The sequence below is a fragment of the Capsicum annuum genome, chromosome 1, assembly GCF_002878395.1.
Source record: "Capsicum annuum cultivar UCD-10X-F1 chromosome 1, UCD10Xv1.1, whole genome shotgun sequence".
In the NCBI taxonomy this organism is placed as follows: Eukaryota; Viridiplantae; Streptophyta; class Magnoliopsida; order Solanales; family Solanaceae; genus Capsicum; species Capsicum annuum.
In genome coordinates this window covers 27,670,484-27,742,572 of record NC_061111.1, presented here as the reverse complement: position 1 = coordinate 27,742,572, position 72,089 = coordinate 27,670,484, and the positions used below count along the sequence as shown (strand labels likewise).

Here is a 72,089-nt window from a genome sequence, read left to right as displayed (position 1 = left end):
CGGACTGTCCTATACAAAATATTCTTATTAATGCAAGAAAAAGTGATAGATCACCCCTATTTCTTATTATGCTTAATTAATTCAGAACTACTTTGTAAGATGTTCTTTTAAAAAAATAATCGGCCTTAAGTTTGAGTTAAACTTGAAGTGACTAGCTATAATTCAATATTTATTTAAAGGGATTATAATTAATCTCATAGTTTCAGAAAATAATAATTTTTTGGAGTTGGAGTTGGAGTTGAAGTTGAAGTTGGAGTTGGTGTTGTGTTTGACCATGAATATAAAGTGGAGTTGTTTTTGAAAATTTTCTGAGAGAAATAAGAGTGAAAAAAGTAAAAACAAGTAAAACTTGTTTTCACTTTTTCAAAAAAAAAAAAAAATCATTAAAGTGAAATAATTCTTATGCACAAATACCACTATTTTTACTTTTTTCACTAAAGTGAAAAAGTGAAAGTAATTTTCCCAAAAAAGTGAAGAAATTTCTTTGGTCAAACGCCTACTTAGTTAAATTTATTTAAATGAATTTAATTAAATACTAAAAAGATGTTGGAGTTATTACGTAGTCACCTTGCATTGCATATTCTTAGTCACATATTTATATTTTTTTACATACAGTTTATATTTTGGGCTCTTGTATTTAGACAACATAGAACAGTCTTGGCCCATATTTACTGTTTGGACCCTACCATACCAGGACATATAATGGTTACAGATACTTTATAACCCTAGTTGATGATTTTTCTAGAGTTACATGGACTCATCTCATTGCTTGCAAGAACAATTCTCTTTCCATTCTTAAAGATTTTGTCTCTATGGTAAAGGTTTACTTTAAAACTTCTGTCCAATCTTTTAGATCTTACAATGCCTATGAGTTAGGTAGCAGCCTTGAAGCATCTTTCATTTTTTATGAAAATAATATTTTTTCATCACACTTTCATTTCACACACACCACAACAAAATGGTGTTGTGGAAAAAAAACATAAACACCTTTTGGAAGCTTCTCCAACCTTGCTTTTTCAATCTAAACTTCCCACTAAGTATTGGGGAGATTGTGTGCTAACTGCTACCTATCTTATCAATAGACTACCTTTACCTGCCATATCTCAGATGTCTCCATATGAAAAATTGTATGGTTCCTCTCATATATATGACCATCTAAAATCTTTTGAATGTCTATGCTATGCAACTGCCCCTGCTCATGGAAGAAATAAATTTCAGCTAGGAGATCTCCCTTATGTTTTCATTGGGTATCTATGTGAAAAAAGGGTTACAAATTTCTTAACCTCTTAGCTAAATCTATTTTCTTTTCCAGAGATATAATTTTTCATGAAAATATTTTCCCTTATTCTTCTAAACCTTCAGTTACAATTTCGCATGCTTCAGTTTCAATGAATCTACCTCCACTAGTTTTTTCTATTCTAGTTCCTTCATCTTCTATCCCATCTGCTGATATTTTTTCTCCCCCTTCACCTATCCATAGCTGCCAAACATAACTGGACTTTCTATTAATTGGTTGTTAATAATGCTTTCCTTCATGGAATCTCCATGAGAAAGTTTATATAAAGCCCCCACCCAGATTGGAATTTTCCTCTTCTATCCCTACATCTTCTTCATTAGTTTGCAAGTTAAAGAAATCAGTTTATGGACTGAAACAGGCTTCTCGACAATGGTTTTCTAAACTTTCAGAGGCTCTATCACACAGGGGTTATTATTCTCATAAGAATGACTATTCCCTGTTTACTAAGTCAAATGATGGATCTCTCACTGTGTTGGTTGTCTATGTTGATGACATCCTCCTTGTTGGTGATGATGTTACTGATTTAGACAATCGAAATTCCTCTTTGGATTCTCAATTAAGGATAAAAGATCTTGGTACTATTCATTTTTTTTGGGACTCGAAATCACTAGTCATCCTCAAGGTTATCTTATAGATCAAAAGAAGTTTACTTCTGAGTCATTATCTGAATTTCACGGTGACTAGTTTTTCTCTATTACTGCTCTACTTGATGCATCTCTCAAACTTACTGCTGATATGGGGTACCCCCTACTGATCCATCTACTTATCGTCGTCTTTTTGGTAAACTGAACTTTCTCCAACACACTCGGCCTGATATTTCTTACTCTGTTCAATATCTAAGAAATTTCTTCAGGAACCTCAGGTGCCTCATCTTCTAGCTGGACTTCATGTTTTGTAATATTTGATGAACATTCTTGATCAGGAGTTGTTGTTGTCTAATTCTTCTGATATGACGTTATTGGCTTATTCTGATTCTGATTAGGATGCTTGTGCTCAATCTCGTAGATCAGTCACTAGTTATTTCATTACCTTAGGCGGCTCTCCCAAATCTTAGAAAAGTACAAAACCAACCTACAATTTCTCTTTTTGCTGCTGAAGCGGAATATCAAGCTTTTCGAAATGTGGTGGTTGAGTTATCCTGGTTGGTGCATTTACTATGTGATTTTAGTTATCCTATTTCTCATCCAGTTTCTGTTTACTATGACAGCTAGGAAATCTTACATATTGCCAAGAACCCTGTCTACTATGAGCGCACAAAACACATTGAAATTGACTGTCATAATATTCGTGATTGCTTCACTCTGGTCTTATTTTACTGTATTTTGTTTTTTCCTCTGGTCAACTTGCTGATATGTTCACCAAATCGCTCTCTGGCCCTGCTCATCATCACATTATTGGCAAGCTTGGTGTGTGTACACCCTCCAGCTTGAAGGGGGTGTTGGGGTTATTATGTAGTTAGCTTGCATTGTATATTCTTAGTCACATATGTATATTTGTTTACATACAGTTTATATTTTGGGCTCTTGTATTTAGATTGCACAGAACAGTCTTGGCCCATGTTTGCTTAGTGGATACCTGGCCCAAATGTAATTTGCTATATAAAGGCAAGTATTAGTTGTGGTAGGTGAGATTTTTCAGACATCTTTCCAATTCCAAATAAAGGCTCTTCATCTCTTTCCTCTCTTTTTCGAATGTTCTACGGCTTCTTTGTTCGATTCCATCTTTGAAATTTTTGCTCGATTTCACTCTAACAAAAGATAGATCATGATTTTTATACTTTTGAATCATGTTGTCTTCCACATAATGATTTGAGTGTACTTTACTTTATTTCGTATTAGTTATTTTTTGACTAGTTAGAAACGTACCTAGAACAAGTTCCATCAAAGACTTTCTATAGGTTAAGCAAAAGCTTAGACAAACTTTAGAAATTCGCAATTTAGTTACATAAGATCATCAATAGCTCAATTACTTGTTCTATAAACTTTCATCTTATCGATATTTAGCCATTTCTAACCCAATATATATTTGTTTAAATCAACGGTCTCTTGTGTCGTATAATTGTACAAAACAAGAGCTGCCCACTTCAACTTAGAACCCGAACTCCGTCATGTTCTAATTGAGCACCTAAGCACATGATACATTGCTCCTATTGAACACTTACAACTTAAATTTTGAAAATAGTTTCTGGGTATGTTTTCAAATGCTTATTACATAAATTAGCTAACTACTTAAAAAATTATTTTTTTTAATTATACACACTCTTGAAATATAACGGCAAGTTCATGGAATGTTTGATGTATTCCACCTTTTAATTATGTTTTTGAATTTTGTTCATTCGGCCCTTGATTGCGTGCCTCGCGAGATTGGATAATGGCGCCTACATTTGCATTTATGGACATAGTAATAGTAATTCATCAATGTATGTATATGATGAAGAACAATATTTATAAGAACAAACACGCTTCACAATTCATCACCTAATAAAAATTATAAGTACACATATTGAACATAGAAATTCAACCCATGAGTTGCTTTATTTAATTCAGGCATATCTTTTTCTGGTAATGAAACAATTGCCTCAATCCCCTCCACTTTGATTATCCATAGAAAAGATGTGTTTCCAAGCCCAATTACTGGAAATGTCACCTTTTGAAAAAGTTTTTCTTTCTTCTCAACACATGATTCAACACTTTTATGTGACTATATATAGCAGAAAAAAAAACGAGTGGGAGTAGACCATATATAGCACAAAAAATTAATCTCCCAAAAAATTGCATTTAAAGTGTGCACATGCTATGTAGCAGTTTACTTTAGTTTTTATAATAAATGATTTGAAGAATAGTTGCAATCCAATTTACATATTGAAAGAAAAACTCACATGCCTCGTAGCAACAATTTATGTGAGTGAAAGGAAATTACTTGCACAAATTTATGATCATTGACCAGACTTTAGAAAGTCTATTATGAAGAGAGAAGCTAACAAAATTTTATTTTTGTTCCTGTAGAATATAATTAGAAATTAGTACTCCCTCCGTTTCAGAATAAGTGAATTGTTGGATATTTATTGGTGTTTCAAAATAAGTGAATCATTGATTTTTTAAAAAAAAATTTACCCTTATGATTTGACAACCAATTAACTTTTGAAAAGGCATTACAAGGTCAACTTTTTCTTTTTTAGGAGTAAAAATAAAAAGTTATGTTAAATTTATATCTTTAATGTTTTTTCCTTAATCTGTGTGCCCAAATCCAACAATTCGTTTATTATGAAATGGAGGAAGTATTAATTATGCATGGCTGAGCACTGTGTGGTACTCTTCCTCCTAAGGTAATTTTGATTACACTTTTTTTTTTGTTTAATTTGTTATTTTATTAATCAAAAATGTCAAGATGGACCAACCCATCCATCATAAACCAAAAACCAAAATTTGAAATAAGAGGACCGACCCAACATGCATGCTAACCCGACCCAAGCAACTAACAAATAAAGGGGGTGTAGGGTTTCCAAATTCAGCTTAGAGCTAAACTCCACTTCAGACCGCCTCTTCCACCATGTTCCCTTTCAACAATGAAGAGTTCACTCTTCTCCAGCTATGGGTTGCAATGTTGTCTCATGGATGCATCGATTTGAAGCTTTTTCAGCTTGCATGAGTGAGTATTCCTTCTCATTACTCCATTTGATGCATTTTACTTCTCTTAGCTTCTGTTAATCTTTTTTGCTTGGTAAATCTGCAGTTGAGATCTCCAGTTTATGGATGCTGCCAGTGTATTTTGGTGCTAACATATCGGGTCTAGTCCACTAAGGCTTGTGTCTTTCTCCAAGTATGATCTGTACCACTATTTGCTTAATGTCTTCCCTGTATCTTCCTTTCCCTCTTTGTAACATGTTTGAGCTGCAAGTATAACTGGGATGGAGATTCTGGGATGCTTGGACTCGTTGATAGTTGGATAAGTTTAAGTACCTCAGTTGCTTAAGATACATCTGACCATGAGACCCCCTATCTGATGAGATTCCTTTTTTGTTGGCTGGTGTAGATAGGCTAATTAGCATTTTCACCCTTTTTGTTTACCTTCTCCTATTGTAAATATTGCTTGTGAAACTTGTTGTAGCCTTCCAGTCCCTTACCCCTTTGTTGGTGCTAGTCTCAAATTTGGACATTGCTGCTTGTCACTATTTAGGATCTTCCTGCCTATGCTTGGTACACTACTTAAAAAAATAAGAAAATCGACCACAGCTTGTGGTCGGAAAAAATCGATCACTTGTGGTCGGTTTTTTTTTTTAAAAATAATTTTTTAAAAAATATGTGGTCGCTTTTATATTTTAAAATTTCAAAATAATCATTTGAATAATTTTTATATTAATTATTATTTCTTTTAAAAATAAAAAATAAAATAAAATAAAATAAAAAACGATCACTTGTGGTCGATTTTAATTTTTTTTAATTTTTTTTTTTTAAATCGACCACTTGTGGTCGATTTTATTTAAAACATATAATTAAATAATTTTTTAATAACCGACCACATGTGGTCGGTTTTTAATTAAAAAAAGAAAATAATTTTTAAAAAAGCGACCACTTGTGGTCGGTTTTGTTTTAAAATTAAATTTAAAAATATTTTGTAAAACCGACCACAAGTGATCGGTTCTGGGATTAAAAAACTAAAAAAGTAAATAATTTTATAAAACCGACCACTTATGGTCGGTTTTGAAATTAAAAAATATTAAAAAAAATTATTAAACCAATCACTTGTGGTCGGTTTTTATTAAAAAATTATTATATGTATAATCTAATATATTATTTTTTGAAATTACACTGATCAAACGTAGTCGATAACCAATATAATAATAACAAAAATCAATAAATCTTAGATTTTGTGAAAAAATTATACTAAAAAATATATCAAATAAAATAAACAAATTACGTTAAACATAATCTTTATCTTTTACTTATGTTTCAATATATAAAATAAATATTTTCCTTTGTATATACGTTAAATATGCATAATCTTTGTATAATGAATATGTGTGTGTATATATATATATATATATCATACCATTGAGATAATGATATTATGCTACTATTGAAGTTATAATAATGTAATGTACATATATAACCGATAATTCATCATAATATTATGATTGTGTTCTATTATGAGTAATATACTTGTGGATGTGATGTATATATAGTACGCATTCAAGAGTTCATATATATAAATATCTTATATATATATATATGATGTAGTGATCGATTGATGAACGATGTAGTCAAAAACTAGTAGAATTTATCCAAACATATAGAATACCTTGATATGAAATGATAGAAGTAATAATATACTGTACGTTGAAGTTTTATTGATGTAAGCCAATCAAATTAATAGATAACTCATCAAAGTATGTATATGAAATATGTCGCATTATATTATTGGATAATATACTCGTGTACGTATGTGATGTATATAGTACGAATTTAGAACTTGATATATATAGTCGATAGTATGTATATGTGTGTGTATGTATAGGTATATATATAGTATATACATATTATATAGTGAAGGTATATTAATGACATAAGATAAACTAATCGATAATTCATCTGAGTGTATGTGAAATACATTGTCTAATACTGTGGGGTAGTAAAATCGTATATACGATGTATATAGTACGTATTTGAAAGTTGATAGCCAATTGAATATATTTATATATACACGTATATCTCATGTAGTGACATATGCAGTAATCGAAAGCTCGATAACTAAATCTATATATCAAAATACTTTGAATAATATGTTGATATCATACTATTGAGGAAATAGATATACTATTTTGTGTCAATGTAAACACGCGTATATTGTTGAAGTTGTAATAACATAAGACAAGTAATCGATAATTTATCTAATTAACACGTTGTATAATTATGAGGTATATATATATATAATATCGTATTTAAAATCTAATTAATCAAAAATTTATCATAATATGCAAAATTCATTGATATTAATATACGTTTGAGGAAATATACTACTCGTGTTAATGTGATGGTAAAATAACTAATTATCTGATTTATATATATACGCATTGTATTAAATTATTTGGATGTTGTTATAAATATTATAGAATTTATTAAATTTTAATTTATTAATTTATTTTATAGTTTATTTTAATTTATTAATTTATTAATTATAATTTATTAAACTTTAATTTGTCAACAATTTTGTAAAAACTGACCACATGTGGTCTGTTTTCAAAAATATTTTCAGAAAATCGACCACATGTGGCTGGTTTTCCTATTAATTAAAAAAAATTATTAAATACATTTAACCCGACCCGACCGACACAACAAAATAACAAAACACACCCAAAATCGCGAACAACACAACAACACACACATTTCAACACATACAACAACACACACACAAATTTTGGACCTCCGATCTCTACTCCGGGGATGGTAGTGCGGCAAACCTCAACTCTGGCAACGACAGCTTCTCCGACGACTCCAACTTGTGAGTTGTTCTCTTCTTCTCTAACTTTCCCTTTCTCTCCCAGTTACTAAATAACATACACAAAATCCTAGTTGCGATTTTAAGTTTTAGAAATGTGAGTTGTATTACTAGGAATTTATTTGATTCAGCTGCAAGAGCAAGATCTTAGCTCAAATTTTCATAATTCATTGTCGTTTTTACTATTCCTTTTTAATTTATTTTTTGGGGGGAAATCTTATGTGATAATGCAAGTTTTTGTTTGTGGTAATTTTAGTTTTGGTATAAAAGACCAGCATTTTGATAAAATAAGAAAAAATGTTAATTTTATCTATTAATTTTAAATTATCAACAATTAGTTTTAAAGTCTGAATGATAGCAGTGCATTGTATGGTTCTTCGATTTCTGTTATTGTTGTTGTTAGTCGGAATAAAAGTCATAAATGTGATATCTTATACTAAAGTGTTGCAATTGTTTAAGCCAAAGGTTATTCTTTCTAATAATTTTACTGTTTGACAGAATCTGAATTCGGGAAAATGATTGCTTTGTTATTTTTTCGGTGACCGCTTATCTCTTTCTCTTTAATTTAGGCCAAGCAAAGGTAAGTTGATTTCTCTCTATTTTCTTATAATGATGTCTTTAAATATAGTTTAGTTTGGGATTTTTCGCTGTAGAAGGCTTTGAAAGCCATAAGAATTTTGTGATGATTATATGGCGTGAGGGGGACATGCGCCGTCTACTTATTTGCTTTATTACACTTGTTCATTTTGACTTATAGTATAAATGAATATGTTACATGAAAGTGATTAAGTGTAGTTACTTGAAGGTGAACTTATATTTTGAATTTTGTTGAAGCGTAGGTACTTGAAATGTGAACTTTTTATTTTGAATTTTGCTATGCTTGGTAAATTGATTAGGTGTAGGTAGGTGAAAGGTAAATTTTTATTTTGAATGTGGTTTAGTTTGGTAGCATGTGAGGTGACTTCGTCAATTGAAATTGATTAAGTGTGGGTAGTTGAGAGGTGAATTTTTGTTTTGAATGTAGTTTAGTTTGGTAACTTGTGAGGTGACTGTCACTTGAAATTAATTAATTGTAGGTAGTTGAAAGGTGAATTTTTTTTTTTTGAATGTGGTTTAGTTTGGTAGCATGTGAGATGACTTAGTCACTTGAAATTGATTAAGTGTAGGTACTTGAATTTTGAATTTTTATTTTGAATGTGGTTTAGTTTGGTAGCATGTGAGGTGACTTAGTGACTTGAAATTGATTAAGTGTAGGTAGTTGAAAGGTGAATTTTTGTTTTGAATGTGGTTTAGTTTAGTAACGTGTGAGGTGACTTAGTCACTTGAAATTGATTAAGTGTAGGTACTTGAATTTTTATTTTCAATGTGGTTTAGTTTGGTAGCATGTGAGGTGACTTAGTCACTAGAAATTGATTAAGTGTGGGTAGTTGAAAGGTGAATTTTTGTTTTGAATGTAGTTTAGTTTGATAACTTGTGGGGTGACTTAGTCACTTGAAATTGATTAAGTGTAGGTAGTTGAAAGGTGAATTTTTGTTTTGAATGTGGTTCAGTTTAGTAACATGTGAGATGACTTAGTCACTTAAAATTAATCAAGTGTAGGTACTTGAATTTTGAATTTTTGTTTTGAATGTGGTTTAGTTTGGTAGCATGTGAGGTGGCTTAGTGACTTGAAATTGATTAAGTGTGCGTAGTTGAAATATGAATTTTTGTTTTGAATGTGGTTTAGTTTGGTAACTTGTGAGGTGACTTAGTCACCTGAAATTGATTAAGTGTAGGTAGTTGAAAGGTAAATTTTTGTTTTGAATGTGGTTTAGTTTGGTAACATGTGAAATGACTTAGTCACTTGAAATTGATTAAGTGTAGGTAGTTGAAACGTAAATTTTTATTTTGAATGTGGTTTAGTTAGGTAACATGTGAGATGACTTAGTCACTTGAAATTGATTAAGTGTAGGTAGTTGAAAGGTGAATTTTTGTTTTGAATGAAGTTTTGTTTGGTGACTTAGGTGGTGACTTAGTGACTTAAAATTTATCAAGTGTAGGTACTTGAAATGTGAATTTATCATTTTGAATGTAGTTTAGTTTGGTAACTTATGAGGTGACTTAATGAATTGAAATTGATTAAGTGTAGGTAGTTGAAATGTGAATTTATCATTTTGAATGTAGTTTTGTTTGGTAACTTGTGAGGTGACTTATTGACTTGAAATTGATTAAGTATAGATACTTGAATTTTGAATTTTTGTTTTGAATGTGGTTTAGTTTGGTAGCATGTAAGGTGACTTAGTCACTTGAAATTGATTAAGTGTAGTGACTTAAAATGTGACTTTTTCATTTTGAATTTAGGTACTTGAAATGTGAACTTTTGTGACTTGAACTAATTACTTGAATCTGATTGATTGTGTAGATGGAACCTGATTATAGCTGGATATATCAATGAAATAATGATAATAGAATGGGTCTTAGGGTGGATTTTGTTGAAGGTGTCAGACGATTTGTTGAACATGCTAAGACACATCATACTTGGTCACATTTTTGAACTATTCGTTGTCCTTGTGTTAGATGTGATGGTACAAATATTTTAAAAGAAGAAGTTGCGAAGGAACATCTTTATAGAAAGAGGTTTCACGAGGACTTTTTAAGATTGCATACTATTCATGGTGATGTTGAGCAAAATAACTTTGTTGTTGGTGAAAGTAGTAGGTCTGCAGGGCATAATGAATATCAAGATACTAGAATGATAGAAATAATGCACGATGCTTTTGGGATGCAACACGGGGCAACTTTAGGGAAAATGTCGAAGATGTTCCTAATAGAGAAGCGGGTTGTTTTTCTGAACAACTGCATGCTGCTAGTCATCCTTTGTTTGACGGGTGCTCGTATTCTCATTTGTCTGTTGTTGTTAGATTATTAAGTATTAAATCTGATTGAAATATTGTTGAAGGAGGAATGGACTCAATGATAGACCTTATTAAAGAGTTAGTTGACCCCGCCTTACAGGTTTTCGATTCTTTCTATAAGGCAAAAAGATTGGTGTCAAAGTTAGGTATCTCCTCAGTTAGAACTGATTGTTATGAAAATGGCTGCATGTTATACTTTAAGGAAGATGCTAACCTAGAGTCCTATGAATTTTGTCAGTACCCTCGATATAAGTATGGTTGTAGTGGAAATAAAATTGTTATTAAGGTTATGCATTATTTACTTCTAATACCAAGGTTGAAGATGTTGTATGCTTTAAATAGCTCAGCTCCTCATATGAGATGACATAGTGAAAATAAAAAGTCCACTGGTGTGAGGTGTCATCCATCTGATGAAGAGGCTTGGAAGCATTTTGATGCAATTTATTCATATTTTACAGCTGAGCCACGAAATATTCATTTGGGATTATGTGCGGATGGCTTCACTCCTTTTTCAGTTGGTGTTGCGCCATATTCATATTGGCTTGTATTTATCACCCCGTATAATCTTTCTCCTGAAATACTGATGACTAGTCCCTATATATTTTTGAATTGTGTTGTTCCTGGCCCACGTAATCTAAAAAGCGAAATCGATGTCTATTTGCAACCTTTGATTGATGAATTTTAAATTTTATGACATGAGGGGGTTGAAACTTGGGACATTTCACTTAAATAGATTTTCAATCTGTGTACATTTCTAATGTGGACTGTTAATGATTTTCATGCTTATGGAATGTTGTCTGGGTGGATGACAGCTGAAAAGTTGGCTTGTCCATACTGCGTGGAAAAAACAAAATCTTTCACATTGAGACATGGCAGAAAAAATTCATGGTTTGATTATCATCGTTGTTTCTTGCCACCTGATCATGAGTTTAAGAGACTCAGGAATGCATTCAGAAAGAACAGAACTGAATATGATGGTCTAACTCCAAGGTTATATGGTCATGACATCTGGGAGATAGTTCAGGATTTTCCTAAAGTTAGCGAGGAACCATTATATAGGCTTGATGGATAGGGTGTTTCGCATAACTGGACTAAGCAAAGTATATTTTAGGAGTTAGAATATTGACCAGATAATTTACTTAGAAATAATATTGATGTCATGCATACTGAGAAGAACTATTTTGACAACTTGTTCAATACAGTTATGGATGGCACCGGCAAGACAAAGGATAATCTTAAGGCCAGACTTGATTTACTAGAATATTGTAAACGCTGAGAATTACACTTACAGGAGGGGCCCAATGACAATATTCTTAAGCCCAAGGCTAGTTATACATTTAAGTTGAACCAAAAACGAAAAATATGTGAGTGGATCCAAAGTTTAAAGATGCCCGATGGATATGCCTCAAATTTGAAAAAGAGGGTTAATATGGCACAAGAAATCTTGCATGGAATGAAAGCCATGATTGTCATATTTTCATGAAACAATTACTTTCAATTGCTTTTATTGGTTTACCTAAAAACATATGAAAACTAATAGCAGAGATTAGTTTGTTCTACAAAGACTTATGTGCCACCACATTAAAAGAAGAAAATATGGCACGAATGGAAAGTAATATTATTGCTATCACCAACAAGTTGGGGAAGATTTTTCCGCCAAGGTTCTTCGATGTAATGGAACATCTTCCCATTTACTTTATTCACGAAGCTCGGCTAGGCGGTCCAGTTCAAACTAGGTGAATGTATCCACTCGAACAGTAAACAATTGCAACATATTTAAATTCATACATATTTTTTTAATATAGTAAACATCTAATCTTCAAATTGTATAGGGCAATTGAAAAATTGAAAAGAGGTTCAAAAAATAGACATAGGGTGGAAGGCTCTATAGTTGAGGCATATCTTGCAAGAGAAATATCTCAATTTTCTTCATACTACTTTCGTGATGAAGTTGTTTGTTCAAGAAACAGACCAAATCGCCATCAGGACGATGAGAATGAGCCTCATATGAAACCGATATTAATTTTTAATCAATCTGGTAGTAAGGCTAAAAAATCATATTTCGTCGGCTCACTACCATGGAGCACAAATCAACAACTTTCTATGTCTTGCTGAATTGTCCGAAAGTTGAGCCCTCTCTGAAGTAAGGAGATTAAAAATTAACATATCTTATTTACTCATTCCCTTAAGGAAACTAATTGTGTTTCGCTTGTTGGATCTTCAGTTTATTTAAGACTCAATTCCACGAAAATCAAGTGTATGCATCCTTTGCGACATGGTTTACATATGAGGTTCATAAGTGTACTAATATTTCTGCAAATTTTAAACATTTACACATTCTTCAACTAACATATATATATATATATATATATATATATGTATAATATTTTTAGGTACACCAGCCACCAAATGCAGCCGTATATAATCAGTTCTTGAGAGATATTTCTTTGGGACCCGTTGAAGCTTATACAATGTCCTATTACACAGTAAATGGGTTTAAATATTTCACCGAAGAACAATTCAGAACAAGGAAAACAAACAATAGTGGCGTTTGGGTTAAGGGTGATGATGATGTAGCTTACTTTGGCATCATTCAAGAGATCTTAGAACTGGGGTATGTTGGTTTCCCAATAACAAAATTATCCTCTTTCGATGTAAGTGGTTTGATCCAAGCACAAGAGACACAAGAGTACATAAGGAGCATAACATCATTGAAGTGAAGCACAATAGGTCGTATCCTATTTACGATCCCTTTGTTCTCGAGTAAAATGCTAAATAAGTGTATTATGCTCCTTATCCGTTACACAGTGATAAGTCTGATTGGTGGGTTGAAATCAAAACAAAGCCTATAGGATGGGTGGAAGTTGAGAATGTGTTAGAGACCGCGTATCAAAATAAAATACAGATTGATCACCAGCTAGTGGACATTGATTTAGTGGATAGTTTGAATCACCTGAAAAATATATTTGAAGAAGTTAATATTGCAGAAGAAGAGGCTGAGTGGGTAGGAGATGAGAAAACTTCCAAAGAGGGTGAATGATTTAGTGAAAAATCTTCAGGAGAGGAGGATTAGTTTGTGTAGGTTCTATTTATTATGTATTGATGTCTTTATGTTTTGTACTATTTACCTTTATGTTTCTTATTTAAGATTGATATGTAATATAATGTGTAAGATTGTTTTTTTCACTTTTCCATAATTTATGTAGTAATAGAAATATTCTTGTCTATCTCGTGTTGTTGGACCGATTTGAAATGTGAAATAGTAACTTAAAATTAGTTACTTGGAATGTTTTCTTATATATTCATTTTGTAAGGACTAACTACTTGTTAACTTTACATAATTTAGATGGCAGGTAGAGGTGACAAAGGTAAGGAAAAAGTTGATCCTACAAAAACAAAAAAGAAAAAACAACCTCCGCCTTATAGACAACCGATAGGTATTCATATATCTGAGGGTCGGTTTGCTGACGCGCCAGCACGACCCTCATATTCTAGGTCGTCGCAGTATTCAATTTCTACTCCTAAACATATGGGTCCACTTCATGGGTCTACAACGACTCATTCTGCTCCCATCACTGTGCCACCACCATCATAGTACTATCGAACGACCGCTGGCACATCCAAATATCTACCATCATCAATACCCTCTACTAGCAGTCACCCACGTTCCCACAGTGATTCTGCTGGATCTATTGGGTTGACGGATCTTCATCTTGAAGGCACTCCATTCGGTGTTTTAGATCCACCCACGCCAGTGCATCCGCCAGAACTTGCTCCTCAGTCTGGAGATAGAGATGATTATCAGAGGCGGTATATTATTCCATATAGAATAGGGTAAGATTTCTAAATATAACAACATTATTTATTTTTCATTTACTATATTATTATGCTCTATAAAATTACTGTTGGATCTTGTGTTGTAGGTTTAAGCCTGATGCTGGAGTTGGAAAAATTATGACTAAATGCATTAGTCAGAACTTCAATGGCTATTGGACCAGGTTGCAAAAGATTCTAGAATATGAGAGAGAAAAAATGTTTAAAGAATTTCATGTAAGGATTTAACTTATCGACTATTTAACACATTGTTAGAATAAAAAATTAACTATTATACTTTTATTTTTGTTGTAGAAATATTACTGGTGGCATGACGAGCATGAAAGTGTTATATAGAGGAATTTGTATAGAAGAGCTAGAGCCAGATTTAACGGTCTGTTGGATTATGCCAGGACGAACAAGGTATGGCCAGGGTTTATATTGGAACCCATGTGGCAAGATTATATTTGCTATTGTAATAACGATGAATACAATTTGTTGTGTGAGAAAGGAAAAAAAGCCAGAGCATCATCCAAGGGTGGCTCACTACATACTGCGGGTGCAGTTAGTCGGATTATTGTGGAGGAAAAAATGGTATGTAACTTTTACAGTTTTAATTATTTGTTTTTATTTAAATTTTTAATTATTTGAATATTAATAATTTTTATCATATGCAGGAAAAAAATTGGGTAGGAAGGTAAGACATGATGAGATATTAGAGGAGACGCATGTGAGAAAGAAAAAGAACCCAACTGATGAAGATGTCTAGGTTGAGCCTCGTGCAAAAGCTGCCCATTTAAGAATCAAATTTTGTATTTATGAATCTTTTTCTCAAAGTTGATATTATTCAAGTACAAGTAGTTTGGTATTTTTTTTACTATTAATTTTAACTTTACTTTGAATATAGGACAAATATTTGCAGCTCGTTAATGAGTATCGTAGTACTCAGCCTCCTGAAATTCAGGGTGACACTATACCTAAAGATGTAGAGGAGGAGTTATGGAAAGAAACTGTAGGTCCTCCAGTTAGAGGCCAATACTACAGATACCACAGCAAGTATTTTGGCAGGAATGTTAGGTCTTCTTTCGACCCTACATCCTATCCCTCATCAGTTGATAGAGAAATTGCTAAATAACTAAAAAAATATGGTTTCTAAACTCACTGAAGAGTTTGTTGCACAGAGAGAGGGCGAAAGAGAAGGAGAAGGAAATAGCATCACAAATCAAGATGTTACAGCAGCAGTTCAGCTCTTTAATTCGATCAGCAGGGATTCTTCCTCCATGTACTGGTGATGCAGTTTGGGCTGGAAAAGGTCTAGGCCCACTGGATGATATCAGCATAGATGAGGAATCAGATCCTATGTGTGTGGTTGAGAATGCGGATGACGAAGACAATGATGATGAGTGGTAGTTTTTTTACTTTTGTTTGTATTGTAGTTTAGATTTGTAGATGACTTGTAGTTTTTATGCTTTTATATGTTTTGTATGTTTTTAGACTTGTATTGTATGCTGGTTGTGTGGGAATATATTGGGTATGTTGTTGTTGTTGTTGTTGTTGTAGTATTGTATTTTGGTTTTTTCATTTGTTTGGCTGGTTGCTTTTTATTTTTTAAAAAAAAATTACCAGAAAGTGGTCGATTTTCTAGAAAATTTTACAAAAACCGACCACATGTGGCCGATTTTTTAAAAAGATTCCTAGAAAACCGACCACATTTGGTAATTTTACAAAAACCGACCACAATTGGTCGGTATTTAAAAAAATAAATTAATTAATTTAAAAATAGAATCAATCACTTGTGGTTGGTTTATTTAAAAAAAATTATTTTTAAAATCTTTTTTCCTTTTTTAAAAAAATAATATTGAATTTTAAAAATATATATATTTAAAAAAAAAAAACCCGACCACAGTTGATCGGTTTTAAAAAAGCTACCAAGCTTTTACCGACCACGCATTTTGATCAGTTTTGTGATTGGAAATGCAGCAAAATCGACCACATGTGATCGATTTTTGTGGTCCATTTTCCTATTGTTTTTAGTAGTGGTAGCTGAATGAATGATGTGAATGTGAAATTTCCTTGTTGAATCGCTAAGTTGGCTAAGTAATCAACCAATTGATTGCCCTCTCTGAATATATGTTGTATGATTACTTGCTTCCCTTTCAATATGCTTGCTTTATCTGTTCTACAATGTCGATTGTTTTCCATGGAACTTCCCACTTCTGATTTATTAAGTTCTGCATAACTAAAGAATCTGTTTGGATAATGACCCTTTGTTGGCCTGATTGCTTGGAATGATTAGCTGCATATAGGATTGCTCTTGCTTCTGCTTCCATGTTGTCTGTGTCGTCTATGACTGATCCTTCTGGATGAACTAAATCACCTTGTGCATCCCTTAAACGATAAGCCCATGAGCTCCTTCCTGGTTCCCTTGGATGCCCCATCTGTATTATACTTGTACCATCCCTGTTCTGGCATCTCCCATAATACTAACTTGCATCTGATTGTAGGTCTCAATTGACTTAGCTGCTGTGGGATAGCTGGCCATGCGGTAGGAAACTCCAGTAGTGTTTGCTTTCTAACCTTTAGTAACATTCTCAAGTGCCTAGTGACATTATAAATTATCCTATGACCTGTCACCATTTTGCCTTCATGCTTCATTGTGAAAATTTTGATAACACGTTATGTTTATCTTCTTATATTATGACGAAAGCCTCTTGGAATACTAAATTAGAACACTAGGGGTTTATCGGTACAGAGTGGCCGGTAGACAAAGTAGTCTCATCAGATTAGTTATTCAACCATATATATGGTATATTTATTCTATTATTATAGTATAAATAGTGGAATAAATAATTGTGGGACTAATTAACACTTCTAATCAAATATAGGATAAAATAATCTTATATTTTATTTCAAAATTATTATCTCTTATCTCTTATACCAAACGATCCCTAGACGATAGACTAGCGTCCATCCCTTCGTCCACTCAACAGAGCCAAATATCATTACTGATCATCATTGATAAAGAAAAAATTTATAATTTGTTAGAATGGAGGGACCATGATATAATACACCAAACAAGAGCATGAACTTCCATTTTTCTTTATAAATATAGTTTCATATGCCCTAGTCCGTAACATTCTTTGACACAAAACAAATTCAAATTTAAGTTCTCTTTGAGGATATAAGTGCTCTTTCTATTTCAATGAGTTGAATTGCACAGATAATATTTGAAATTTTACATTTAAAGAATAGTGAACACATGTGATGTAGCAATAAATTGTGTGATTATGAAAGGAAACCACTTACTAACCAAGACCAGACAATTTTAGAAAGTCTATTATAAAGAGGGGCTGATGTACAAAATTTTATTTTTTGAGTAAAAGAAAATACGAGCAGCCTAGTGAAGGATATTTTTTTTTATAAATAGAGGTAAACGATTACCTTCTCATTCACATCTACCTTTACAGTATATACTCATAAGCATTTGTCTAGCCTTCTCCCTCTCTCTAACTAAAACCTCCTTTCTTCACAGCCCTTTTAAGAACAACCTAAGTTTCTTACAACATGTAATCCTTATTTCATACTTCTTCTTTGTCTCTGTTTATTTTTGTTTCATTTATAATTAGCAATTGTCTCTCTTTTTGTTGTTTAAATCAAAATAGAACTTGGTAATGATGCCTTGTATATATATAATTTACACGTTCTTGTTTTTGTTTGTTGTAGGATGACAACATTTATGTTGGCATGGGTAGCAGTCTAGCAGTATTTTGTTCAACTCATGTTCTCGGGGCCAAGGACGATTTCTATGTCAATATCACAATACTCGAAACCGCAACTGCCCAAGGCGCAGGTAATTTCTAGCTAGATAGTTGTACTTAAATATGTACCATATTGTTAATTCATCAAAGAAAATTAATCAAATAATATTCATTTGTGATTTGTGTTTTGTGAACAGTATGCCTGGATGGAAGTCCACCAGCATATCATCTAGATAGGGGACATGGTACCGGACTTCGCAACTGGATTATCAATTTGGATGTTGGTTGCCTAATTAATTTCTTCTTTTTAATTATTATTATCGTTATTACTAATTAGTTTCACATTTAACACCAATTAGTCACCTAATTAAAGCCTTTAGTAACCCCGGAGAAATTATACACTATACTATTATAGGGAGGCGGTTGGTGCAGCAGTATTCCAGATTGCCTTGATCGTTCAACTTACTTCTTAGGTGGTTCCGATCATATGGGTCGACAGGGTCTTCTTGACGGGATACTTCATAAAACTTCCATAATAAATCCAGGTGAAGCTCATGATATACGTACGCACTATTATCTTGCTATTTTCTTTAAATTTTGCCCACTTCTTCTAACTCTAAACAATATTGGAATTGGTAGAGTTTTACAATTGGAACAGGGTGAGAGTGAAGTATTGTGATGGTTCTTCTTTCACCGGTGATGTTGAACAAGTTGACCCCGTAAGAACTTAAATACTAGTACTATACTACAGTTATATGTCTCTCATGTATGCATACTGATAATTAATATCACTGGTGATTAGGAGAACGAGCTGTATTTTAGAGGGGCAAGAATATTTACGGCTATTGTGGAAGATCTATGGAGCAAAGGAATGAAAAATGCTGAAAATGTAAGAATTCATTTCATTTTTCATGATTACACGTCACAAATATACTTTATAGAAAAGAATTCTGCTTGGTTAAATCTGGAAAAACAAAATGCAATGTCAGGCAATTCTATCAGGAACATCAGCAGGAGGATTGCCAACAATCTTGAATTGCGACAAGTTCAAATGCCTCTTTCCAAAGGATGCCAGAGTAAAGTGTGTTGCAGATGCTGGCTTCTTCATCAATGGGTCAGCTCTTCTTATATGTGATATTAAGAAAATGAAAAATGATACTCTTCAGCATCTATTAATTAAGTTTATTAGCGTAATCCTCTTGACATATTCATGATTAATGCAGAAAGACAATCTATGGTACTTCATATATTCAAGAGATGTTTCGGAAAATTGTTAACCTACATGTGAGGCACATCTTCTTTTTTTGATTTAGCGAATTTGGTATGCTTAAGAAGTAGATGCAAGTTGAATTCTTTTTCCCCTTTAATTTGTTCTCAGGGATCAGCTAAGAATTTGCCATCACCTTGCACGTCTGTAATGGATTTAGAGATAGTAGATGAATGTCGATCGACTTTTAAAATTTTTTTTGGTAAAAATTAGATTTAATAAATAAATTCTCCATCTTTACATACTCAAAAGATATTAAATTTAATTATTATATTCATCTTTATTATTTAAATAAATATCTTATTTAATATAATATTTGAATTCATTAAAGTAAGGTATATGTGCAAGGCATGTACACCTAAACTAGTATATATTAAAAGTGTGCAGGCCTTAAAAATGTTGTTTAAACTTTTTGTCCTTCATTAAAAATCATCGCAATAGACAAAGTCGTGTTTTTACTATTTTCCTTAAATAATTATCATTTAATAGTTAGGACTTTAAAATTAATTTAAAGTAAATTTGGTCAAATAGAATTCTTTTTGGACTCAAATCAATCCTTGTAGATACAAGAAACAGTCGTCATATTAATCACTACAAAAAAGGAGTCAAATTGTGGGGGTTAATTTTGCGATTTGCGGGGGTTTAAAATCCTCACAAAATGTAATTGTGGAGGTTTTCAAAACCCCTAGAATATGAGCCGTCACAAATGAATTGCGGCAATTTTTTTTTGACCCCCATAATTAATTTACGGGGATTAATTTTTCAACCAATTTGCAATTCCCCAATTTTTATGAAGAACATTAAATATGATTATCCATTAACTGTCATAATTATGGAAATGTACAAAGCTTTGTAGCAAAAGAATAATAAATACCTTTTTAGTTGATTTTCCCACTCATGATTTCAAGAAAATGGGTCGAATGAGAGGAAAATGGAGGTCGACTGAGAAGGAAAGGAGGTCGAGTGAGAGGGCCGACTGAGAGGTTCAATTTGAGAGCTGCCAAAACATTTGGTAAAGTGAAGAGCTACAAAAACATTTGGAGAAGTGATTGTGAGGGAAAAATATTAGTAAAAAAAAAAGGGAAAATAAAAGGTTTAGCGCCATTTTTTTTATTATAGCGGGGTTTAATGCCCCCGCAAATTTATATATTTTTTCTAGTATATGTGTTATTTTAGTGGGGATTTAAAAACCCCACAATTAATAGCGAGGGTCGAAAATTTCCGCAACTTTATAAATTTTAGCGATAGTTTTTTAATCCTCGTATTTCATATAATTTTACGGAGGTTAAGATAACCCCCGAAAAATCTCCCCGCAATTTGATGCGTTTTTGGTAGTGATTTTCATAAGGATTCGTATGACTAGACAAAAAAAAGTAGGATTATAATTGACTTTTTCTTAAACACACCCAACGATTATAGTTCTAATACTAGACAGAATTCAAATAACAATTCAAACCTACAAAATATAAAAATAGGTAATATTATATTAATACCACCATGTTCCTAATAAGTTAAGGCCAAATATTTTACTCTGATTCTTTAAATAATCAGATGAGCTATCCGTATTAATTTTTCTTTCTTTTTTTAACACAGTAGATTTCATGGAGGAGTATTTTTCTTGAATATTTATGTTGGCATATGTTTGTTTCCCAAGTTATGAAAACAATTATAGGTATTTTCTGTGATTTGAATCCAAGATATTTTAATGGTAAACTATGGTTCTTGATTATGTCTTTTTAATAACACTGAAATCAGCTGATTTTTTTTTGTTATTATTTTCTAAAATATATTTATGTTTAACACTTGTTCTTGATCATGACTTTATATTGTATTATTGTAGTATATTGGTCTCTTTAGCAAATTATACAATGGAAAACTAGTGGCATTAATGTTGATACTGAAGAGGCCATAATAGGTAACTAGGGCTAGTATGTTAAAAGGATACTTTTGAAAACTATTTTGCCAAAGAGACAAGAGTCTTGAAAAATTTGTCAAAAGGACACTTAAATCTACATCATCATCAACTTTTTTAACTTAACAACTTCAGCCACAAATTTATAATAATTCACTTTAACCCAATAGTTCCAACTTAATAAATTCATCCACAAGTTTTGAATAATACACTTCAACCTACTCCATCATCCACCATTATATATACAAAAATATCTAGGTTTCCAAAAATATTAAATAAAAAAATCTAAAAAGCTAAAAATAGAAGGTGGTTTTTTTCCCTCCAAAAAGCACCGCTTCTGGCCACTTTTCCGGCGATCAATCTAAATCAGTTTACAAATATCATAAGCTTGTCCATAGCACCCATTGTTACCCCATTTGTTTGGTATCTTCTCAAACACACTTTCCACCATTGTTAAAAAACTTGAAACCACTCATATTATTCAAAACCACTTTAGAAAGTATATTACAGTAGCTTGGACGACACTAAGTCCATTTCTCTATTCCATAAACCCAACGATCGTTGATTAGAAGCAATATTTACAATTTCAAGATTTTTGTATGGATAGCTGCCCAGTCATCGACCAATGATCGTCATTCATCGACCGTGCATATAACCTAACCTAGACCATAAGCATAATCTGCAGTTGATCAAAGCCTAATTTCAGGATATCTATTACAGAATTTGTTCTGGTTTTTGGTGATTTCATGAGAGAATGGGTGAAGACTCCCAAATGCTGGAAATGGAGATCTTTTACCAAGGTGACAATTCCCGTTATTCGCCATAATAGTTCGTACGGCGAATTGGTTGCAAGCGTAATGTAGAGCGGGGATATAGATTGTGCTTCAGGTGACGTGGTGATTAGTTATCTAAAGCATTTGAGGGAAAATGTGAATCCTACGATCATAAAGAGTGATGTACATGTGCTGATGTAAACGATGGATGTTGATGCAGATGGCTTTAGGCCTATTTTGAGGATAAATATAGTTGAGATGTCCTTCAAAGGAGCGGTAAATTCATCAAAAACCCCACCTCTGCGCCCAACAGTTGATGATGATTTCAGTGATTACGAGAATGATGGTAATCATCTTATTAATACAGAAGATGATTCTATGCATACGGAAGATATTTTATCAGACTCGCAAGATGATGAAGAAGATCGTGGAATGAGATCACAATCAGGACTTTCCTTCATCGACGGAATTAATTTCTATCTCGATCAAACATTCGTCGAAAAGAAAAAGCTCAAAATGCTACTAGATGTAGCAGCGGTGAGATAGTCTTTTGATTATTATTTGGAGAATAATTGCTCCAAATTCTTAAAGGAAAAATGCTTATCTCGTGGTTGTAGTTGGTTGTTGAGGGCAATAAAGTACAAAACCTCGTGTAGATTTTACATATACAAGTATGTCAGGTTACACACGTGCAGTGTTGAACACGCCACCCACAGATATAAGAGATTGTCCTCTGAATTGATTATTTCACTATGTGTAAATCATTTTCGGGATGGTAAGGGTCAAAGCATAAAAGAAATTCAAAAGATTACGTACAAGGAGTTGCATTGCCACGCAAGCTATTGGATGTGTTGGAAAGAAAGTGTAATTACGAAGAACATCATTCGCGGGACACTGGAGCACGGATATACTTGCTTGCTGGCTTTTTTCCATATGGTGAAGTTGTTGAATCCAGGGTCTTCTTACTCTATCGTGTTTAACCAGATTAATGGATCATTCTGTACTACTTTTTAGCATTCGAAGCTTGCATATGGAGATATGCCCACACGAGAAAGGTAATTGCCATCGATGGCACACATTTATATGGAAATTATGGGGGTGTGTTACTGAGTGTAGTTGCACAGGACACTGGAAATCACATCTTTCCAATTGTTTTTTGTGTCGTCGATAAAGAGAACGATGATTCTTGGACCTTCTTCTTCCAGAAGTTGAAGTCTATCGTAGAAGATGAACCAGATATATGTGTCATCTCCAACAGGCACATCAATATTGCCAATGCCTTCTCCCATGTTTACAGTCATGCACATCATGAACTTTGCATGAGGCACCTCACTAAAAATCTGCGTGGAAATCAGCACTGTGGAGAACATCTCTATCTGTTCTATGCTGCGGCAAAGGCGTATACTATTGATGAGTTTAGCGAGCATTTTGCCGAATTGAAGAATAATAGATCCAAGGCAGCACATGTCCTTAAAAATGTGCTTGGGTTTGAGAAATGGAGTTGAGCATAATTCCAGGGCAATAGGTACGATGTGATGATCATAAACATCGCCAAGTCGCTCAATGTCGTGTTGATGGATGAACGAGAGTAACCTGTGTCGCACATATTCAATTTAATTGCTAGAAAATTTGGTGAAAATTTTAGGGAGCGCCATGCCTTTGTCGATGGTAAAAACAATAAATTTGTGCCTTATGCAGAAAGGATCCTAAGGGATAACATGAATGCGAGCAATTCCTTATATGTGACGAATGCAAACAGGGCTCTTGACTAATTCACGGTGTTTGGCAACGTCGTTACTGACAAGGTCAATCTCTTGGAGAGGAGTTGTTCTTGTCAAAAATTTGACCTGGTAAAAATACCGTGCGAACATGCGATGGTAGCTTTGTGAGAAAAGTATGGCGACGGCGTAGGTTATGGTAACTCCATCTATGAGTACTCTTTGCCAATTTATAAAGCTGAAACTTAACTTCTCGCGTACTCGAAAGCTATTAATGTTTTTCCTCCAGAGGCCAAATGGACTTTGCCACAGGAAGTGAAAGACAGTAAGATTTCTCCACCCCCTACGATTGCAAACTCAGACGGAAGAAATTCAAATGAGTTAAGGGTGTTGGTGAGACATTCAAGTTCAAAAGGAGGAATAGGTGTTCAATATGCAAGAAATCCGGACACAAAAGAACCATATGTAGCATAGCCAACAAATCATAGATAGTTTTTTTTTTGCTTCAATTGTAAAGATACTGGTTTGGGAGATAAATATGCATTTCTGTAGAATTTAACATTCAGTTGTAATCGACTTAAATCCTTGTCTATGATAGACTATGAAAATTCTACGGTATATCTTTTAGAAGGTCTATAAGATATTATGTGTTGTTTATATGATTATTCATCAAACACCCTATGTTGGTCTTTTTACCGTTCAATCTCTCCATTCGATGCATTGAATCATTGTTACTTGTTCTCATTTAATGAAAAGCTGCTGACACGTCCGTTTTCAAGAAAAACCATTGGTATACGTTAAGTAGGCCTTTTCTATTCCCAGACACGTCGACTCACCATTTGGTGGGAATTTGAAAGGCCACATTCTATAGGTCTATAAATGCAGCGCCTATTTCTATCTAACCCTTCAGTTGTACGTAAACCCAACAAACTAGAAATCCTCTTCTTCTTCCTCAGCAAACTGAAATAATGTCGCCCAGAAGGATACCCCTATGCTCCATCCGACGTGTTACCCTAAGACATTACGATCTTCTCCTGCTTAGGAATGGTTTCGATTATCTTTTCTTTGGCCTGGGTCAAGACCGCATCTACCTCGAGCGCGAACTCCAACGAATTGCTCGTTTCTTGCGGGCAATTCTTGAAAGGCTTGGGATGGAAGGGCCTGACTACATCACCCTCAACATTCCCTGAAATTAGTTTAAGTTTTTATTTTATTTTATGTTTTTAAGTTTTTTTTTTTGTATTGTTTATTGCTGAAAAAGCTTTCGTAATAGGATGTTGTTAGAAGAAAGCTTCTTCAATTTTTTCTTTTTTGGTTAAAATCCATGTAATGCAATGAACAGGTTCAATCAATATAAGTATTTTCAGTTTGAACATTATGTTTTTCGCTTTTTTTGTGACTGTTATTTTTTTGTGGTTATTCATCTGTGCAGACAACATTTCAAAAATTTATGCATTATTAGATCGTATAGTCTATCATAGATCATATACTCCATCAGTCCTCGACCTAACATAGTAGTCGATCGTCGATCATGTGAATCGATGGGCCATGTTTTGGGGCTGGTGGAGTAAAATAATTAAATAAAAATAATATAAACAGATAATAACATGTATTGGGGCTGGTGGAGTAAAATAATTAAATTAAAAATGATATAAACAGATAATAACATATTTTTGGACTGGTGGAATAAAATAGTTTAAATTGATAATAACATGTTTTAGGGCTGGTGGAATAAAATAATTAAACTAAAAATAATTTAAACTGATAATAACATGTTTTGGGGCTGGTGGAATAAAATAATTAAATTAAAAATGATTTAAATAGACAATCTTGAACTGTTGGTGACACTTAATAGACTATCATCGATGTTGACCCATGTCAAATATCAGTAAAAGATATACTTAAGCTTTGAGGGTCCATCGACTCGTCCGACCTATCGTAGACCTACATATTTAGGAGTGCATCGATGGATCTCTTAATTATGCATAAATCACAGTGATCTATGTACACTGCTATAGACCAACACTTGGATGTTGTTTAAAAGAGAATAAATAAATTAAAAGTAAACGTAGGGTGAGTTTCTACACATGTAAAGGATTGTAAACAAGTCACACAATCATATTAGAACTTATACAAATTAAGGGTGGTGTATTAAGGAGTGTGTGGATGGGTAGTGGTTGAATGTTCAATATCCTAAGAGTAATGTGTGTCAAAGCACAAGTATGTTTTGAGAATATATTTTGTATTTGATGACTATACATTCCACATACTCCTTCAATCATCACCCCCAAATCAAAAGAGTATGTGGAATGGATAGTGGTTGAACGATCATCATCCTCAATACATACTTATGCTTTGAGAAACATTACTTTTAGGAGATTGAACATTCAACCACTACCCATCCACACAATCCTTCATACACCACCCCTAATTTGTATAAGCTCTAATATGATTGTGTGACTTGTTTACACTCCTTCACAAGTGTAGAAAGTCACCCTATATTTATTTTTAATTTATTTATTCTCTTTTAAACAACATCCAAGTGTTGGTCTATAGCAGTTTACATAGATCACCATGGTCTATGTATAATTAAGAGATCCATCGATGCACTCCTAAAGGTGTAGGTCTACGATAGACCGGACGAGTCGATGGACCCTTAAAGCATAAGTATATCTTTTATTGATTTTCTTAACATGTTATTGAGGGTCCATAGATTACGCTTGTCTACGGTAGACTTTAGTATCTCGTTTATGGCTAACATTGGTCATGATCTACGACAGTCTATTAAGTGTCACCACCAATTCCAAAAAATAAAATTACTGTTCAATGGTAACAAACGGCTAATTTTGTACTTAACACATCTTTTTTACTTCATATATAAAGTCGTCACTCCCTCATTACTTTATTTCATCAACTTTGTTTTTATTTAAAAATTCTACAATGTCTCAAGCATCTCAAACATCCAATTCTAAAAAGATTCTAATTTGTCATTGTAGGAATACGGCTGTCTTGAGGACATCACGCATGGACTCAAATCCAAGTCACAAATTTTATAACTGTGCAATTGCGAAGGTAAGTCGTGTATGTCTTTTTTATAATGTTAAGTTAATCGTTATGTAATTATAATTTATTTTCTAGGATGATGGCACATACTCATTTTTCAAATGGCTCGATGAGCTATCACCTCCAAGCAGTCCATCAACGTTGAGTCCGGGACCCGAGACATCAAATTTTCATGGCTTAGAAAAATTTAATCTACTACAAAGGCTCCAAGAATGCGAAGAAAATAGATATTTTCTTATGAATTTATTCAAAGAAGCCGAAGAAAAAAGGTATCACCTTAAAGTATTGCTACATGACACCCAAATAGAGAGGGATCAACTAAAACAAAAATTGATTTTGGCCGAAGAAAGAGAGAATGGCCTAAAAATGATGTTATGTGCTATAATGCTAGTATTCATTCGTTGAAAAAGTGTAACATGGATGTAGTGATATTGAATAAATAATAATACTTCTATTTTTCTACAACGTTAAGTGTTTTTGATAGAATCATAGTCGATCAATCAACACATCAACTTAAAATAGAGTAGCATGGTAATGATAGACTATGAAAGAAGTATACGAAAGATTAAATAAATATTCTATGAAATAAAAGAATGTTTCAAATATCCTACTAATGGATCATTCAACATATTAACAATATTAGCATTCAAGTATCCTTTTCACTATTTTCCTCCCCATCAGTATAGGTGTTGTTGATTTCATCAACGATATCCATGAACCCAACTTGTTTTTCTTCCTCAGCCTCTTTTTTTCCTTCACCTTCAACAACTGCTTCTTTCTCACCTTCCTTTTCTTCCTCAGCTTCTTTTTTTCTTCACCTTTAACAACTACTTCTTTCTCACCTTCCTTTTCTTCCTCAACTTCTTTTTTTTTCACCCGTTGCAGCTTTATCAGCTTCTTCTTTGTCAGCTTCTTCTTCTTCTTCTTCTTCTTCTTCTTCTTCATCAGCTGCTCCTATTTTTTAGCTTCTTCTTTTCCTTGCCTTCTTCAACAATAACTCCTTCTTTTTCCTTGCCTTCTTCTTCAACTGTTGCGACTTCTTTTTCAGTTTTTTCTTCTTCTTCTTCATCTGCAGCTGCTTCTTTTCCAATTTTTTCTTGGCTCTTATCTTCTTCCATTTCTTCTTCTTCATCCTTCTTTCTTTCTTCTTTAACCTCTTCTGCTACAGCAGTGGCTAGCACATCCATTTTGCTGCTATTTTTTCCTTCTTCATTCCTTTTCGATTCAAGGAGGTCCACATGCACTGTATCATCATATTACAAATTGTTACTGATATTAAAAGCTGAAAATTCATCAATAATATCAATTGTTGAATGAAGTTACCTCGCTCATGTGGTCGCTCATCCTTTTTCTTTTTCTTCAGTCTTTTCTCTCTGATATAGTCAGCAATGTCCAATAACGCTTCCTCGAGCACAACAACATGCTTATGAAGATCCCCAGGGGATGAGGTGCCTATTGAATCTTTGGAGGTGCTCGGAGAAACATCATCACCAATGCGTACTCCAACGGAGTTACCACCCAAATCCCTGTTATAATCACTGTCCTCATTTAAAGTAAGAAAAGTCACCCCTTCTAACTCTATCTCCAAGCAGCCGAGGATGTTATTCTTCACCTCGTCCGTATATGGCTTAAACATAACCATGTAATGCATCATCGTCTCACGAACAGTAGGAATGATGTATGGGTGCACGTTCTGCAAAGTATCAATTAACAATTACATAATATTCAATACAACAGTAGTATTATTACATAATAAAAAAGTTCATGCCTCAGTAACTTTTCCTTTGTACTTGAATGGGTCGCCTTCGATTATCTAATCACTTTTTGTAATGTGCCATCTGAGGATACGGGGAATGCGAAAGGACTCATCCATTGATTTTTCAGCAAATTTTTCAAGATGAGGAAAGGCCTCATAGATCCAAACCTGTAAGCAGTACAACAGTGAAAAAAGAACTCAAAGTCTATGACAGAGTGTAAATAAAACAAGAATCTATGATAAACTCACTAAAGGGTTTATGGTAGATACCATGAATGCCCAGGAAAATCTGAATAGAGGATAGTATGCCTTCTGCTTCTCATCAAATACTTCTCTCTGCTTCTTCAGATCACTTTTATTCTTCAGATAGTTCAGGGTCAGTTGAAATGTCTCTTTCCCCAACGAATAATTCATGAAGAAACTCAAAGAATCGACCATTCGAATTAGTTTCGTGTCGACAACCTTCGTCGAATCTTTTGCAAGTAACATGGTGTATAAGAACCACAGTAAATAACACTTAAACTTTTGATCCTCGTTCATATGATTCCCTCTGATCAAGTGTAATAAGTTGGCCACCGTAATATTTTTGTTTTTCGTCACCTTAAAGAAAAAATGCTCCCCCTTGTCTAACACCTTCTTCATTTTTTATTCATTGGGGCATGATGAGCAGTTCAGCCCCGTGATCAAACAAAACTCTTTCAAGCCAAAACAGAAAGGCTTGTTGTTAACGCAAAACTACATCTCATGATGCATCTTATCACTCTTGACGCGTCGAAACAACAAATAATGGACCAACTGCCCATTGAACTTGAGATGTTCCGACAGGTTTCTCAGGTGTCCAAACCTGGACCGCTTGAATCTTTTCTTCAACTCCTGGTCGATAAGAACTTGCTTAAATTCTTGATAAGTATCCATTCTTGATCTGATCGATATCTTCACCAGGAAAGATTCGACCTCGTCCATTATCGTTCGAATGTCATACTGCTCCACGGAAATAAACCTTGACAAACATTGCGCGGACAAGGGATCATTATCCCCATCATCATTGTTTCTCCCACTTCCCTCGCTCTCTTCACTGTCACCACTAACACTATGCTCGGGAAGGACATCTTCACTAGACTCAGCGTAGTCGCTTATCTCCTTTAACTTCGAATTTGATTCAAACACTTCCTTGATAATTTTATTTGGTTTTGAGACATTTTCAATTGCCTTGGCTTTTCTTTTTCTACTACTACTAGCAAAATCAGAATCGGTACCGACTTTGCTTTTAGGATGGATGGTTTTTTTACCCATTTTCAACACAATCTACACATACAGGACAAATCTCCCATTTTCAGTTCATAGACCACAAGTCTATCAATAGAAATAAGTCAATGCTCAAATGAACCCCCCCTCAAAAATAAATGCTCAAATGAACCCCCCCTCAAAAATAAAGAAATATCCCACCAAAATCCAACATGCAGTATCAAAATCAAACTAGTGCACCTAATCAAACTAATTAACTATTAATCTTTCAATTTTCACTATTTCAGTCATCATATTTTAAAAGAATTTTATAAGTCTAAAAATTAATTTCAATCTAGGGCATTCTCATTTCATAGACCACGGTTCTACGGACAGGAACAGGTCACTGTTCGAATCAAAATGCCGAAATAACTCTTTCACCATCAATCAGTTCACTCCACACATCAATAACTGAACCAAAATCCAACGTGCAGTATTAAAACATAATAATTGCTAAAAATCAAACTATTGCACCTAATCGAACTAATTAACTATTAATCTTTCAATTTTCACTATTTAAGCAACCATATTTTAAAAGAATTTCGTACGTTTAAAAATTAATTTCAATCTAGGGCATTCTGATTTCATAGACTATGGGTCTACGGACAGAAACAGGTGACTGTTCGAATCAAACTGTCAAAATAACTCTTCAAATAACGATTATACCAACATTCAACACTTCTTTGCTAAAAAAAACGGAACTAAACCAAAACTCCTTAATCAACCAAATTCGGAAAAAAAATCCTACATCACTACGAATCGATCAGCAAAGAAACCTGTTTAGTTGGATCTACAAATGATCGAAACATGATTTTAACTAACCTTATGAAGCAACAACAGGCTCTTAGCAGCTGCTAAAGAAGGAAAAACAAAAATAGCGCTTGGGGAGAAGAGTTTTGAAAGCGAGAGTTGGGAGACAATTTAAGAAGAGAGAGAAGGTCTTTTTTTTTTATATTGAAATAAGTGGATGGGTGTTAGTGTATTATGTTAAATTTGTAAAGTTAGAAAAATGATACAATGGTCCCTTGGCCCATATGTGGGCCTACTTTTTCAACTTTTCAACACTTTTTACACTCTAATCCTAAAAATAATTCAAGAAGAAATTTAGTGTCCCTTTGGTAAAATAGTTTTAAGAAAGGTAGCTTTTGTCAATTTTTCCCAGATAACTGTTATGATCAAAATTGGCTATAATTTTCTTTTAGTTTGAATATTATTTTCTTAAATATATTTATGTTTAATTGATATTATTTTATCTTTGGTTCTTACACAAATTCAAAGTTACTTTGGATGGTATGGAATTGAAACAATTTTGCATTTAAAAAAAAAAAACTCGGCCTTGATTGCTTTTTCTTGAATTTCATTTTCTTACTGAGGGAAATTTATAAATTTATGTTGTTGTTTCTTCTACATGTGCAGCTAGCGAAAGACTTCACATGACTCTTAAATGCACGAAAATTAAATGCCTGTAGCAATTTTTTATATTTAAACAGAGGAAGTACTTGAGCTCACCGAAGGTAGTTAGGTAAGATTATACTTTTTTCTTGGTTTCCTATCCAGTGTTCAGCATCGGTATTGAAGTCCGATTAATTCGAATTCGTACCGTGTAGGGGCCCATTCGGGTGGAAGGGCTCCCTACCAAGGATTTTTCCATACCCAGGGCTCGAACCCGACACCTCTGGTTAAGGGAGAAGTAATCCCGTCCACCCACTACACCCTATCATTTGGTGGTGGTACGATTATACTTCAATGCATTCAAAGATGCCATCATTTAATTTTTATGACTAATTCATTATAAGTCTTCAGAGATAAAGATAAGGGGCATATCTCTATCTCGATCTCTAATGTATTAAAGATGTAAATATCTTTGGAAAAGTGATTTGAACTTTTTATCATTCATTAAAAATCTTTGTAATAGACAAAATTATCTTTCACTTATTGGATAAAATTATAATTATGTCCAAACACTAATAGTATATAGAATTTTAGACCAAAATATATCATAATCGTGAGAATATTTCAACAATTAATTGTATAATTTGTTTCCTTCTAAAATTGATTTTTTGGTGTCGTCGTACATAATTAAGGAAGGAGAGTATAAAGAAAAGAAATTGAATTCCAACGAAATACTACCTCTGATTTAGAGTTCTTATTAGTTACGTATTTTGGTACTCTTTCATGTGTAATTAAATTATAACCACGCGTAAACACGTAATGTGTTAAAAGATTAATGGTGCATATTACTAGGTTACATTAGGCTTGAGGCTCCCTTGCCCCACATCAACAACAACACATAATCATGTCGAGAGTGAACCTAAGAAGATTTCAAGCCACGCATGGGCGCCATAGGAACTTAGGAAGCTCGACTCAAATTTAATACAGGTTGGTATGTTAATTGAGTTCTATTTTTTCAATTAGTATATCAATTATCTTTTGAGAAAATGGTCTATTACCCCCAACCTTTAGTCGAAATCTCAACTATACACTCAAGCTTTAAAGGTGACCTATTACCCCTTGAACTATTTTAAAATGAAATTATTATCCCCTAAACTATTTTAAAGTGGAATTATTAGCCCCCCCCCCAAAAAAAAACTGACAACCAGTTATTTGGAATGTGGGTGTGATGCACGCGCTGCCATGTGTCATGCCACATAATTCCACGTCATATTATTTTTTTTACTATAAAAATTTAATTCCACGTCATATGCCATGTCATATGCCTTCTTCTTCTTCTTCTTCAATGGCATAATGAATCATATAGAATTCACACGATATGTAATCTTATCAAAATCAAATCAACAATTAATGTCCGAAAAAATATTTGATTTTCACAAAATGTCGCCGCCTTCAATGGTGCAGTTTCAATGGTGAAACGCCATTGGACAGTGACGGCACCGAAAAATTAAAAATTTTGGCAACTTTATTTTTTTTGATGAATTTCAAAATTCTCAACGTCAATCAATTTTTGGGGAGCTAAGGAATAATTCTAACACAAAAATTAATTCGAATTTTCCAATCTAAATTGATTCAACAGTCTCACGTAATTCGAGTTCTTGGATGTCATTGAAGAAGAAATGTCATTGATGAGTTCTTGGGTGTCATTGAAGAAGAAGAAGAGGAAGAAGAAGAAGAAGAAAAATTGAAGAAGAAGAAGAAGAAGAATGGAAGAAGAAGAAGAAGAAATGTCATTAATGAGTTCTTGGATGCCATTGAAGAAGAAGAAGAATGGAAGAAGAAGAAGAAATGTCATTAATGAGTTCTTGGATGCCATTGAAGAAGAAGAAGAGGAAGAAGAAGAAGAAGAAAAATTGAAGAAGAAGAAGAAGAAGAAGAATGGAAGAAGAAGAAATGTCATTAATGAGTTCTTGGATGTCATTGAAGAAGAAGAAGAAAAAGAAGAAGAAATGAAGAAGAAGAAAGAAAAAAATAATTAAAATTTTATATATTTATTTAATTAAATATTAAAAATAAAATTTTAATAAATTATTTTCGTTCTCACTCTCTTTTAAAGAGAGTGAAACACACTCTCTTGCCATGTCAGCATTGGAGGATGGGGTAATAATTTCATTTTAAAATAGTTTAGGGGGGTAATAGGTCACCTTTAAAGGTTGAGTGTGTAGTTGGGATTTCGACTAAAGGTTGGGGGTAATAGACTATTTTCTCATTATCTTTTTAATATTGCTACAGTTCTACTTCAATCTTGGTGTTTGTTTTATTTTAGCTAAAAGAAAAGTGAAAATAATAGTAAGTGAAGTCAATATTTTGTTTTAATTCTATGGCAGGTGATTCAAATATTAACATTGTTGTTTTCCCGTTCTTATGTCTCCCTCTGCTTTGGATCATAAAGGTCAATAACCTTATTCAGTACATTATTGTTCAGTTTGCAGGTACATATACACATAAATTTGAATATATGATATAGAAAGTTAAAGATAAACCAACATCAGTTATCAGTTGAAAACGAGTTAAGGGTGAAAAACATACCTGAAGTATCCTCTTTTCTGAGTTTCATACCTGAATTATCAAGTATTTGATTTTCTATCTAAATTATCAGTGCAATGTAAGATTGTTACTAAAGGTCAGGAAACCAAACTATGAGTTCTCTATGGAATGGCCACAGCTATTGGAGGAGTTTGACAGAATTAAATGCAAAATGAAAGTCACAACAATGCAATGGGAGATGCCAGAACAGGAATGGGTCGAATATAATATAGACGGAGCCTTCAGAGGAACAAAGGGAAAGAGTTCTTATGCATATTGCCTGAGAGATGATACAGGGGATATTATATATGCTCGTGCAGAAATACATACACATGCAAACAGTTTGCAAGCGGAAGCAAATGCAATACTTCAAGCAGCTAAACATTGCAGGCATACACAATTTGACAAAGTCATATTTCAAATGGATTCACTCCTAATGCAGAAGATTCTAACAGGAAGCTGGCAACGTCCATGGAGTATAGCAAGTATAATTTCCAAAATTAAACAGCAGTTGCAGGAAAAGGAAGTAATTTATCAGCATGTATACAGAGAAGGTAACAAGTTAGCAGATTATCTTGCTAATTTAGCTATAGATTCAGGAGCAATCATTTACACTAATTTCATCAGTTACATCAAAAATGTAAAGCAATTGTTAATAGTGATAAATGTCAAAGTCCCTATTTAAGGATTACACCAGCTTGAGGATAAAGGGCAAACAGAGGCCAAGACAGGGTAGTAAAATTACACTTCATACCAGCACAAAGGAAGAACAGAAAGAAAAGAATACATCAAATAGTTGTTTCCCTCAAAACCAACAGAAAGGAGTCGCAGCTATAGGGGAGAATCTAGCCTCTTTCCTTGCAGATCTAATCAGTAACGGAGACGATGTTAGAGTTCAAGAGAAGTAAGTAAACAAATATACAGAATACACTAACTTACTTGAAGTTCTGTTCATTTACTTGAATACATCATTCCAACCTGGCAAATGGAGATAAATTGGAAAAAACAGTTGAATAGAGGTCAAAATTTGAAGCAAGAACCCAAGAGACGTACGATTAGGAGCTGAATCATCAAAAAGGAAGACAATTGGAGGAATAACAGTGATGACAATCGACTTAGGAAAGAAGAGACGCAACAATCAAGAAGGAAAGAAAATCGGATCTTCATTTTGAAAACCCTACTTACACTAAGTGTTTCTTTGTAGTTTTTATTTGGTTTAATTTGTCTTGCTTTATTTGACCCGGGTTGGACTGGGTCAAGTGATGTTGAAACAATTTTTGTTTTACTTATTAATAAAAAGCTAAATTAAACCCAAAAAAAATTAAATTATCACAAAATATCTAGCAAAACATATCTGAACTATCAGTTGGAGTTGAGTTTTAGGATTTTTAGAGCTCGTCGGAAGTTAAGTCATGAATTGTGGTACAAATTCGTGTCTCATTTCAATTTACGATCAGGGTCTTAGGTCAGGTATTAAGTTAGGACTAAAAATTGGGACCCCGATCAAGGATAAAAGTCAGGATTGGGATCGAATGTCAAGGTCAGGAGTTGATTTTGCAATCAAGCCGATTGGGTCTCAATTGAGAGCCAAGACCCTTAAAGATCAAAACTTTCAACGACTGAATTGTTAGTTAATATGCAAATTCCTTTAGATTGTTACCTAATTATTTATTTTCATGCCTACTTTCTAATAATTTTCTTTTTTGTTTATATAATTTTATTGATTGATGTGAGATACACATGCAAAGCACGTACAAATTATGTAAGGAAGTCTAATGTTTGTATCACTATTTAGGGTTGGCTCGTGACAAAAAGAAAAAGAAATTTAGGATTTCACCTTATATAAAGTTCTTGTATAATTTTATTAAGAAGTATCTGGGATTCAACTTTATAACAAACATATTATTTTTACTTTTCTCTTGTTTAATTAAATTTAAATGCTTAAAGTTTCTCTGGCAAAAGTTGATTTTAACTATTCAATCACACAATTTTGAACTTATAGCAAGCTTGGTTCAATTTGGTGATGTTTACGGTTATTCTTAATTAACGTTTGATACACGTGTAATGCACATATCCTAAACTAGTTACATTAATTGTGTGACCATAGTCTAGCACTCTAGAGGAACTAAAAAGGGTGTTTTAATTTATCAACGACCTCATCATGTGCATCCTTAAGGTCACAATGGAAGTTTCGATATAATCATTCTCTACAAATTTTTGCAACATCTAATGTAGGCATATTATCTCTTGAAGCGACAGAATAATCAAGGCACAAACAATAACAACTTTGTTCTTTTGCTGAATGATATGTCCTACATGAATTTGCTAATGAAATAGATATTACGAAGTATATGTTAGGCAGTATTATAATTGTATAGAAGTTACATAGTATTTTCTTTCCTAGAATAGGATTTAATTACAGATTGTATATTTATGACAATATATATTCTTTCCTAGATTAGAAATCTAACCTATAGTTATACAGCTATAAGTATTTAATTACGTATTATTGAAGAGGTAAGCATCTATTCAGAAAAAATTTGTTTATTTATCTCGTTTCTCTATTATGGTATTAGGGCCAGGGCCATCCCAAATCTTAATTCACCGATGTTGGGCCCCCATATTATATTATCCACGATCTAGTTAACGAGGTCTGGGCGTACGGGGGAGTGTTAAGTATCCCACATCGAAAAAAGGATGGGTAATTGGTGTTCTTAGATGGACTTGGGCAATCCTCCCCCAAAAGCCACCATATAATTTTCTTTAGTGCTCTCTGTTTTCTCTGCACAGGTACTTTGCTACCTTCTTGAGTTTCTTTTTGTGCGTACCTTTTTTTTCCTCTTTGGTAATTGGTCGATCAATGGATTCACAATCATCTTCGCACGACTTGCTCTCCACAAAATTGGATGGTTCCAATTTTACTCTCTGGGAATTCCACTTTGGAATCTTTATTCAAGGTAAGGGCCTTTTGGGGTTTTTAGATGGTTCTGCTCTTCCATCAACAGACGCAAAAGAGTTGGATCTCTAAAAATTGAATGATGCGAAGGTAATCGCTTGGATGTTGAATTCGGTACATGATGACATTGCTATGGGGCTTAGACCTTTTAGTTTTGCTTCTGAGATGTGAACCCACCTCCTTACAGTCTATCAATAAAGTAATCTTGTGCGAGAGTTTGAAGTGGAATGCAACATTGCAGAATGCACATAGGGGGACAAGAATGTTCGCTCCTTTTATGCTCGTTTGCAGTTGCTCTTGTCGGAACAAGATCAAATTTTTATGCAAAATATTTCTAAGGTAGGGCTCAAGAAGATGTTGGGAGAATGAAAGAAGACAAGGGTGGTGCAATTCTTAATGAAACTCTGGCCTAAATTCGAGCCAATTCGTGGCAGTTTGTAAAGAAGGGAAGTCACACCTGCTTCTGACGTTGTATTAACAACCGTCTTGTGTGAAGAGACAAGACTTGGAACTCAAGATGCCATAGAGTCTACGCCATCACCTTCTGTTGCATTACTTGTAGGAAAATTAACAACAGTTGGTTCAATTGAAAATACTAAGAGAAGTGTCCAATACTATGAATGTCAAGACTTTGGTCACATTGCAGCTAATTGTCCTAAGAAGAAAAAATATTATGCTTATTGCAAATTACTGTCCATCATATTTCAGGTTGTCGTCGTCACCCAAATCGTTCACGCACTGCTCACCAAGCTTACCAGACAAATGTAACTACATCATCTGGTTCCTTCCCTACCAGTTATGATCTTGAAAAACTTATTTGAGTTTTTGGTTGTTTTTGCTTTGTCCGTCTTCCAGCTGAACGACATAAGCTTTCGGCAAAGGCAACACAGTGTATTTTTGTGGGCTAAAATGACACACAAAAGGGGTATCTATGTTATGATGCATCTCGCCTTCATCTTCGAATATCTAGACATATTAGTATCTTTGAGGACCAGTTTTCTTACAAATACAATTTTAAACATGCTTTAGAATCTCTCTCTTTTTTGTACAAGTTTGATGATAATATGGTAGCAACTGACCCTCAGCTTGATTCTATGAAACAGCCCGTGGACTATGATAATGGTGATGTATGGCCCTCATCTCTTTCCAGTACTGATCATCTACTTGAATTCCAAGAACAACCCGAGAACTATGATAATGATGCTCTCCAGCCCTTTTCTCTTTCTAGTATGAATTTACATCGTCATTCTCATCTTCAGAAGAAGGATCCTCTTATTCAGTTACTCCTCCACATCGGTCTAATAGAACAAATCGCCTTACTCCTGAACGGCTTGGTTACTCTCCAGGGAAATTTGGTAAATCCTATGCCTTGTATACTAGACTGAATCTGTTGAGGTACCTACATCTTAATCCCAGGCTTCTACACAAACCTGATAAAAAGTGGCAATATCGAATGAGCTTTGAGCACTAAATTCAACTTAGGACTTTGTTGATAAACTAACAGATGGAGTTTTCATTGGAAGTAAGTGGACGTATTCCATTAAAATAAAGAAAGATGGTACAATTGATCACTACAAAGCTCGGTTAGTTGCTCAAAGGTATAAACAATAGTATGGGGTGAATTATGAGGAGACTTTTGCACCTATTGCTAAGATGACAATGGTACGAACATTATTGGCCTTGACTTCAATAAAAGGTTGGACCTTACATCAGTTGGATGTGAAAAATGCATTTCTTCATGGTGATCTGGAAGAAGTTGTGTTTATGAAACCACCACCTGGGTGTGTTATGCCAAGACCAAATATGGTCTGTCGTCTTCAAAAATCTCTTAATGGCTTAAAACAGGCTCCCAGAGCTTGGTTTGATAAATTTCGATCCACATTTCAAACTGTGGGCTTCTCTCAAGTTATTCAAATTGTTCCTTATTTCTTCGTACTTCTCCAATAGGTATCACAGTACTTCTCATCTATGTTGATGATATCATTATCACAGAAAATGATCAAGAGAATATTACTAAGTTAAAAGAATTCTTGCATACCTAATTTAAGGTGAAGGATTTGGGGCGATTGACATACTTTCTTGGACTTGAGGTTCTATACTTGCCTACTGAGATCATGCTTACACAACAAAAGTATGCTAGTGATCTTGTTGCTACGGCTGGTCTTACTGATGGAAAGGTTATATACACCCCAATGGAGATTAATACAAAATACAAGGAAGCTGATGGTGAACCATTCAGTGATCCAACATTGTATCGGCAGTTGGTGGGATCATTAGTTTATCTCACTATGAGAAGGCCGGAAATCTTATATGTTGTACAAGTTCTAAGTCAGTTTGTGGCTAATCCTTACCATATATATCACACTGCATTACTTCTGGTCATTTGGTATGTTCGTGGTTCAATGAATCAAGGTGTTCTCTTCCGCTCTGATTCTCCTATATATCTTGAGGGATATACTGATGATGCAGATTGGGTTGGTTGTCCCGACTCTCCTTCTTCCGTTACTGGTTGGTACATATTTCAGGCACATTCTTGATATCTTGGAAATGTAACAAACAATCTCGTACATCTAAATTATCTAGAAGGCCGAGTATCGGGCTATGTCGGCAACAAGTTCGGAAATTGTTTGGCTATGACGTCTATTATCTGAGCTTGGTGTTGCTATTATATCTCCTACGGTGTTACATGCTGATAGCACTAGTGCGATTAAAATAGCCACAAATTCTGTGCAACATGAAAATACAAAGCATATAGAGGTGGACTGTCATCGGGAACTAGTTGTTGATCGTCTTATCACTCTACAACACATTTCTTCTCATGATCAACTTGTTGATTTGCTTACAAAGGTTATGACACGCGAACGACATAGCTATCTTATCTCCAAATTGCTAGTGTGTGATCGTCGGTATCAATTTGAGGGGGGATGTTAGGCAGTATTATAATTGTATAGAAGTTACAGAATATTCTCTTTTCTAGAATAGAATTTAATTACAAATTGTATAGTTATGACAATATATATTCTTTCCTAGATTAGAACTCTAACCGACAGTTGTATAGCTATAAGTATTTCATTATGTATTATTGAAGAGGTAAGCAGCTATTCAGAAAATATTAGTTTCTCTATCTCGTTTCTCTATCAGTATAAAGCTAGAAAAACACACAAATCTTCTCCAATAACATCATTTGGGCTCAAGCTATCTTTTTGTTCATATTTCCTGCAGAGATAAATAATTGTGCAGTAACATTAAAGAGTTTCATAAATACAATTTTTAAAAACTTAAACAAATTAGAAATATTGTATTAACAAAAAAAACACCACTTCAATTGATTTTTTTCTTTGAATATTTCAAAAGACAGTGGTGCTTATTTTTCTCAAAAAAATAAGATCTCTCCAATTAAATTAGCTCAATGTTGGTTCTTAAAATGGCATCTCCAAATATTTTACCCGTGCCTAATGTCATTGTTGCTCTTACTTAATTAGCCAGTTGGTTTGCCTTTTCAATTTTTTTGATTTCCCATCCGGTGTTCGGTACCCGCATTGGAATTCGACTAATCTGGATTCACACCGGGTAGGGCCCCATTCGAGGGGTAGCGCTCCCAACAGAGTTTTCTTCATGCCCAGGGTCGAACCCTCGACCTCTGGTTAAGGGTGGAGCAACCCCATCCGTTGCACCAGAACTCATGTTGGTTTTTCAAATATTTAAAAGCAGTGTAAAATAATTAGCATAATAATTTTGTTGTTGTATTTGTATGGTAATTCTGTTTCACACACTTTGAGTGTATATAAACTTAAATTAGTGCCTCCATCATTGATGAGAGTCCTTTGTGACGCACAAATTTCACGTGTAAAGAACGTAAATTGTATTTCAAATATAGAAGCGCGATAAGATTGAAAGAGATGAACAAAAGCAAGAACAGTAAAAAATATTTAACTCTTCTTCTAATAACCAAATAATGTATGACTTAAACTAACGTTTGCGAAGACAATGATGTAGATTGTAGAGTACAAATACAAGAAGCAATTGGTAGAATATAGATATTTAATAATATAAATTATGAATGAATAAATATTTTATCATTAATCAAGAGCTGAAAAAATACTAATGTTCAGATGAATCATTTATTTGGTGCCTTTTTACCCAATGGTCTAAAAGAGACATTAATGAAGTCTCATTAATTTGAAAAGAAACCTGCAAACAATTCAATAATATCGATCACACTCTTCTTTAATAACCAAAAATAATAATATATTTATGTTAAATCTTATTTTGAATTATACCGCAAGTTCTTCAAAACTATCAAGTTAATTTTAAAATTGTTTCTCTTATGAATCCTTGATAGTAAATACACCATAGTGAAGAGAGATGTCAAAAGAATTAATAGTTTGTCTAAAAATTGAAAGTCAATTGCATTTTATTCTGCTTATGAGCTTTCATTAGTATCTGAATCATATCAATCTCAGAAGAAATCTAAATAAAGTTCATAGTTCAATGAATACTACAATTGCTCTTTTGGACCCCCCGGGGGGGGGGGGGGGGGGGTTACAAAGGAAGTGAGTTTAGTTCTCTCGTTTTCTTCTCCTCGTTATTTTACGTATTTGTCTAGTGACCTATTTTATTTGTTTTTATTCTCTACTTTAATATACAATTTGACCAAAGTATACCTTAATTTAATCTAATTCCTCAAGTGACAAGAAAGGGTTGCTCGAATGATAAGTACCTCCACTTTCAATTTCAAGGTTGTTAATTTAAGTCACCAAAGGAGCGAAAAGGTGAGAGCTATTAGAGAAAGGTAAAAAAAAGCCTCTGGCTGAAGGTTTTTTTCTCAAGAAGCAATAAATTTTAAACTTGATAAAGAAGATAATAAGCTTCATAATTTTTCTTGTTGAAAAAAGTAATGAATACAAAGATGTACATGTAGTATTTATACACTGTAGCTTTCAGAAGTTGGTTATAATTAACTACTTAACTGACTTTGAAAAGCTTTTAAGCGTTAACTGCATTTATGAAATGACAAATCTGCCCATAATCTTAACTAAATAGTATCACATTCTTCCACATCAACATATATTTCAACACTCCCCTTCGAGTTAGGAGGTGAGAAAATGTTTAAAGTTTTAAGCTTGCATAAGAGATACTCATGCTGATATTTAGGTAAACCTTTAGGCAGAACATCTGCTAGTTGATCTTGACTAGGCACATACTTCACAATAATTAGACCTTGTTGCAACTTTTCTCTAATAAAATGAGAATCTATTTCAATGTGTTTTATTATTTCATGATATACTGAATTGACAACAATTTTGAGTTGCTGCTTTCTTTGCTGTCACTATACACATGAACTGGTAGATGAACATTGTCATCAACTTCCTTTAAAATACCAATCAACCAAATGATTTCTAAAATTGTATTGGCCAAACTTTTATATTTAACCTCAGCTAAACTTCTTGAGACTGTAGTCTATTTCTTAGCTTTCCATTAGACCAATGAATTCCCTAATTTGATCATGTAACCTGTAACAAATTTTCTAGTAAGAGAAGATGTTGCTCAATTAACATCACAATATGCTAAAATCGTTTCATCTTTGTTACTAGCTAAGAGTAAATCTTGACCTGGTTGCTTCTTTAAGTATTTGACAATTCTCAATACTACATCCATGTGAGATTTTTTAGATTGTTGAAGAAACTGAGTTAAAGTCTTGGCACTAGAAGAGATACCTGGTTTGGTTATATTGAGATAGAGTAATTTACCAATAAGCTTTTAATACATTATTTGATCAACTAGTAGATCAGCACAAATACTTTGACTTTGCCTTAAATATTCATCATACTACACAGAAGTCAACTTCACATTTGTATATTTAGGAGTATTTGTTGATTTTGCTACAGACAATCCAATTTCAGCTATCAACTCAAGAGTCTATTTTTTCTGATGCATAAGAATACCAGCCTTAGACCTTATAAACTTAATTCCAAAGATGTACTTTAACTCCCATAGATCCTTCATTTTGAAAACTATCTTTAAAGCTTTTTTTATGTCCTGAATAAGTTTATACTACTCCCAGTAATAAGCATATCATCAACATACACAAATATAACAATTATTCCTTTACTAATTTTCATTATAAATAAGGAATAATCATGTTGACTCTGTGGAAACTTCAGATGTAACCAAAGCTTCTGTCAACTTATGGTCCATTACCTTGGAGCCTATTTAAAACCATTAAGGATTTGCTAAGTCTGCACACATTCTCCCCTTAACTTGTAAATCCTTGAGGCAATGTCATGCAAATCTCATTGTAGAAAAGCATTAAATAAATTCATTTGATGTATGTGCTAGTTTTTTGAAGCAGAAATAGCTAAGATGGATCTAATAGTAACCATCTCAACCACTGAAGAGAAAGTTTCCTTGTAGTCTATGCCTTTCTTTTGGCTATATCTCTTTGCAACCATTCTTGATTTAAATCTCTCCATATCACCAATAGACTTGTACTTTATCTTATATATCCACCTGCAACCTATAGGTTTCTTGCCGGTAGGAAGATGAATTATCTCTCAAGTTTTGTTCTCCTCAAGAGAATGGATTTCTGTTTGTATAGCATCTATCCATCTCTTGTCTTTCACAACTTTTGAATATGTAGTAGGATCTATAAGTGTTAAAGTAATCATAAGATAAGACTGATAAGCAGATGATAAATGACTGTAACTAATGTAGTTACACATAGGATACTGAACATCTGAATTAATATTTAAGGACACGAAATCTTTCATCCAGTTATGAGCTTGTCTATTCAGGTTGAGCCATCTGAATATCTGCATTATCTATCAAATCATGCTCAAAAGTCCTAACTCCTACATTTTCATCATTGGCCTGAACTTCAATCTCAATTCTGATAAGACTAGGATTTATGATAGAATGACTTTGTTTAGTTGGCACAACTGGACATACATACTCATGATTATGTAACAAGACATCACAATTTAACAATGGATCAATAAAAATAGTTTGCTTAGCTTGAGCTTCTATTTTAGCAAAAGAAAATACATCCTCTTTAAATATGATCTCTCTATATATAAAGAAGGTGTGATCTATCAGATCATACAATACATATCCTTTCTGATTTTTTTAAATATCTCATGTGTATTGTATTTCTAGATCTAGGCATCAACTTTTCATGTTCATTTATACTTTTGCAAAACACTGACACCCTAACACCTTAAGATGAGTTAGCATAGGTTTTACACCATACAATCTTTCATACGGAATCTGGTCTTGAATGACAATGCTTGGTATTCTATTAATGAGACATACTGCAGCTAAAACATAGTGAACTCAAAATTCTAAAGGTATTTTTGCTTGAAATCTTAAGGCTCTAGTCACTTTCAAGCTGTATCTATGTTTTCTCTCGACTACTTTATTTTGTTAAGGAGTATAAGGTCAAAATCTCTACTGAATTATACACAATTCTTTAAACATAGTATCTCACACTGTGTTGACAAACTCAGTGTATTTGTCAGACCCTAAGACGTTTACAGACTTCCCAAACTGAGTTTCAAAATACTGAAAAATATCTTAATGTATTGTCACGATCCAAAAATTGATAGGTCATGATGTCACTTGTCGCGGCGAACCTTGACAAGTAAGCCTCTTACCCAAACTGATACACACAGAGAAAAAATAAGAATGCCCCAAGGTTAGGCTTCTGGAACGAAGTCGAACTACATAGATATAATAAAAGCAAAATAAAATAAAATCAACACATGCATTCATTACTCTCAAAACCTGGTGTCAACAGCATAAGAACTACTAATACAATTTCGGAGTCAAATACATCAGAAAAATAACCACAAAGGAAAAATATTTGTCTCCGAACACTAATAAAGACATAACTAATACAGAAAGATGGAGGTGAATTCTGGACGTATGAATGTTCAATCGCTACCTTGAGAAATCTGAAGGCGTCCGAAATCAATCAGTCTGAGGTGCACTCGAACTTAAAGTTGCACTGAAAGGATAAAGTAGGAGTGAGTACGGTCTACTTATACTGAGTAGGTATCATAGGTCAACTGAGCAAAGTAGAAAATAAAGCATACAAAATGCATATAAAGGGCACTTCACCTACAATCAGAAAATGTTCCACAACGGTAGCCCACAACACTTACATTAACAGTTCTAATATATCACATATATCGCAACATCACACCAAGATAGAACACAGGTACGCATTATATCACATATAAGAAATTTAAGGGAAAACATGTATATTCAAGATCATCAAGTACAAGTAAAGGAAGATACGATAAATACATAGATGACAAGTCTATATGGCAATACAACACAATATAACACAATAAAGTAAGTGCAATATATATATATGATGATGATGATGATGCACGAGGTCATCGCACAACCTCCAGGCTCATCACACAATCTTTGTATACCTACGGTGCTAAATCTTCCCAACGTAGGAATCATGGGGGTTTGTCAATCCATTTATAATCCACATATCTCATATCTCCTTTCCGGCACATCCCTCGAAAAGGATTTTATAAGGTATTACAATATCTCCTACCCAACACATCCCTCGAAGAGGATTTTAAAAAGATGTTGCCAATGTTACTCAGGTGTTGCCACGGTGGTACCAATGTTTCATGAATGAGTATGATATGAGGACATAATGGTCACAACCAATAACAATGAGTATTTACACAACCAACCACAATGATACATTTCAACAATCAACCATAATGATATATTTTCACAATAATGTAAGCTAATATCCACCCATTATTTTTGTTTCATCCATGAATTTCCACATGTCACATATATCAACAAGTATGAATATATCATAATATGCCAATGATACCACAATAGGTATTTCAACAACACAATATAATTATTCACATGTATTCAGGAATATCAATATCACATAGGACCCCACACAGTCACACACATCATATAATATTTCAATTTCGACAATTACATCACATATAGGCCTCCATATGGATACAACACATAGATATCAATTTTTCATGATTAGTTCCTACTCTTAACATGCACTTAGTACCATCATTTACTACCTAGTCTAGTCTGAAAAAGTTAAGTCATAACCTATATCAAAAGCTGAAACTAGTCTACTACACTTCGAGCCCATGACCTTAATTTCCACGAATGATCCTGAACTCTATTAAAAACATCAATTATGGAATCTACGCATCAAAACAAAATCAACGACGCCCATATTGACTACTTTTGTTTCGCGATCAAAATGGACCCCCAGAATGAGTTTTTGAGAAAAGGGCAAAACCGTAACTTTACTTTAAAAATATATTCTCCATACTTTTAGGAACCTACAACTAAAAAATTAAGTCAAAAATGAGTGTCAAATTGAAGAAAAATTAATTTTGAGCTTTATCGGGTAAAAATCTTTGAAATTTGAGTTACAATCAAGAATCAAAGTTGTTTTGAAGGTTAAATTGATGAAAAACTAGTAAGTATAAGATTAAAACATTATTCAAGTGAAAATGAGTGAAATTGAGGTTTAAAATCAAGCCCTAAAATTTTTGGGGTTTTGAAAAATTAATCAAGAAATTACTAAGAAAATGGTGAATTCTCACCTTAATTCCATAAGAGAATCAAGAAATAAATGTTAATCTAACTTCTCAAGCTCCCACATTATTTTAGGTTTTAACTCTCAAGATACAAGATGAAAAATGAGCAAAATGGGCCAAAAAAGAGGAGAAAAACCTACTATATATTGCAGATTTTTCAGCTATAATTGATTTTTCTAACTCCCAACGGACTTCGACGGGATGTCCAAATTCGTTTGGAGTCGATATATGCAAAAGAATTATGTAACCACACAAAATTCGATGCTCTGAACTTCAATGGAGATATCAAAATTTCAAAAAAATATGTTTTCACAAAGTTGACCCTCAAAACTCGAAATCATAATTTTCCAAATCAAGGATCGAAATGAGATTTAAAAGCCGTAAAATCACACCAAACATGTTACCACACTAAAATAGACGTTCTGAATCTGATAGTGAATTCATGTTTTCTATTTGAGGTCGTTCCAACCAAATATGGGTCCCACAATCATATTTTTAATTTTTCAACTTTTCAACAAATTGGTCGAAATGAGCTCGGGTGCACCGAAATCTGAACCAAAATTTTACCTAGCCTAAATCAATATTTTAAAGTTGATGAGGCAGTTTGTTCAGCCATACATCGCACGAATTAAAAGATATTCACATAAGTTCAAAATAAGACTTTCGAAACCATAAAAAACCACAATATCACATAAATGGTACCAAAATACATCGAGAATCATTCCAATCACCTCCATACCACAAAAATACCATCTTTTAATTAGGAAGAGGAGTAAAATAGTCAAATCACACAGAAACACACAATTCATATATTTTATCAAAAAGCTAGTTGTTACATATATAGACACACACCAGACCTATGTTTAGGTAAAAACACCCATATCATTCTTGAAAATTCATCAACCACTATAAAAAAATACTTATTTCCATCAAATGTAGCTATTTTATAAGGGCTCCAAAGATTAAGATGAATCAAGTCAAAGCTACAAATATTTTTAATACTACTTAAAGGAAAAACTAATCTTATTTGCTTTTCATAAGGACATATATTGTATTTAGACACTTTACAAAGTTCCTCTTTGTCCATACAAAAAAGCTTGCTAAGAACTATAAAATAAGTATGTCTTAGTCTCTTATGCCTAAGCATCATATCCTTTTGCATAGTTCCTAATTGCATAGCTTTACTAGTTACTGAAGCTTGTTGCTCATCTGTGATAGACAAATGCCTAGCAGTAGATAGAGTCCTTCATATTTCTTATCAATTTCCTTCACCTTTCTACTACAACGCTTCTGTAAAACACAAAAATGTGAAAAAAATAACTGAGCGTCCTAGTTCCCTGGTTATTTTGCTCACGTACAATAGATTGTACTTGTATTCAGGGATATGAAACACATTAATAATCAGGCTTCTAGCATTGACATTTCCCCATTGGGAAGAAACACCTTCTTTGGTTCTTTAAACTACGTTATAGACTCTTTTAACAGCATATCCAACCTGGATACCATATGATTGGTAGCTTCAGTGTCAATTATCCAGATTTCACTATCTTCAGACACAAATACAAACTTACCTCCACAATAAACTGTACTAGTCTCATCTCCAGTCTTGTCAGTAGAACCTTGCTGCAACATCATTAGAATTTGATCATATTAATCTTTCGTAAATGTACAACCCTTTAGCAATTCCTCAACAGATTTCTTTGACTTTTTAATAGTTTTGAGATTTTATGTCTATTGTGCATTCTTAACCTGACTATCTTGATTGTTCCATCCTATACTTGGACCTACAACACTCATTGCATATATGAAATTGGCTTAAGCCTTCTGTATTTTTTGCTCAAGACTAGATACATGTTCATAGGTAACAATGTGAGCACTACTATATATTCTAGCTCCCACCTTCTTTTTGGACTTAAAATTAGCTGGAAACCCTACTATCTTATAGCAAGATTCTTTGTTATGACTTTTACATTTGCAGTAATCACACACAAGACCAACATTACTCGTCTTAAACTTCTAATTTGCAGTGCAACCACCTCCAACTTCATTAAAATGATTACCAGCTCTGGAATTTAAAATAATTGCATCCAAATTATTTGATGTCATAATATTCATACCTAAATCACCAGTAGTTGACACTACAAACTTCTGTGCCTTATTGCCAACAAGCATTGCATAAGCTTGATTAATATTGGGCAAAAGGTTCATTAATAAGATCTGACTTTTAGCCTGATGGTACATCTCATTTAGATCCATTAGAAACTGATATAATTTTTGTCTATCTATATGTGCTACAAACCCTTTAGATTTCTCACAATCACAAGTAGAAGGAGGCATAAGGGCCTCAACTTCATCCCAAAGATTTCTTAGTTTATTATAATATGCAGACACAGATGTAATACCTTGCATCAAGGTACTAATTTATTTGTGTAGGCTATAGATTCTTGACCCATCCAAATGATCAAATCTTTCTTTGAGATCATTTTATGTAGTACAATCATTTGAAGAAAAAACAATACCACTCAACAAACTCTTAAAACCAAAATTTATTAGCCAAAACAAGACAATAGTAATGATCCTCTCTCATTGCCCCCATAAATCTTCTCTAAATGTATTTCATCATGAAAGTGCCATCTATCAAAACTAATCTTGTTTCTACCAAGAAGATCAAGTTTAATTGATCTACTCCACAATGCATATTTTTTCAATCCCAAGCAATTAAAAGAAAATTATACCAAGACTACTAACATCAGTCGGGCCTAAGAAGAGAGGGTGATTATAGTTAATACCTTGTTCTGGTGTAGGAATTGCCAAATTAACAACATTTTGAGAGGACAAACCAGAAAACTGATCATTCTGCATATTCTTTCTATTTCCTTGTTCATTTGCTATATTGACACTTTAACAAATCACAGAAATTCTTTATGAATTTTTCATTCCGCGAAAGCTAAATCACCAGTCCAAACATAAGACTCAGAAATTTTAGATGAAAATGTTGATTCTCAGAAATCAACTACAATTGCACTTTAGAAAAATAAGAACGAATCACCTATTCGAATGTTGTCCTGAGACTTGATACATATATTATGCTCAATAAAAACACCAATTCGTAGAATTTGTGTAATAACTCTAGCCTAATTGATCGAGCTCTGATACCATGAAGGTTTTTTTCTCAAGAAGCAAGAAACTATAAACTTAATAATGAAGAGAAGAAGAGAGTAAAGAAAATCTTCAGAATTTTTCTTATTGATTAAAGTAGTGAATAAATGTACATATAGCATTTATACACTGTAGCTTTCAAAAGTTAGTTATAACTACTTAATTGATTTTTGAAAGAAGTGTTAACTGCATTTATGAAATGACTGATCTGGCCATAGTCTTAACCAACTAGGGTCACATTCTTCCACATCAACATGTACAAGGGCGGATCTTGGGTGATTGATGGAGGTTCTCGAAAACTCAGTAACTTTCGTGTCGATCCTTTATTTATATTGAGAAATATAGTACATAACTTGCTAAAATTTTATAGGCCTCGTGGTTGTGGGTTCTAACCAAGTAAACCACTATATTTGATTTTTCTATTTGCTCAAGGAATCCACAAACTTTAAATTCTAGATCCGTCTCTGAACATGTATCTTAACACCAAGCCTCAACCATCTTGAATTTTCAGTTTATTATTAAGCACAAAAGTTCATCTAATACTTTTTGTTTCTTTTGGTCCTTTTTTGTTGAACATCCGGATATATAATTGTAGAAAGTGGCAATGTCAAAAATTATTTCAATTGTATTTTCTGATTGTCAAAGTGGAGAAATAGCGTATCTTTCCATGGACTTCATTTCATTCCTCGGAGAATAGCTAATTTTTCATGAACTGCTTAGATTAGATTTGTGTTGATGGGGATTAAACTAAAAATATCAGTTCGTTGAGGAAGATGAACTGCTGCAATGTATAAATATTGTATAGATTGTGTTTATGTATGTATATACATCATTGATACATAGTTATAAATCTTATATATATCGATTATATATCATTTATATAATATCGATATAGCACAGAACTATCTATACAATATCGATATATTATATAAACATTATATAAACATGTGACAATTTTGTTTCAATTTTTTTTCGTCACTTGTAGATGTAAGAAGACCAATAAAATATCCACTTAGACTAGCCCACTTTGTATATCCATCCTATTCACTTAACAGACCTCTAGTTCTGATTTGGGGCAAGAAAAGAGTGAGAGAGTAGTCATATATGAAGAACTAGGTGGTTTTGTCTGTGCTAGCCACAAGCCGATTATTGATACTTAAAAATTATAAGATATGTATAATTTTATCATTTATAATTAAATATATAAATATTATTTTATATATTTTATTTAGATCAATGAAATTCATATATATAAAAATATTTTAAATTGTTAATTATTATGATTTATAATAATTTTAATGTAATTTTTAAATATAATATCGAATTAAAAAGGAAGTACATAATTTACTGATATAAGAATATTTTAAATTGTTAATTATTTATAATACCTTTGTTAATTATGGTGATTTATAATACTTTTTATGTAATTTTTAAATGTATAATGAATTAAAAAGGAAAATAAAATAAATAATTAATACGGAAAATATTACTAAATTTTTGAAGTGGTATATAGGAATAATAATAATAAATTAGAAATAATAAAGAAAACTACGATTGAAGAAAATAAAGCAGGCATATCGATCATGAGTTACCTGCTTTAGCAAGTTTAGCGTGACTTAGAATATAAGAGAAAAAGGAAACATAATAAACCACTATACATAAACTACCCCTGAACTTGTCTGATTTTTTCAAAAAGACACCTAAATTATACTTCCGACCTATTACCCACGAAACTTACTTAAACCGTTGTAAATGCATTATTTTGATAAAAAAAAAAAAAATTACCTTTGTGTGTAGACACGCATAGGAGGTACGTGAATTGCTTAAAAGTTGACCCTTTTAACCAATTAAAAACTGCCAAGTGTAATTTATTTGTCAATTAACTTAAAATTCACCCTCAAGCCAATAGAAAATTGTCATGTGGCATTAACTAGTTGTCTTCTCCATTTGTTCAACAACTTCTTAGTTTTTATTTTTGTACAACATCTCCTCTTTTGAACCAAAAAGTTGTTTTAACATTCGATTTTTACACCTTATATTACTACAATCAAGCATTAAACATATTTATTAACAATGATAAAATGATAAAAACACAATACAAGACTATTTAAAATTATTTTTTTCATTGGCTTACTTTCCCTTTTCTTTAGTTTCAAATTGGATATACATTTTCATTTTGGGCAATTTTTTAATTTAAATTGTTCCTTTCATATGTTTAAATCGTAAGGTGAAAGAATCTTTTGGATAAATTACACGACACTCAAAAAAAATTCAAATGACAATTGGATGACAAATTACGATAATTTGGAAGTTGCTACAATGGTAGCCGACGAAGCAGTGGACTTATCGAATTGGTGATTTCGTGTAAATTAGTGTTGGAAAAGTTTTATCTTGAATTGAAAAATGATAAAGAGATTAAAAAGGGTAAAAAAAAAGATGGTATGTTAGCCATCATTTTTTCCGGGGAGAAGGTATTTTCCGACGATAAACCCAATATGAAAAATTAATTTTTTGTGGGAAAAGATGCTAATGTAGGCACAAGGATCAGTAAAATTGCTTTCAATTCCACTGTTGAAATAGTAATCCAAGATACCAACTTGTTATCGATGGAATCACATCCTTTTCATCTCCACAGCTATAACTTCTTCGTGGTTGGAACTAGTGTTGAAAACTTTGACCCTAAAAAAGATCCTGCAAAATACAATTTGATCAATTCTATTAAAAGAAATATTGTTGGTGTTCGTACTGGCGGTTGTTGCAAGAAATTTAATAGGAAATGTGAAGAAGAAAGGAAGAAAATAAATAAAGAAAAAGATTAAAATTCATTGACACGTGTCAAATGCTGATTGGCATGTGATATACACATTTATTGGTGTAACTGGTGTTGGCTGAAAAGGAGGTTATTTACAACGGTTTAAGTAAGATTCGTGGGGTAATAGGTCGGAAGTATAGTTTAGGTTTCTTTTTGAAAAAGTTGAACAAGTTCAAGGGATACTTTATGTATTTTCTCAAAATTAATTAGCCAAAAATTTGAAAATTAGGATTTTAGCTTAATGATATTTCCATCCATATCTACTCATGTATGTGTTTGGGATGGATGAACACAACTTTTTAAAAAATATTATTGTCTTCTGAAACTTATGGTTAAGGGTGGCAATATTTTGATTTAAACCGAAAAAACTGAAAAATCAAATCGACATTTAATTTTGGTTTTGGTTTTTTCATTTTTTTGGATTGGATTCGGTTTGTAATTTTAAAATTTTGATTTTTTGGTTCGGTTTTTATTTTTATTTTTTAAATTCGGTTAAATCGAAAAACCAAAAATTTATAAATAAATAATATATATATATATATATATATATATATATATATATATATAATATTTAGTAATTTACATTCACAATTAACATTTAACAGCAAATTCGCATACGCCGTAGGCTGTTTATGGATTGTTTTAGTGACTCAAATATTTTATGGACTATTTTGGAGACTTTGGACTGTTTTATGGACTATTTATGCAGAAAGTATGTTGTTTCATGGACTATTTTTATGAGTTTTGTGTTGTTTTGTAGACTATTTATGCAAGGTTATTTTATATGTAATGATTAATGACGTTATGTATTTCATTTCGTTTCATCCATGTTGAGTTATTTATAGTTATTTATATTTGAGAATGAAAAACAGGTTTGAAAAAAATATTTTTTCTAAAAAAACCATCAATTTAAAATGCTCAATTATGAAAAAGAGAGGCTAACTACTTTAATATTTCAAACCGAAATAAAAATCCGAAATAACCGAATCGAATTTGTAAAAACCAAACCAAATCGAATTTATTTCGGTTTGGTTACATATCATTTTTATCAATCCGAAAATCGATAAACCGAACCGATATTAAACAATCAGACCGAACCGATCGAACGCCCACCCCTACTTATGGTCCAGCACGTTTATGTGACTAAATAATTCTATTAAGGTAAAATAAAATTTTAAATTAATTTTCTAATAAATTTTTTTGACGAAGGGTCATATAAATTGAGACAAAGTAAGTATTCTCTCTTTCAACTTTTAATTTATATGACATATTGTTATTGAATTAATTTCAAAAAAAATAAATGATGTTTGTATATATTTAGTTACAATTTAACTTTAAATTTTTTATTTTATTCCTAATGAGATAATTTGTTAATATATTTATAATTTACTTTAAGCCACAAAATATAAATTTTTCCATATTATTTCTAAAAATTTTCCATTTTATTTCTAAAAGTACATATTGATTTCTGCATATACGCCTAAATTGATCAATAATATCATAATCTGATATAAAGAAAATGATAACCGAAATTGTAGCGAAGACGGGTGAGTGATAAGAAACGTATTAATAAGTCAAGAAAATTTAAAGTGGGTACTGCAAGTCTTTGTCAGGTTCGTACGTAAGCTATTAAAAAAAAAGTGAAAATTACAGCAGGAAAAAAAGCCTTTTTTTTCCATGGTCGAAAATAGACACGAAAAAGGAAGGTATAGAAAAATAGACTACTCTCAAGAAAATCATTTTTCCCCTAAGTGGAGTTGATAAAAGGTGAGTGAGAAATTAGTTGATTGGATTGTAACTTCCAAGACTAAATGCTTTTCTTTGCTTTTTATTTGGTATTCGATATATATATGAGAACTCAATTAATTCAAATTTTTATTGAGTAAGACTCATTTGAGAGAAATATTTTCTATCAAAGATTTTTTTTATATTTAACACTCAAACAAAATACCTTTGATTAAAAAAAGGAGCAACCCATAAATCCACCACTGCATTAAATCCTTTAGTAGTAGAAAATAATTTTCTTACATCCTTGTATTATGTCCGTTTTGTAATGTGGATACTCCTATTTACATGTTTTTCATCTGGACCCTTGAATCCATTAAAATAACAACATTTTAAACCCTTTGACCTTTGACCAGGCCTATGTGGCATTAAAATGGCTGACTAGGACGAGGTGCGTGCAGGCACGCGCCTAGGGTACGAGTGAGGGTCAATTTTTGATCAATTTTATATTAAAATAATTAAAAAATTAAAAATAATATCAAAATTAACAAAAATTAAAAAATAGCCTTTTTTCCCTCCATCATTTTTAATTTTAAAATATTTTTAAAAATTTAAAAGTAATAAATTTTAAAATTAAAAATAAAAAAAAAACTTCCCCAACCCCCCCCTCCGTCCAGCCACACCCCCCCCCCCCCCCCCCCCCCGCCCCCCCCCCCCCATCCATCCACCCCCACCCCAACCCCACCCCTCACCCCCGTCCAGCCCTCCTCCCTCGTCCAGCCATCCCACCCCACCCTTCACCCCGTCCAGCCATAGCTGCCATGGCCATCACCATTAACGTCCCCCACCCCCCATAACTCTCTTTGTCTCTCTTCGTCCTCCCACCCCACAGCCATGGTCAGGGGCGGATCCATCTTGGTTCACGTGGATTCATATGAACCCACTTCGTCTAAAAATTACACTGTATATATGTGTATATATAATCAGTATAATAGTATATATTTAAATTTGAACCCATTGTAAACAAGTAAAGGCGCCAGTTCAGTGGTAGCGAGTCCAATTCTCCATTTGGCGTCGCGAGTTTGAACCCTAATAGCAGCAACCTTTTCTTAAAACTTTTCAGCATTAGTAATACAACGACCTTAGCAAAAAATAAAAAGAAAATAAGGCACAAACCACCGTCCAGTTTAGTGGAAGTGGCATCAATTCATGAAACCCATGACGCGAGTTTGATTCCCAAAGAAGCAGCCCTTTTTTTAAAACGTTTAAGCAACAAACTTAGTGAAAAAAAAAAGGGTAAAGCAGCAGTCAAGCCCAAAGGGAAAGGGTAATAGGTTTTCATGATTTCACATTTCACTCACTCAACACTGTTATCGCCTCTATCTACTTAGAACTCTTAAAAGAACTCTTTCTACTTAGAATTGAAGAAAATCACAATTAATTTTCTCTTCAATTTCTTCTTTACAATTTTTCAAAATTCAAATACGAACAATAACTCTTACTTTTCTACTGAGACGTTTAATTCGGCAATACAGGTTCTAAATTCAATAAAGATATATTTAGCTTTGGTATCATCAAAGTTGGCGCAATCAAGTTCATTCACTCAAAATACTCCTCGCGTGGAAGAGAACTTGAATCAATTAGAAGAAAATCATCATTCTGCTAAAAAACAAAAACAAGGAGTAAACTTTGATTCTTTACGGGCAGATCCAAAAGAAAGAAAATCTATTTGGGAATATCATCTGAATGATCGTGATGAGATTAGGCGAACATATATTCAAAGAGGTCCTCATCAACCTCGAGTTCGCGAATTTCCTCAAAGAGATATTTCTGGATTAAAACGTCATTTTAATCGTAAATGGTATAAAACATATCATGATTGGTTGGAGTATAGTGAAATTGAAGATGCCGCTTATGTTTATGTTGTTATTTATTTCAAGATGAAAGCATTCATCAACGTGGAGGCGAAGCATTTTCAAGTATAGGATTCAGAAGTTGGCATAAAAAGAAAAGACTAGATATGCATGTTGGAGGCCCAAACAGTGATCACAATCAAGAAAAGAAAAAGTGTGAAGATCTAATGCGACAAGAACAATCAATTCAAGCAGCATTTGTGAAGCCATCCAATCAAACCAATCTTGAAAACAGAATTCGTTTACAAGCTTCTGTTGATGTGGTGAGACTTCTTTTGAATCAAGGATTGACATTCCGTGGACACCGTGAAGATGAATCATCATTGAATAAAGGTAACTTTCTTGAAATTCTTTTATGGTATGCAAGTCGGTGTGATAGAATTAGAGATTTTGTGTTGAAAAAGGCTCCAAAAAATAATCAATTGACTTCTCATAAATTCAAAAGGATATTGTCACTGCATGTAAACTTGAAACAATTAAAGCTATTGTAGAGGATCTAAACGGTGATTATTTCTCATTGTTAGTAGATGAATCTTGTGATGTGTCATGTAAGGAGGAAATGGCAATTGTTTTGCGATATGTTGATGGTGGGAGATCTGTTGTGGAACGATTTATAGGGATTGTCCATGTTCATGATACCAGTGCTTTATGTTTTAAAAAAGCAGTTGTTAAATATCTTTCTCAATATTCTTTGAGTTTATCTTGTATACGAGGGCAATGCTATGATGAAGCAAGCAATATGCAAGGGTATCTAAGTGGACTTAAAGTTTTGATTCAACAAAAAAGTAGATCATCTCATGCAATTCATTGTTTGCTCATCAACTTCAGTTGACTCTCATTGGTGTATCTAAAAAATGTCTTCAAGTTGGAGAACATGTATTGTTGATTTCCAATGTATTAAATATAGTAGGAGGTTTTTTTAAACGAATGGATGAACTTCGACAAGCTCAAGCAGAAAAAGTTCAAGAGGCGCTAGATATGGGCGAGATTGAAACTGGTAAGGGCTTGAATCATGAACTTGATCTTGCTAGAGCTACTAATACCCATTGGAGTTCACACTATAAATCATTTAAGAACTTTATTAGTATGTTCAGTTCTATTACTGATTTCCTTGATACTATTGTTGTTGATTCTGAATCTGTTGAAGAAAAAGCTAGGGCAACAGGATATCTCAGAACTTGTCAAACGTTTGAGGTTGCTTTCATATTGCACGTAATGAGAGATATTTTAGCAATCACAAATGAGTTTAATGAATCCTTACAGAAGAAAAAAAATAAGATATTGCAAATGTTGTTCTACTTGTTAAAGTGGTAAAAAAATGATTGCAAGATTTACGGGATGAAAGATGGGATCCACTTATAAAAAATGTGTCTGCATTTTGTGTCAGGTATGATATTTTGATACCCAATTTTGATGAGTTCTATGTTCATTTTGGAAGATCTCGACGAAGATTTGCTAATTATAGTATTTCACACCACTATCGTGTGGAAGTATTTTTTAAAATTATTGATTGCCAACTTCAAGAACTCAATGATCGTTTTAATGAGGTGAGAACAAATTTTCTTATTGGGGTTGCTTGCTTGAATCCTGTTGACTCATTTGCTAGTTTGGACATAAATAAAATGTTGAGAATGGCTGAATTATATCCTGATAATTTTGATGAAAATATAATGGTTACTCTCAAGAATCAGCTACAAACTTATATTATTGATGTTCGTGATGTTGATGAAAGGTTTCTAATCTAAAAGGACTTGGTGAACTTTCCGAGGAGCTAGCTAAGACAAAAAAAATACTTTAATTATCCTTTTGTGTTTTGTCTTGTAAAGTTTGCATTGCTTCTGCCAGTTGCCACTGCTACAGTTGAAAGAGCCTTCTCGGCAATGAAGTTGATCAAGAGTAAATTGAGAAATCGAATGGATATTGATTTCATGAGCAGTTTTATGGTTCCTTATGTAGAAAAAAATATATATTTAATACTGTTTTTGATGAAAGTATTATGAATAGGTTTCAAGAAATGAAAACTCGTAGAATAGTATTGTAATAATATGTTTTAGTTAATTAAACTTTATTTTGTTTCATTTGTTGCGTATTTAATTTTTATATATTGAACCCACTTGGTGAAAAGTCTGGGTCCGCCCCTGGCCATGACCATCACCATTAACATGTAAATACATCTCTCTTCGTCTTCTTTTTCTTCATCATCATATATGGAATTTCTGAAAAGGGTCATTGCTGTGTTTTTTTTTTGGTCAAGGTCTTTGCTGTGGTTGATATTGTTGTTGTTGTTCATTGTAAAAAAAAAAAAATTATTGTTGTTTTACTTTTTAAATTTTTTTTATTCACTTTCTCAATTTAAATTTTTTATTTTGTTTAGGATTAATTTTGTAACTTTTACAAATTGTTAAAGATATTTAAATAAAAATTGAAAATTCATTATGCTTGTGTATGTGAATTTATAGTTAAAATTTTAAATTAATTGGTGAGAAATTTCAGTTATTCAGAATAAATTTGACGTTTAATTAACTTTATTGTGTTTGTATATTAGAATTTATAGTTAAAAATTTAAATTGATTTAAATTAAAAATTTATTGTGTTTGTGGATTAGAATTTCTACAATTTATAAAAAGAATTTATTTAATTAAATTTATTTTAATATTTAATTTCTTATGTAGCATTTTAAAAATGACATAAACTTTAATGTAATACTTAAAAATGATGTGGCGGCTGATGTGGCAACAGACGTGGACATTAGATTTAATGTAATACTCAAAAGTGACGTGGCAGCTGACGTGGGGCGGTTGTGTAACACACACCGTCAGAGAGATTTAAAATATTATTGTTTAATGAGTTCAAGGGTCCAGATGACAAACATATAAGTAGAAATAGCTACATTACAAAATAGACATAATACAAGGATCCACCGAACCATTTTGCCTTTTCTTAAATTCTTCTGAAGTTTTCAATTTATTTCCCTCCTTTACTTTTTGTCCTTTTTTTGTTTTTTCTCCCTCTTTTTTTTTTTTACTGTAAATTGACTTGCCATTTATTTTATTTTATTTTATTTTATTACATTCCCTTTGTTGATGCTCAACCAAATTTCAGCTTGATTTCTGACAATTGCTTCCCTGATTGAAAATTTCGATGTACGTATTTTAGAAAATTACTCGCTTCGTTTTATTTAATTTAATTTTTATATTAAAAATAAATATTTTAATTTATTTAGTCATTTTAACAATTTAAAATACTTTGTGAAATAAAAAATACTTTTTATTTCCTACAAATTTGATCAAACATGCTAGAGTTCAAATTATAGGAACAAAAGTTGAGTGAAATGCCGTTTTCCTTATTAATCTCGCACTATGTGAACTTGAAAAAATTTCAAATACATTTCCAATATTGAATAATTCTCCACTTGTGAAATGAGATTACATTATCGGCGGAACTTGTTTAAAGCCAATTTTTTGACTGAAAATTATATTATTACTCATATATGATTGAAATTTACACACACATATATATATATACTAATCAGGTATACTTGCGTTGTACGTGTGTTTCATGTCAAACCATCAATTTTATATATATATATATATATATATATATATATATATATATATATATATATATATATATATAAAATATTAAAAGTGTGAAGATTCATAGAAAAGTTATTTGAACTTTTTGCCTTTCATTAAAAGACTCATCTTTAAACAAAATCGTCTTTTCGCCTTTTTCTTAATTATTATTTTTTTTTTATAATATTGACTCCTAAAATATAATGAATTAGGAAGAATTTTGATCAATTAAAAACTCCTAAAATTATCAATTTAAATTTGACTATTTTTGATAAAGTATAACCAACAATAGAAGTACGTTAGTTATTTTTGACAAAGAGGAATTTTGATTAATTTAGAACTAAAATTTACTTATTTGAATTTGTCTATTTTTGGCAAAGTATAAATAATAATAGGACTAGATGTACCTGAATTAATTTTGGCAAATTACACCGTATAACTATATAAGGAGTCCTTGCTTTTTTTATTTTTATTTTTTCGTAGTCCTAGCTAACGTGAATTATTTGTGGCAAAATACACAATATAAGGAGAACTAGATTTTTTATTTTTATTAATTTTTCTTTAAGTAGGAGTCCTGGCTTAAAACTACGTTTTATTTCCATATTACCCTAGAATTCTTTTTTTTGTCGTAAATCTATAGATTGTGTGTACATTTTTTCTTCCTACGAGTGTTTATAATATGTATTTTTGTGTGAATTTCGTGGGGCTGTTCTGAGGTTATTGAGGTTTAAAGCTGATTGATGTGTTTACATTGGTTACAGGTCCAAGGAGAAGAAAATGTCTCACAGGAAGTTCGAGCATCCAAGACATGAATTTTTGGGATTTCTCCCCAGGAAGCGTGCTGCCAGACACAGGGGAAAGGGTATGACTACATTCTTTTTCACATTACAAAAGGTTTTTAAAAAAAATAAAAATTCTGAATCTGATGTCTATTTTAGCACTGACAAATAATTACTGATTGTTAGGCTTTAGTTTATGTTTAGTGATGATGTAAATATTGCAATACATTGGTAAATTGATCACCGATTGTTAAGACTTTTTGTTAAAAATATTCTGAATCTAATATTTATTCTGGCATTGACACATTGACTATTCATTATTAAGCTTCAATTATGACTAATGGTGATGTAAATATTACAATCCTCGGATTATTGCGTGTTTAAAATTATCAGCTCGGACAATTTTTTCCTCACCGATAAAAATGTGTCATCTATTTTCTATTTGGTGATTAGTTATACTTGATTAATTCTCATGATTAATATAATGAATTTTTGCAACCATATGCTAAGAGAGCTCTTAAAGCAATTTCCTCATTAAAATCATTATGCATTTTCGGTCATATTGAACTGTTGAAAACATTTTTTTTTTGTGGAAAATAGAGATTCATTCTTGTTGTATTAAAGAGAATCCATAGTTCATAACTATGAATATGAACAAATTTTTTTGAATCATCACCAAAAATCGTTGTTCTATCCCATCCATTGTCATTTGGTGAACTGCTGGCATTCGTAATTCCTATATCTGTGGTCTACCCTCTGAAATATAAACACAAAGAAGTAAAACATACAATATTATGTTAAAGATGTTCATTTCAATCTTTCTCATACTATAGCAGTGAAGTCATTCCCAAAGAATGACCAAAGCAAGCCTTGCAAGCTCACTGCATTCCTTGGGTACAAGGCTGGAATGACTCACATCGTGAGAGAAGTTGAAAACCCTCAATGGGATGCTTATGATGTTAGAGATGCTTGACAACTCATTAGTGCAATGAAAAGGTGCCAAATAGATGATGATTACCTTCAAGGAGGATCGAGGGGACCTCAAAGGTCAAAGGAGTGCGAGACGGGACTAAAAAGTCCAATGGAGGTGACACATGCCCCATCTGCTCTAAAGAAGCGCCCAACCTGCTCCACACCTGCTTGAGAAGTGCTCAAACAGATGCCAAAGCAGGCTGCCATACTTTCTTGTTGCAAATGGAATTCTTCCTTTATTTGCTTTCAATTTCATTCTTTGGGATTCTAATGTTCATTGAATTCCCAAAATCTATAAAATATTCACTTCTATTTATTTATTTATTTATTTATTTATTTATTTAATTATTTCGTGATTACATTTTATTTACTACTCTCTTCGTTTCGTTTAGTTGACTCTCTTTCTAAAAATATTTGTTTCAATTTAGTTGTCCTTTGATGAAATCAAGAGGATTTTATTATGTTCTTCCAATACTACCCTTAACATTAAATGACTAAATAAAGTGTATTTCATCAAATTTATATTTTTAAAGTATAATTAATTAGGCTAATTTGATAAAATAAACCCCTAGTTAATATTTTCTTAATGGGTGAGTCAAGTCAATAGAGGTCAACTAATATGAAACGAGGGAGTAATAAAGTTTATTTCAATGTTTACATGTTCATACTTTATTTTAAAAAAAATGTGTCAAACTTCTCATTTAAATGAGTACACGGAATTTATGTGCAATATATATTTTGATTACTTCGTGGCTTGAGGGCCAGACATACAAAAATTAACTTCCACATACAAAGACTAAACATTACATTAATATATATATCTATAATCTAAATATTTCATTTGGTGTGAGGTATAAGTAATCCAAGGGATAAGTTATCCCGGGATAAAATAAAAGATCACTTAAATTCCTTGTTTGGTTGGAGGGATTAATCCATGGTGGGATAACTTATCCCACCATTTTTTCCATAGTGATGGGATAACTTATCCCATATACATGGTGGGATAAGTTATCCTGGTATTATTTATACCGGGATAACAATTTCCCAACTAAACAACCCACGTGAAGCCTCTTAAAAAAGTTATTTGAACTTTTTGCCCTTCATTAAAATATTCCTCAATAGACAAAATCGTCTTTTCACTATTTTTTAAAATAATTATTATTAAATTATTATTCAAATATTTAGAATATAAAAAAAAATAAAAATAAGGAAGAATCTCATACCAAAAAGGAGTTAAATGCAATGTTAAAATTTTTCGTTAGCAACTTTTTAGGAAAAACACTATTTATGGAAAAGGAAAAAGTTAAAGAACCAAAATTTATATATATAAAAAAACGTATGGCATGTTTTTACGGAAAACCCTATTCATGGAAAGGAAACCAAAATTTATATATATCAAAAAAACGTATGGCATGTTTTTAAGGAAAAACCTATTTATGAAAAGGAAAAAAGTTAAGAACCAAATTTTATATATATATATATGTTTTTAAGGAAAAACATGTTCTTTGTTTTATTGCTTTTTAGGATATATACTACATGTTAGATTTTGATTTTGGTTTTTTTTTTTTTTATATCATCCTATGATGTTCTATGTGTAGCTTTGTTTCGTCGTTTTGAGAATTTTATTTTATGTATTTCACTATTTATCTTTTGTTTTTGTGTCAGGTTTTGTGAAAAACTATGATGTTGTTAGCTCTTGATAGATGACTTGCAAATGTCTTTCATCACAATTTTCAGGTTGTCATCTTCTATCTTAACATAATCTTTTTTGTTGTTGTTAATTTGTTAAAAGTAGTTGTAAACTAAAAACTCTTGCTTTATATTTCTAAAGAAATTGAGTTAATAAAGGACTCCTTTCAACTCATTATCAGGTAAATTAGGTTCAAGCAGAAAACAAATTCATAGGATATTTTGTTTTTTTTATAGAACTCAGTGACTATATATGTGTTGTAAGTGCACAATAATTTTTTTTTATTTACGTTTTGTACTATTTACAATAAGTTTTGTGCTTCTCGTTTTTTCTCTTTGTTTTTAGGTCAACTTATTTCTCATGTGGTGTTGCTTTGTTACAAGTTTCAACTTTTTGTCGACTTCGAGTTACGTAAAATCACCACGTTAAGATGTTATTTTAATTATGAAGGAATTCTCATAACATCAAAAGGATCAACTTGTTTATGCAACGAGATGATTTGTACAAACTCTTAGAACTTAACCTCAATCGCTTCACCTGAGGTTAGATTTTTGAAGTTAAAGACATATTGTTGTGCGAAAGAGCAAAGGTAATCCATAACTTATTAATAGAGGAGGCCTGTTACTATCTGTTGTCTTTGTTACTATTTGTTATTTCTTGTACTTCTGTTACTTCATTTTCAGGATTGCTTTATGGACCAAGAGAATTGAAATTCAAAAAGTAAAATACTACAGATATGAAGAAGATAAAAATTAGGAATTGAGGACCCCAAGTCCCTAACCTTATATAGTTGTAATTGTTGCAATATCTTTTTTTTATTAAAATTGAAATAGTCAAAATTTAATCGTATATCTATTTTGACATAATGTTTGAATTACATAAAGTAATCAAAGCATATAAAAAAAATTTATTAAATTATTTAAAATCAAACATGTTGTGAATTTTGCTGGATTTGAGATACATTATTTTTCATTATCTTATATGATATATCATTTAAATAGTCATAATACTTATTTTAACATCAATACTATTTTTAGATATTCTTATTCGTTTTTGGTATAATTTTATTGATTGATGTGAGATACATGTGCAACGCACGTATTCTAAACTAGTATGTATATATATATATATATATATATATATATGAAACACCAATTGACTAAAAATTTAAGATAGACAGTTTTATGCATCAAAGCATGCCCGAAGTATCGGTATGTTGATCGTCTACTACGAGGTGAACTACCACATAATGGATAATAACAAAAATAATATATAGTAATATGATTAAACTAACTGTTACACAAAATATTCTCAAAACTTGATCGAACATTCATCTACCATCTGCAAACTACAATAAAATAATACGATACTTGAGATATTAGAATAAGGCGATTAAACCGTAACCTTTGTAAAAAAGTTCCTCAAAGTCCGACAGAACGTTCATCTACCACCTGTATGACACAACAATCGAGATCTCAAAATAATACCATTAAACCTAACCGTAACACAAAAAATTCTTCAAAGATGTGATGAAACATCCATCTACAATATAAACTTGAATAGAATAGAAACTACAACAAAATAATTGATAATTGAAATATTAGAACAATACAATTAAGTCTGATCTTTCGTGATTATTTGAAAACATCTTTAAAGCTCATCGAAAAAATAGTTATAAAAATATTAGTTCCACCAAAATTTACCTTGTAAATGTTTTTATATTATTATAGAAAGAAAGAGTCCTCAATTTATAAAAGTCCAAACTATCGTCCAAAAAGATTAACTAAATATGAAAGTTTTTCAATCGGCGTGCACTCATAAAATTTTTCTAATAATAATATAATATAAAAATAATAAATATTCCAAAGACAGCAGAAGTCCTGCACGTCAGAACAATAATATACTATTAATATTTTTTATTATGTCAAAAAAAAAAAAGTAGAGGCCTAATACAACCAAATTTTGAAGAAAAAAAATCATCGTGCTTTGTTTTTTTTTTCTTGTTTTAAATTATAAAAAAAAAGGATGCTATTAAATTTATTATATCAAAATCAATCTTATTTTCCTTTCTTTTCTACTTATTTCGTATTTAAGAATCCTTTCTCAAGTATAGGAGAAAAAACATCCATCAATAATAAATTTTCATATATTTTTTCTTATCATATATTTTAGGATTCCTTTATTTATTATAAATATAATGATATAATAATTATAGGAAATAAGTGAAAAGATAATTTTGTTTATTGTGGAGACTTTTAATGAAGGATAAAAAGTTCAAATCACTTTTTCAAGATCTTCACACTTTTGATATATTATAGATATAGATATAGATATATATGACATCAAATCTCTTTTAGCGACTTTCTGTGTTATATTTAAGCTCCTTAGTAAAAATGTTGACTCTGATTTTATTGAGTGTATTATTGTTATTATATTTCTGAGTATTGCTGATTAAAAAGAGATTACTTGATATAGAAAATAAACTATTCTCTTCGTTTTAAAAAGAATAACCTAATTTGATTTGAAACGAATTTTTAAAAAATAAATAGACTTTTGAATTTGTGGTCCTAAATTAAAATTATGTCAAATATATTAAAACATCTTTTAATTTTTTGGTCTTAAAAATACCATATAAAAAGTTTAAATTAAAATATTATTAAAAAAATAACTCTTTTTAAAGTATATTAAAAAATAAATTATTTTTTTGAAATGAAGCAGCGGATTATGAGCAAAGTTACTTGAGGCTTTGGACTGTAGGTGACAAAAGAGTTTTAAAATAAGATGTACGTGACACAAGTCTTAATTATTGAGTGGAGGTGACAATTACTTTATTATAGATTAAGAAAGTTGAGGAAGTTTGAAAATAACCCACAAGTTTTTTAATTTATACTTTGATCCAAATGTTAATTAATATAATAGGAGGGGGGGGGGGGGGGGGGGGGAGACGTGTTTCTCTCTCTTCTTATCCATTGTTGTTTTTCCTCTCTTCACGATTGTTGTTGTTCATTGTTGCTGCTGCTTTATTCATCATCTCCTGCTTCATTATCATCATCTTCATCTTCTTCTTGTCGACTATTGTTATTGTTGTTATTACCGCTACTGCTGCTATCTGACCAATTTTTTAGGTCAAATTTTATTTTCTACATCACTTTTCACTTTGGCATTACTTCATATGTGACTTTGGTAAGTAAAATTATAATTTTTGTTCGACTTTGTCATCTGGGTACACAGTTACTGCTGTTTTTCCAACAATGGATAGAACTCAATCATAATCCAACATAAGTGCCCACAATTTAAACAGGTCACTCATCTGATGCATCAGATGATTAATCTGTTGTAACAGAAGATTTATCTGTTGCAACAGACTAGTTATATATTGCATCAGACTGATTATCTGTTGCATCAGACTAATTATATATTTCATCAGACTGATTATCTGTTGCATCAGACTGATTATCTATTTCATCAGACTTCTTATCTGTTGCAACAGATGATTAATCTATTTGGAACAACACAAATCAGCACCTGCTATAAACCCAACAGATAACCAATGTGTTTCAACTCTTGTTATTGCTACTGAATTCAAAATTATTCTTTACATCCAATCGTCGACATGTTTGTTGAGAAGATAATAGACAGAATGAAAATTAAATATTTCCTTCGTCTCACATAACCCGTCCTTATCTGTTACGACAGATGATTAATCTGTTTGGAACAACACAAATCAGCCCCTGCCACAAACCCAATAGATAACCATTATGTTTTAACTCTTGCTATTGCTACTGGATTCAAAATTATTTCTTACGTTCAATCGTCGACATGTTTGTTGAGAATATAATAGACAGAACGGAAATTAAATACTCCCTTCGTCTCAAATTACCTGTCCCAAATTTTCTAATTTGATTTCTCATTTTACTTATTGTTTTTCATTAATCAATAAGAGATAAAAAATATTTCATGTTTTACCCTTTGCATTAATCACTTTTTCTTCAAATTAAAATGTAAACATCATTTAATAGGGGTATTATGGTAAACTAGGCATGTTATTAATTATTTTTCTTAATTAATGTGTCATCTCAATTTGGGATGGGTTAATTTGAGACGGAGGGAGTATGAATTAAAACGTCAAAGCCGTGCAACAGACTAGTTATCTGTTGAAACAGATTGCGTATCTGTTGCAACATATGAGTAATCTATTTAGAACAACATAAATCAACCCCTGCCACAAACCCAACATATAAATCTTAAATCTTGTTATTGCTACTAGATTCAAAATTATGTCTTACGTCTAATCGTCAACATGTTTGTTGAGAAGACAATAGACAAAATGAAAATGTAATATGAATTAAAACGTAAAAGTTGATCAAACATAATTTTTTTATTAAACTAAAACAAATAAAAATACATATACATAGACTTAAAAAGAAAGAAACAAAATAATCTAATTATTATTATTATTGTTATTATTATCATTTTCATCATTATTATTATTATCGCAGCCAATCTTCGACTAGTAGAAGCAACAGGTAGAAGATATGTTGGGAGATATTAAATAGGTCTTCAAACAGATTTCCCATCCGTTCCAACTGATGGGTTATTCGTTGGAGATTTTTTTTTGTAATGTGGCATATAATAATTTATTGAATTACCTTTTTTTTTAAAAAGATTATGCAGACATCAAATGCAATGTATTTTTTATTTTTCTATTGTTTGTAGTTAAAAGATGTCTCCCAAAAGAAAAGAAACTGAAAGTGGATCAACTTCTGACCACCCAACAAAAATGGCTAGAGTACAGATAGATTCGGAGGAACTTCCTGAACAATCTCAGTCAGGGAAAAATGAAGCTGAGGAAAGTGATAACTCCTGCTCACCAATGGAGCATGAATTAATATCGAAATCCCAACATTATTCTGTCAAAATCATTAGTATCGATAGGTTTTGAGTTGCAATGCCGATGGATAACCCTGACGAAGTAACTGGTGATCTTGTACTTAAATGTCAGTTGGGAAAATGTTTTGATGAATTTAGGAGTATTATGAAGAATAAAACATAGATGGACTTTTTAACAAGAGCTGCTTTGCATACTTTCTTGAGCTGCCTGCAGACCGCACTCTCCATTTCCTAATGAACATGGTATATGGTCTTCTCAAGCGCAGGATCAAATACGTGGAGGATGATAAAGTTTCGAGGGAGGGGGAGGGGGCAAAAAGATGGATGAAACCTGGATCAACTACTGTGACATGCTAGTTTATTTAGGATTGAAAGAGTTTGCCATAGTGACGAGCTTAAGATGTGATCGTCCAGAAAAACCTCTCATCAAGGAAACACCCCACAAAGGGTCCAAGAAATGCAAAGAAAAAAAATAGATTGTTGGGCATTGTTGGACGTAGTAGCTACAAAATGGATGATTTGATGGGAGATCTCAAGAATAAAAATATACCAAAGCACTATAGGGATAAATTATGCTTAGTTTGATTTGTCTATTCCATTTTATTGGCAAAAGACGCCAGAAAAGTCATAGAAGATGATTTGTTGGCGCTTGCTAAAGATTTTAAAAAATTTAACGATTATCCCTGGAGATATGACAGCTACTACTTGACTGTCGAATATTTACCGTAAAGCTATCCCCAAAGATGACCACATTATACGGCTTTCCTTGGGCTTTCATGGTAAAATTGATCACTATTTTTACTCATCCATTAATTTATATTAAATATAGTTCTTATGACTTTTTTTTGCTTGCTTCCTATTTATATTTTTTAGGCTTGAGAATATGAAGTCATTCCTCCCCTCCGAAAGCAGTTCAAAGTTTACTCGGATGATGTTTCTCATCCAAGGATCCTTAGGTAGTTGGCTGCAAATGGCAGTAAAAATATTAAGGAGGTTGCTGATCTCTTTAACCCTCCGAATGATGTAGTACGCCTTATTTCAACTAAAATAATTTGCCTCAAAGAAATATATTGAAACAGATGTGCCATCTATTTCGACAGATGGGTCATCTATTGTAATAAATTACCTTTCAACTGCAACTGGTGCAACAGATGGGTAATCTATTATGATAGATGATCTATATTTCAAAATAGAGTAACCATATGTTGCTCTGATTCTCTGAACACGACTCAATAGATTACCCAGCTACTGCAAATTATTCAATAGATAGGTAATCTGATGTAATATATTGTCAATCTATTGCGATATAATGATCAGCTGTTAAGGCAACTATATCTTCTGTTGCATAAGTTGGTTGTGTTAACATGTAACCCAACTTACTGCATATTATATAATTTAGACGCCTCTTCTTTTTTTATAGGTTGTTTATCCTTGGATTGTGCCTACTGTTGATGAGTTAAGGATGACTTCTTTTCTCTACTGTTGATGAGTTGAGGATGACTTCTTTTCTTACTCTAGATCTTGTTGATACAAAAGAAGACCCAATGGTGGAGTTAATAAAGAAGGAATTGGCTGGAGCAATATCCATAAGAAGAGAAATTAGGCAAGGTCAACCTAATGTTGAAGCTCTTCATGACCAACCTACTACAGCAGATCCGGGTGCTTCTTCTGGGGGTGTTGCTGATGGAGTTGTTGATGATGGTGGCAGCTATCCTGATGTTGGTGCTGCAATAAGTCGTGATTATGAGCATGTTGGTGGTCAGAAAAAAATAAATACGTTTGAAAATACCCCTTGCATAATTCCCTCTCACCCCTACACCGGTCCTTCCACCCTTACAATGGTCCCTCTCACCCCTCTTCACCCTCATGTTCTCATTGCAAATACAAAGTATGCAAGGACAGAGAGGATAAACTCCTTGAAAAACTAGAGGATATTACTGAAGTTGTCAAGGAGTTAAAATCTAAGAGGGGTGTCTTACCATCCAAGAAGGTGAGAGAGACATACACTCCTATAGTGGCGGTTAAGAGAAAGACAAGAAATATTAGACAAATACTCCCCATTCTGAAAACAGCAAAAATTGCAACTCCTTCCGCTCCAAGAGTTATTGAAGTTAAGGGTCCGCTGAAGAAAGTGGACTTATACGCGACACTTGGCGATGAGGAGAAGAAGGAATTGAAATAGATCATGAACGATGAGATGAAATCTCCAGAAGAATACACCATGCATTCATTTGACACCAAAGACTTCAGAAGTATGACAAATATGCGTGTATGGTACGTGGGCAAAGTAAGTTTACTTTTACTAACCTAGCCTTCCAATCTACTCCATAAAGAAGAAGCTACACAACAGATGTGTAATCTGTTGCAAAAACTAGGTATTTTATTGCTACATAATACACATCTATTGTATAAGTTGCGTTAGCTGGGTAATCTATGAATTGATTCAGAGAATCCTATGCAGCAAAATCTTTCCACTGTATTTTTATTCTTTACAATTACTAACTTATTTAAAAATTGTCTTATACCACAGTATGTTGATGAAATTCTCTGCCTCATGAAGGGCAGACAATTAGCGTACCCGGATGCTTATGATGCCGGATGCTTATGATGCAGCCGATAGGATAATGGACCTCAACTTCTACAACTATTTCAAGGATAGGTACGATGATCTCCTTGGGCAGGCTGGTCCTAATATCCGGATATTTGATAAGTTAGTTTCTACGTTCGAATGGGATGAAGACGTGATTAAATATGTTAGAGAGAAGAGGTCATATCCATACGGCATGAGCTGGGCCAAGGCAAAGAGAATCCTTGCAGTCATGAACATGGAAGTAAAGCATTTTCTCATTGTTGAGACACTACTCTATGAGGAAAATATTAAGGTTTATGACTGCAACTTACTTGTCTTCAACAAGGACAGGTTTTTAACCCAAGTAAAGCCACTCTTGAAGTTGTTCCCCAAGTTGTTGACGTAGAGTATGCTGATGAATCATTTGTCGAAGGAAGTCTTGAGTAAGGAATCATGGGTTTTTGAAGGTCGATATAAGAACATCCAGCTCAAAAAAAATAGAACCGGTACAGCGTGCGAGTCGTACTCGCTTGCATACATCGAGTGTTTGCTGACCGACACAGAAATGACTGGTATGTGCAATGCTGTTGTGGGAAAGATGCAAGAGGCCTGAGCTTATGAGGTATTAACTTAATGGTTGGAGCCTGTGTATAAAGAATAATATGTAGAATACGATAACATTTTTTATTTCAAGCCACTTCATTTTACATGTAGTGGGAATAATTTTTATGTCTGACGAAAGTTGAATTCTTATAATGCAATAGATTTTATATCTGTTGTAACAGATATAGTACCTATTGTAGCTGATTGATTATCTGTTAGAATAGGTTGGTTATCTGTTGCATTATGCAGATGTTTTTCATTCTATCTGTCGCAACAGATATATAATCTGTTGTAACACATAATCTATCTGTTGCAACTGATAGGTAATCTGTTGGAACAAATTAAGAAAGTACGAAGACCTATTATATAATTTCCAGCAGATGACCTAATTAAATGGTTGGAGCCCATGTATAAAGAAGAATATGTACAAAGATAGAGAAGAATACGATAATAATTTTTTATTTTAAGCCACTTCACTTTACATGTAGTGGCAATAATTTTTATGTCTGGTGAAAGTTGAATTTTAATAATTCAATAGAGTTTATATCTGTTGTAACAGATATAGTACCTATTGTAACAAATTGATTATCGGTTGAAATATTGGTCATCTGTTGTATTATGCAGATATTTTCCAGTCTGTCTGTCACAATAGATATGTAATCTGTTGTAACATATAATCTATCTATTGCAACTGATAGATAATCTGTTGGAAAAAATCAAGAAAGTAGGAAGACCTGTTATATAATTTCCAGCAGATGACCTAACTAAATGATTAGAGCCCGTGTATAAAGAAGAATATGTACAAAGACAAAGACGACCATGATAAC

General features: G+C 32.6%; 3 protein-coding genes and 1 long non-coding RNA gene across 4 annotated transcripts; 3 read left to right on the top strand and 1 right to left on the bottom strand.

The window, feature by feature from the left end:
* Positions 1–17,972: 17,972 nt before the first annotated feature.
* LOC107853483 (pectin acetylesterase 11-like) lies at positions 17,973–27,296 on the top strand (the record flags this gene model as incomplete). The annotated part of the gene is made up of 9 exons (XM_016698487.2): positions 17,973–18,065; positions 18,223–18,349; positions 18,455–18,537; positions 18,673–18,802; positions 18,897–18,976; positions 19,060–19,146; positions 19,247–19,371; positions 26,924–26,999; positions 27,066–27,296. Coding segments are annotated over exons 2-9 (918 nt in total), but the record flags the coding sequence as incomplete, so codon positions are not given.
* A 333-nt stretch (positions 27,297–27,629) lies between these two features.
* Positions 27,630–28,108, bottom strand: LOC124897430 (neurofilament medium polypeptide-like). The gene is made up of 2 exons (XM_047410298.1): positions 27,973–28,108; positions 27,630–27,853 (listed from the first exon to the last, which is right to left on the bottom strand). The coding sequence occupies exons 1-2, from the start codon at positions 28,106–28,108 to the stop codon at positions 27,630–27,632; spliced, it is 360 nt and encodes a 119-aa protein (XP_047266254.1).
* A 29,003-nt stretch (positions 28,109–57,111) lies between these two features.
* Positions 57,112–58,068, top strand: LOC107870717. The gene is made up of 3 exons (XM_047410297.1): positions 57,112–57,494; positions 57,572–57,916; positions 58,011–58,068. Exons 1-3 carry the CDS (start codon positions 57,112–57,114, stop codon positions 58,066–58,068), a joined length of 786 nt encoding a protein of 261 aa, XP_047266253.1.
* A 2,165-nt stretch (positions 58,069–60,233) lies between these two features.
* Positions 60,234–61,824, top strand: LOC124886730. The gene is made up of 2 exons (XR_007044007.1): positions 60,234–60,621; positions 61,372–61,824. It is a non-coding gene; the product is annotated as an uncharacterized LOC124886730 (long non-coding RNA).
* Positions 61,825–72,089: the final 10,265 nt, after the last annotated feature.

What these genes read in the sequence shown, in the direction of transcription:
- LOC124897430 (XM_047410298.1), bottom strand. Translation starts at nt 28,108, where the DNA reads ATGGAAGAAGATAAGAGCCAAGAAAAAATTGGAAAAGAAGCAGCTGCA. An exon ending in AGGAGTTATTGTTGAAGAAG is followed by an intron (nt 27,854 to 27,972) that starts GCAAGGAAAAGA and finishes TGAAAAAAAAAG; the next exon opens with AAGTTGAGGAAGAAAAGGAA.
- LOC107870717 (XM_047410297.1), top strand. Translation starts at nt 57,112, where the DNA reads ATGGATGAACTTCGACAAGCTCAAGCAGAAAAAGTTCAAGAGGCGCTA. An exon ending in TTGTTCTACTTGTTAAAGTG is followed by an intron (nt 57,495 to 57,571) that starts GTAAAAAAATGA and finishes ATTTTGTGTCAG; the next exon opens with GTATGATATTTTGATACCCA. An exon ending in GTTCGTGATGTTGATGAAAG is followed by an intron (nt 57,917 to 58,010) that starts GTTTCTAATCTA and finishes TGTCTTGTAAAG; the next exon opens with TTTGCATTGCTTCTGCCAGT.